The following is a 72,089-nucleotide window of genomic DNA, read 5'->3' as shown; positions in this document are numbered from 1 at the left end:
GGTTTATTCATGACTTACAAGTCATATTATTATTATTTCCGCTTGATTAATATCAAGAGATTCAAAGTCCACTTGTATGCACACTTAGCAAAATAGAAGGGGAGATAAGAAGAGGAATTGTTTTCAGGATTATTTTTAATCCAAGTTGTTTGGAAAGAGTTTATTCTTAAAAAGGTTATTCTTGAATTACTATTCAAGTGTTTGGAAAGAGTTTGTTCTTGTTGTTCTTGAATTATTATTCAAGTGTTTGGTAAGAGTTTGTTCTTAAAATGTTATTCTTGAATTATTATTAAGTGTTTGAAAATAGTTTATTCTTAAAGAGTTATTCTTGAATTTTTGTGTTATGGAATTTCCGAAATGAAAAATTATGACGAACTAACAAGTGTGTTACTTATTTAGTATATTTCATACTCAGTTTTATACTGAAGCGTGTTTCTTTTTTCCTATTTGGCTTTGCCCTGTTTACCTTTTTGGTAAGCAAATTTGCAGGTGAATTTTGGATGTGCATGGGAGCATACTAGGAAGGGGATCTTCACCTAGATTAGAATGTTTCATTTATTTTGAGTTTTGAGACAATATTTACTTTTATTAATAAAGAAGTATTATTATTTTTGGTTAAAGTCTTCCGCTGCAAGTTATTTTGGTTAGTTAGTAGTTGGTTGCCGAAAGCGTGGTAGTCACTTGGCGGTAATACTCCTAAATTACTCAAATATTTATTTATTAAATTATTTATTTAAAAGTGAGTAATTTGGGGGTGTTACAAGTATAATCTCAAGTGAAGAAGATCTCTCTGCCTCCTATGTTCAACAAGTCAGGAATCAAGTGATCTCTTCCTTCACTGCATATTCTCTCAAAAGTTACGTGCTTGGTGGCTGAATTTGTGGCATACAAAGTGGGTCTTTCCAAAAAGCCTCAGAGAAGCACCCGTACAGTGGTGTAGCCCAAAAAAAATTTCCTTTTTTCAAAAAGGTTTAGGCTGCCTCTTATTTTATCATAATATAGACATTGTGGACGGAAAGAAATCTTAGAATCTTTGGCTCCTCAAGTACATCCGTTAAAAATCTCCAAGACCTAATATTGCTCAGATTAAGTTGGTAGATCTCGGGATGGAATGATGAATTCCCCTATTCTCGTCAACATTTAGCGTAATCCGACATGCCTAGTGTGGAATGGCAAATCGAGTCAACCGCAATCCCTCGCTACTTTTATTCCCACTTAGGTATGGTCTCCTCCTGAAGTTAACTGTGTGAAGTGGAACATGGATGCATCTGTTCATAATCCAGATTCATGCTCCGCAATAGGAGGGGTATTGCGCAATCACTTGGGCAACTTCATTTGCCTCTTCTCTTCACCTATAGCATTCATGGAGATTAACTGCGTGGAGGTATTAGCAATACAACATGCAATTGCAATCTCTCTCTCAAGTGATACCTCCAAAAACTGCAAAATAATTCTCGAATCAGACTCTTTAAACGTGGTGTCATGGTGTAATAGTGCTTCAGATGGCGCATGGAATCTGAACTATCACCTCAATTTCATTATAAATGAGTGCAAAATAAGCCTGAACATCTTGATCTCTCACAAAAGTCGAACCACAAATTTCGTGGCCGACTCCCTTGCCAAGCAAGGTCTCCACCGCCATTCGGAATTCATTGCATGGTTATAACTCACTGAAGGCCCAAAATTCATCTCATCCATCAACATCTCAAGTCGTTGAGTATGTTATCATATGATGGGAATTCAGCATAGATGGTGTGTCTTTTTTTCATGAATGTTCTGTAGTATTCAAATCTAGCCATGCGAAGATTTTTTTTGTGAAAGACGCTGACCTCGGTAAGCTAGTTTTAATTTGATTGTATCTCGATTTTAGGATGTAATATGGATTGAGTGTGAAGGCCTCCTCTTCACAGGGTGTGTCAAGCACTATGAAAGTTTCCTTCTTAGTTGAAGTAATATCCTGTCATTAGTAGAGGCTTTCTATCTCTTCCCCATTGGAGTTAATGAAATGGAATTTTAATTATAAAAAAAAAAAAAAAATGGGTCGACATTCAAGGTTAAAATTTCAAGATCAATAACTTGGAAAGTTAAAGATATTTTGATCTTCAATAATCGCTCATGGCATGAGTTTGATATTTTCATCAAGATAAAAGATATTCTATTGATCATAGTAGTGATGATGACGACCGAAAATATCAATAGTATCATATGAATTGTGGCATTAACCGTGGGTGTGTAGCAAGACTTTGGAGGAGAAAATCAGACCCTCTTTAAGGTACTCAAAATTCTTTAATAGAATACCCATCTATCAACAATCAAATCTACTCCCTCCGTTTCCTAAAGATCTTCCCACTTACTGTTCCTACAGATATCAAGGAAAATCAAGTTGTATGGGGCATGGTGTGAGTAAAGTAGGAGAGAGAAAGGGGTTAAGATAAATAAACAAATAAAAAGGGGTTAAAGTAGGAGAGAGAAAGGGAGTAAAATTGAAATAATAATGTAATGGTGGACCATATGATAGTGACATGAGAGGGTAAATAGGGAAATTTGTTTTGCCAAATAAGAAATCAAGCAAAAGAGGGAAGATCTTTTGGGAACACCCTTAAATGGAAAGAGGGAAGATCTTTAGGAAACGGAGGGAGTACAAACTAATAAACAATGCATCTCTACCATTGTTCGTATACATGAAATAGAATACAATTATTACCTTGTATGAACAAAGTGGATAGAAATCATAAGACTAAAACGTGGAGAAGAAACACTGCAATAAGAATTCTAGGGAAAGATATAATATTTATAATTAGAAGAATGCATGACATTTATATACAACTTTTATAGGGATACAAGATAACAACACAATAGTACAATACCTATGTAAACTTAAAGCAACGAAATTTATGAGACCCGTTTTTGGTGGCCGAGGTTTTGTGCCATATGAACCAGCTTTGCCAATTGGTGTTGTAGATCTAATTCATGAGCATTAAAATTTTGATTCTAAGTTCTCAGCTTTCTTTATTTTCTTTCTTTTTACCCTTAAGAGATATTGGAAAAAGAATGATGTAAAGAACATCTCTCTCTTTTTTTTTTGTATATTTCGACATATTGTTGATTGCAAGTGTCATGAACAACTTGGATGGAAGATGTGGATATATAGTTTAATAGTGGCAATTGGCGCAACACATGAACTTGCACATAGTGTCTAAATGTGGCTCAGGATGGATGGCCAATACTTGTGATGGTGTTGATATATTATTTTGATAAAATAAAAAAACTTGAAGCACCAAAATGTTTTCGAGTGGACTCTCTCTCTTTCTCTCTCAATCCCGTATATATATCATGTAAACTTGCAGCAGTAGATAAATCAATCCCTAAATTAGGGTAGTGAGTTGATAAATGTACATACATTATTGTATACTATCAATTCATGCAAGCGATGCGTGCCTCACTTTTTTTGAACATAATTTATAACTTTTTTGGGCATAAACAAAGGTAAAATTTGAACATTAGACATGTTTTTTGGGGTAGTTAATTTTGTTGATTAAGCATATATCACTTAACCAAACTCGTCTTTTATTATCTATTTTATTTATACTTTCTCTAAGATTTTTAAAATTAAAACTGATGAGCGACAAAAGAATGTTATGCAGATTTATTAAGTATTTCTTATATTTTTATCAACACAGTATTTTTTTTTAATTAAATCATCCCCCTTTGTTGATTGATTGTATTTTCCTTTTTGGTTTACTACTTGATTGTGTATTGATTGATCAAATATTTGATTGATAATTTTCTTTGTTAATTTTTTTATGCTATATTTGAGTTTGATTTTCTTTCATCTTTTTTTGGTATGAATAGTTGATTTACTAAGGGGGTAATTTAAAATCAAGTAAATAGGAAGGAAAGTACTCTTTATGTTTTTTTTGCTTCCTAATTGGAATCTTGACAATACTTATAAATTATAATTAGAGAGAATTTTCTAAATTATTTTCGATATTTATTAAAAAATGTAGTCACGTGGGGTCTTGGTTGATTTGCCGTAATAAGTAGTTTACTAATATTCAATCGTTATAATTTTTATTTACATACTACCTCTGTTTTTATTTAGTTGCAACAATTTATACTTTTAGGTGTTTTTTATTAGTTGCAACATTTCCCTTGTTAGGAAAGCTTTTGGGATAATTTGACTATATTACCCTTAAATCTCTCTTTCCCCATTTAATTACAGTACTAGTAGCAGGGGCAAGTGGGTTAATTATACTCTTTTTTCTCATTTCTCAAAGTTTGTGCAAAAAGGTGAATGTTGCAACTAAATAAAAACAGAGGTAGTATAATGAACTATATTTAAAACTAAAGAAGTATATTGAGAAATAGGAACAGTTAAAATAGGAAGAAAAAAAACAAAAAGGGCATATAATCTCTATTATATAAGAGAAAGGGGAGCTACGGTGTCCTCTTTTGAAATGCCTATTTTGACCTCCTTCCCTTTCTAAATTACAAAAGGAATGTCAAAATCAAAATCGAAACTCAAAGAAAACTACCGCAAATTAATTTACAACACTCACTCACAAATCACTTAAAAGAAGAAACTTTACAAATCACTCATACAATTGAGAACATCACGTAATGAAAATCACGCAAATCACTCAAATAATCAGGAAACGTTATTAAAACTGTAACCCCGATAATTCTCTCTTTTCAGAAATACCATTATAATACGAAACTTAGAGAATTACCCAGGCATTATCGCCCGTGTGATACCTGTTGAGTCATGTACTATTTTGATGATTGTAAACAAATGATGATTATCTAACTAACATGTGTGTTTGAGATGTGCATATTACATTAACATGAAACAAGTCATCAAAGGTTGAATATATCACATCATGAAGGTTTTCCAACAAGTGAAGTTCCTAAAAGAGTTCCTATAAGGAACACAAATAGAGCGGTTCCTAGGTACATCCTATGAGGAACATTGAATATGAAGTTCTGGAGCAGTTCCCGAGTGGGAGCTGCAATATAACGTTTCAGAGTTGAAACAAGAAGTTCCTAAGGATGAACTATGAGTGCGAAGTTTCTTAAAAGAACTAGCACACTGAAGTTCCAAAGGTGGAGCTATCAACATGCGGTTCTTGAGTTGGAGCAGCATGGAGCATGAAGGCAGAAAATTTGAGTTTATTTTCTAGGATTCATGTAAGTATATGGAAACGTGAAAGGTAAAGGAACAAGGTCTAAAGGAACTCGTAAGGTCAAAGGAACTCATGGAACTTAGAGTCAAAAGTATTTAAGAGTCAATAAATCTGATGCATATTATTATCTTAATCTATAAGAATTTATTTAGAGTTTATTTCTTAATAAATCTCTACGTGGTTAAATATTTATAAATAATATGCGTTAGTTGTTTTAGGATAAGTTTTAGTTTTAAAATAAAAGATAAGTTTTAGTTTTAAAATAAAAGATAAGTTTTAAATAAAACAGGTTTAATAAAATCGGTTTCTTTTAGGAATCTGATTTTAATTTAACTTTGTCTTTTTAGTTTTTGGAATATAAAAAGGCTAGATTTATAATACGTATAATGAGTATTGTTAAAGAAATTGTCTGTCTGTTCCTCTCTAAAGGAACAGACGTGGTAGTCTATTAATCTAAGTTAAAGGGACTAACTATTAAAAGGAACTAGACTTAGGATGGAGCATTACAACGGTACAGTTATGTCAGTTGAGTAAAATATGCCTAGATTATAGGTAACCGTTTTGTTTAAGGAAAAATCTGATTTTATGGAAAATCTTTTTAAGGAAAAGATTTTATTTTTAAAAAGATAATAAAAATATTATTAGTTTTTTATGGAAGAAATTTAAAGATAATATTTTTATTAAAATAATTTAATTTCATATTTAATAATTAATATGTTTTTAATTAAATCAGATTTTCAAATTAATGCTCAAAGTGGTTGCTAAAATTTAGGAAGCAGTAACTTAATTCTCTCCCACGTTTAAACAGTGATCATGGAGATCATGGGATGTGTTAAGGAACGTGTTCCTTAAGGGAAGGAACATCATGGGATAATGGTTTAACCACTAACACATGATTCATCCCACGTTCATTCTAAAAGACTGCTATAAATATACCAGTTCAATTGAGTTTCTAATTGTCTGACTGGTGTCTTTCCATAGTGTTAGACTTATGTCATTCCATAAGTTTGGCTTAAGGAATAGCGTTGGCAAAAGAAATATATAATATATTCCTTGATTGAGTCAGTTCCTTTGAGTTTCAAGTTCCTACGAGCGCCATGTTCCTTTACAGTTATTCAGTTTCTATATACTAGAGTTGAACCAAATTATCAAGCGTCTGTATTTGTGTTTGGGGTTAAAGGGTTTGAGTGAACTCTTGTAATGGGAACTTGGTAAAGGGTTTGAGTGAATTCTTGTATCAAGTTCGAGTTAGGAACTTGAGTAAGTTCGAGTTAGGAACTTGAGTAAGTTCGAGTTAGGAACTTGAGTAAGTTCGAGTTGTGTATGCGTAGACTTAGGGTGAAGTCTATCTAGGGGTGAAGGGTTTGAGTAAACCTTTGGTAAAGAGTTGTGGGAACTCTTGAAAGACTTAGAGTTAAGTCTAGAGTATAGAGTGGAGAGTGTGAGAGAGTTGGAGTTCCGAGTGGAACTTGAGTATGTAATAGGTTGAATCATAAGAGATTTCCTATTATAGTGAAGAGTTTAAATCCTGAGTAGGTCGTGGTTTTTCTTCTTGTATTGAGACAAGAAGTTTCCACGTAAAGATCTCTCTTGCAATTTCAGTTCCTTATTGCTTATGTTTTAAATTCCGCATTATTTGGGCAATAAGTTCCACACTACAATTCACCCCCTCTTGTAGTGTTCCTAGTGAAATAACAATTGGTATCAGAGCCGGAACTCATTGATAAGCAGGAAACCCTGCTGAGTTAAGTTCCTGCAAGAAGAAAGAACACGTACGAGAAAGGAACTCCACCCGATGTCATTCAAAGGAACAAGTGAAGGCTAACTTTTTATACACAAATTAAAAGTCACTCAAGGATTATGAACAACCCCTTTGATGTAAGTATCTCTTCCTTGAGATATTCTTTATTCGCATATATTACATTGGAACTTGTTCCTTATAGTATTTCTAGTAAGATTGTTTTATTTGGCTTTGATGTTTTTATAGAAATTTAGGATAACTTTAGCATTGTTTTCTAAAGACAAAATTCAGATTTCCAATTTCTTTAAAATATCAAAGAATCATATACTAGAAATGGTTGAAGGAACAAGTTATATGGAACAATGCATATTTGTGTCTCTGGAACTTGGTTTCTCATCTTAAGGACAATCCATTATTTTTGGCATGTTATATCACGCTCATATTATTATTCATTTGCCAAATGATAGTTTTATTATGCATCATGAATATTTGAAATATTTCTTATGTCGGTACATGATGCTCCTTGTTAGTAGTGGTAGATATATGCGTGCATCATGAATATGGATATTTTATGTTGCTCCTACTAACAAGAAAGGATCCAACATATATTTGGGTACCAAAAACCAAGATCTTGCTTATTTTGCAGGTAATGTGAAGGAACTGACATCTCTTGATGTAGAGGTTAGTTGTTTCTAGAAAGTAGTTCTAGACATGAGTTCCTATGACTACAAAAGCTAGAAAAAGTATGTAAAAGATGAAATATATTTCTTAGGAAATTGGTTAATAATCTTACATACTATATATCTTGGTAATTATTATAATTATCAAATTTGATTTTTAATATCTCTTATAAATACATGATTGAAGAAGGTTATGAAAGAGAAGTTGTTTTATGGTTGTTACATATATATGAATTATTTCAATTTAACTTCTCTTCAAGTTTTTGTGCAAGTAAAATTATATCTTGTATGTTTGTCTACGGATATAATTAATATTGGTAAAGGAACTTATGGGTGTAATAAGAAAATGATTATCAGTTCCTCTGAAAGGAACAGACGTATTGGCACAAATAAAATGATTCAAACGAACTTTAGTATAGTCATAAGAACATAGTAATTAAGCATGAAGCAACAATTAACTTATATTCATGTCCTAATGGTAATAGAAGTTTAAGGCTAAAATTTAGGAAGGTTTTAAGAAAAAGAATTTTAACTAAGTTAAATCATTTATATTTAAAGATAAACCTTCTTAGATATTATTAAAAAGAATTGAAATTAAACTCTTATTTGGGATAAGAAAAGATAATAAAAGATCATGCTTAACAATTTCCTAGAATTTAGGAAGGTGAGATAATGGATATAACACGTTCAATTGAACGTATACAAAGTGGTGCATGATGTGCTTGTTCCTCAAGGAAAGGAACAACGTGTAAATCCATGATCCTATGATCTAATCTCACGTTTAATCCAACTATTATATAGGATCTTAATTAATGAAGTTCTAAGTGTACCTGACTAAGTGATTAAGTGAGTTAAGTAATTAAAGTCTCAGTGCATTTATTATCTTATAATAGCAAATTGTTCCTATTGTCTACTTATTTTATTTTCATTAAATTAAATGCATAAAATTGTTTTTTTAAAATCAATAAATATTGACTATCGATTTGAATAAAGCGATGGTAGACTAAGATTAAATGGTACAGGAATAATTCATAATTTGGAACGAGTTTCAAATTCTTTTGAAATCGATTTCGGTTCAAAGGAACAAAGTAGAAGTTCCTTTTTCACATGAGATTAATTTTGGAACTTTATGATTATTCTTTTTGCGCTGTAAAATTATATTATCTCTTTTGACTAACCTACTAATATTCAAATGCACAAAATATTTCCTTTTGGGTTCGGTTTACGGATTATGTTTCTTAGTTTATGGCAACCCAAAATAAAGGAACAAATAATATTTAGTGAGGGGAACAACTCGTAAGATATAGCTCGACAACGAGTGTTCCAAGCATATGATGATGGACAAATCAACGTTACTCTCGCTATATGCTTATGATGAAGGAATTGTAGCTTCAGAAACCAACGTAAAATGGTAAGACTATTTAATAATCAAATGTTGGTGAGTTAAGTTCTTGTTTCATTATATATATATATATATATATATATATATATATATCTTTATTGTCGAGTTAATGAAGCACATTATGTTTACAATTTTTAAAGTTCACTAACTCTGATTGTTTCGCAATTAAATTGCGTCATCAATAAAAGCTAGAAATGTCATGCTTGAAGGGAATCAAGTAAGGAACACATACTTTGTGGATCTCAATTGCGTTCCTAACAACATGACATGACTAGTCATTCACTAGTACAAAGTTGGCCTAAGGTAACATATATGAGGTAACACTGTTCAAAATTTAAGTTTGTCGAATATATATGTAACACCTTAGTAACACTTAATCAATTCGTAACACTTGATGTAACACATTTTCAATAAGTAACATTTTGAAGTAACACTTTTTTAATTGAATAACATTTTGCTGTAACACTTTTAAATAGGTAACACCTTTAGGTAACACATACATATTGGTAACATTTAACAGTAACACTTTTTTTCTTTAAGTAACTGTAATAGCCCTGTTTTTAAGAGTGTGTTTAAAAGCTAATTACAATTATTAAATTAATTATGTTTCGAAAATCTTATTTTATTTGAGTTATGGAGTATGAATTTTATTTGTCGATCATGTATATATATTTATTATATTAATTTTATGAAGTTATTATTATATTATTTTATATATCGCGTTTAATGAGCAATTTGTTGATATGTATTTACCCAAATAGGAAACCAAAGTCGGGTTCCCTTAATCCCTTCCTTTATGTTTTCGGTTAATGAAGTAAACAACCCCCCCTCTAGATCTTTTGGTTGGCATTCTCACCTAAACTAAAACCCCAACTCTTTCTCCCTCTTATCAGTTACCACGCTCGAGAAAAACCCCCAAAGAAAACCCCCAATCTTATTCTCTCTCCTCCCCGTCAGACTCTCTGTTTCTCTCTCGCTCACCTTCGTCACGTCTCGCCAGCGTTCTCTAAGGTTGCCGAAAATTTCGCGTCATTCTCTACTCCCCTGTTTCTTTACTTGTTGTTCGAGGGTGTCGCTCTGCTGCTCTTCGTGCGCCGCGTTGCCATGGTTGCGTGGCGGTGGTGTTGTTCCGTCAATGATGCGTCGCTAACTTATGGTGTTGTTGTGGTCTGTTCTGCTGTCCTCCTTCGCTCCCTCCTCTGATTCGCTTTGCTACGGTACTCGAACAGCCTCACCGCGCCTGCATCAGAGCCTCGCATCTTCGTTGTAGCACACCTCCCCTGTCGGATGTCGCTCGCCGGTGCTCAGTCGCTGTCAAAGCCTTGAAACCCCCTCAACCCCTCTGTGCTCGTGGCTCTGTTCTTCGCTGCTCACAAGAGCAGAAGTACTAAACTAAGTCTGCCATCTCTTTCCTTTAGCAATTTAATTGACTTTGTTATGAATTGAACGTGTTAGTTGTTACTATGATATTCATTGTAAGGTATAAGTTTCAATTAGTTTCAATTTGATTTATGTTTGGAGAGAAATATGGATTTCAATTGGTGTTTATAAGTATACTTGGAATGATTGATTTGGACATTCCTCTTGGTTGATGTATTGAAATTTGATATTCAACCTTATTGTTTAATTCAGATTTAATTGGTAGTATCAAGTTAGCATGATTCTGGTGATATATTGGTGAAGTTGTTAATATTGTTGTGGATATGACTGATTTGGACATTCCACTTATTCTAGATTTTGATATATTAAACTGATTCTCACTTGTAAGTCTGTAAATGATAGATTCTTTTTATGTGAGGTGCTCATCATGTCTATGTTTTGAGGATCTCACACAAGATGGTATTCTCACTTTATTGCCCAATATTTCTAGATTTTGATATATGAAACTGCTAATCCATCCACGCTATGAAATTGATGTAAGTAACTCCTAATCCATCCACGCTATATGATTTTCATCCAAAGACATCAGTGAGGACTAGATGAACATGATTTGCGCCAATTATGTAGCTTAGTTTAGCCTATATCAAAGACAGTCATGCTTTTGTCATTGAACTTTAAGGAGTCTCTAGTGGGTAAATTTTCTAACTTTGGAATTTGGATTATGATGGATTAGATCTGATAGTTTCTTTATTTCTTTTCAAAACTATCCTTTACTTAGTATATTTGAGAAAACCACTTTGCAATTGTAAGGTTAAGGATCAAAGAGGATTTTTTTGCAGCTCTTTGGTTAAGGTTGTATATGTTTGAGTCCATAAGCTACTAGAGATATTAAGGTAATGGTGTGATATGGTATGATATTATTGTCTCATAAATCATCTGAATTCCCAAAGGTTACATATTTCATATCCTGTTTAATGGTTATTACCAATGTTCAGGAATCTAGTCTATCTAGACATGTTGTCTCTTTATCCTACACTGTGATCCTTCAAGCTTCCAGCCTCTTTGCGATGTCCTTTATTCTCTCATTTTGCGAGTTATTATGTTAAGAACTGACATAGCTAATTCAGCTTGAAATGATGATTAAGGACTGAAAATGAATTTGTATTAATAAAATGGAAATTGCAGAAATTATGTAAAGATAGTAACAAACTTCCAACAGGCTTGATTCCCTCCTAATAAATTCTTAAAATCTCACCAGAACTCTCATTAATATTTTCCATGCTTTCCCTGATCTTACTTCCTCTATTTATAGAGTTTCTATCCTAACCAACTTACTTAGTCTTCAAGCCACTAACTTATGAAAGTACTACCAAAAGTGCCCCTTCCCCCTTATATCAGTACTCAGCATATTACTCAGCATATTACTGGATCCAGGAGCTCGGTTTCAATGAAGGACAAGTATGCATCTGCTTATAGTTTTGTTAAATGAGCCTGGCTGTCAGGAAATCTTTGGCAGGTGACAAAGTCCCTGAAGTGTAGTAGCAAATAAATTTCGCAATTAGTTTGTCTGACTTCTTACGTGTCTCGTTTGGTCTTCATGCTTCTTCGACAAATAATGCTTATTGTACATGAATGTATTGCGCTTAGTTCTAATTTCACTTGAAGTAAACTATCTCACTTTTACTCTAGATTGCCGGTGGAGGAAATGGTGCTACAATAGTTTCGGCAACAATGTTTTTTGCCTCAATTATTAGCTATGTCCCAATATTGCATTGCACAGTTTATGTCGTTTCCTATCTTCATTTGTTGGCTGACTGTTATGTGTACAATTGCAGGTTAGCATTTCAGTCTTTGTGACCGGAGGAATTGGAGGAGTACACAGACACGGAGAGCAAAGTAATTACTCTTTTTGAATGCTGTGATATGTAAACAAAAGTTTAGCACACTTGACCTAGACTAGCAAGGGTCAGGGGTGAACAAGGCCATAGTCACTCCAGAATAGGAGTATTTCATAAGACTCATACATTACATTGCGAAAGGCAGTTGATTTTGGAAATCTAACAAGCAAAGCTCTTCTCATTTCTCATTGACCTTGTATTATGCTTTTATTGAGTAAACTCTTTGGCTCATTTTTTACAATGGGCGTTGAGTATTTCTACTCATTTATATCAATAATATCATTTTATTTCCTCTTCAATTATTACGTTTATAAGTTTTACTATTATTATCATTGTATATATGTCGATAAATTAAAGAATATTACTATAAGATATGTGAAATAGAAGTGTTACACTATAAAACTAGCTGATAAGAAGTGTTGCCAAATATCTAATAGAGTGTTACATATGCTGATTTAAAATGATACATAATATTTAACAAAGTGTTACTATAAGTCAAGAGATGACATAAAAAATGCTACTATAGACGAAAAAGTGTTACATAAAACATTATTAGTAACACTGTAAAAATGCTACATTAGATTAAAAAAAGTGTTACGTTAGAGAATTTTGAGTAATACTTGAGAAAGTGAAACATTAGCGTTGGAAAGTGTTACCTTAGAGAATAGGTAGCACGGGCAGATGTTTCACTTACAAAAGTGTTATATATGACCTAAAGCAACACTTTTAGGCCTTTAAGTAACACTTTTGGGGTGATACTTTAGGTCAATTATGCACTAGTGATTATTGAGGATGATCTACTTATATCTATCAAAATAATAACATTCTAACTTCATCATGGTTGACAAACTTAGACGAAGGAACTTGATTATAGGTATATCTTATATCTTATATCTAGTTCCTAAAGGTAAACGTTTGTATAATGTGTCCATGAAGATTGTATGTGATCTTATCTTCTTTCAAAATTTGATTTGCATCACAAATTCTTGGAACCTTTTCATATGAATTTGCGTGACATCTTAAGTGTTTAGATTAGAATTTTGAAGGAGATTTTTCTTGTTTATAATTATTTAAGGAACACTTGATTCTTTTCTTTAATCGCAAAGATAAGTATTCCACATAATGTGTAATCATTGCTAAAAGTATAAGTGTTCATAAATTATTATATTCAAGATCTAACCATGGAACCAAGTTCCAAACAAGTTTGATGATTTTGTAGGAAACAAGATACTGACTACAAGCTTTCAAAGTGAAAAACATTATAACCAGAAAGAAACTTCTGGACGAAAGTCACCAATACCGCTTCCTAATCATCGACAAGGATATGGTTACATCTTTGATCAACAAGACACCCTACAAACTCAAAAGTAGAATATTTTACTAGGGATGTTCATTGATATAAGTGAAGAGGCGATGTTCCTGTGACGCGCCTTCAATTGCAAACAGACTAAATTTACAACAAATAAAATAATGTGCACAGTAATGAGTGAGCATATTATTTTAATTGAAACTAACTTATTTGTTCACAGTAAACAGGTTAAAGATGGTTTTCATGTTGAACTCCCAATTTCCTATGGAGCTAGAATTCCTAACATGAAATATGCCACTCTCGATCACAAGCAACAATAGCCATCTATATGACCTCATAGAGATGAGCTTTAAAATGAAGATCATCAAGTTCATCAAATAAAAGTTCAACTCAATGAATATGGAGACATAGGCGAAGAAACTCTATACAGGTTAGTTGTTGAGAGGAACAACTAAACAAAGGTATTGATTTTGAGGAAACTTTTATTCATATAGCTAGGTCATGAAATAATTGAATATTCTTTCTGTTGGTTACATGGGATTTAGGTTGTTCTAAATTGATTTTCAATGTGTTCAAAATAATTCCTTTTTGCTGGAAATCTACGAGGAACAACATCAAGTTTCTTCTTGAAAAATGATTTCAAAATAAATAATAATTTATGTTTTCAAGAGAATTGACTTAGTAGTTGTACATTGTAATATGGATAATATTTTTGGTACACTCACTATTTTATGCAAGAGTTTTTGCTAACCTTATACGCAAATGAGTACACGAGCATGATAAGGGAACTCAACTACTCTCTTGGAGCATAATGATATTAAGACAAAAACATATCAAGGAACTTTTGAAGAATGATGAGTATGAGTCAAGTTGGAATGGAAGTGTCCATCAGATGTGAAGATATCAAAATGATGGAACTAACAGTTCGGTAATTCAAAAGTAAGTCATCAAAATCAGTCCAGTACTTGAGGTAATTTTATATTCATGGTGAAATATGACTTAAGTTATGATGTTCCTATTCACATTAATATATTACATTGTTAAAATTTATTAATCTGAATGCATAAATTTTATAAGTCTTGCTTTAAATATATGTTCTTTATAATTTCACCTATTCATGGTCTGTTTAGAGGAACAAGACTAAATGAAGTATGACTTGAGCATAAACATGTTCTTTTCCAAAAGTTTTGTCGAATTGGGTTCTTACACATACTAAAATTGAAGTGATTATATGCATATTAGAGTAAATATGTTACACTTAATTTTTGTGTCGTAAAGGCATATTCCCTTGCCTAAGAGTATTAGAGGTCTCATAATAGAATTGTGGATGCTGTCAAACATGAAAGTCCTAAGTTGCCAAAGATACAATGAAAGAAACCTTGTTGGAACAAGACGGTAAATTCCCTTAATATATTCCATTTCATTTCATTTAACTTTTACAGGGAACAAACCTATTCTTAGCCAACTATCAACAATTCACACCACTTTTCTTCAAATACACTTTGATTAATTAATTTATCATTCCATTCATATCATGTCACTTCAAATATCCTAATTCCCATGTGCTCTAAATTAAAATTCATGACTTTTTATGGTTCAATGATACATAAAGAGTGATAAATGGTAAATACGTTTTCAGGGGGAAGTTAAGGAAGAAGTAAGAAGCAAGTATTATATGTTTTATCAATTGATGCTCAGAAAGATATATAATTAGATGGAACTACTCATATAAGTTCCTAATGATGAAGGAATGGTAAAGAACTCAGGGGGAATAAGGAAGGAATCGATATATATGTTTACTTCTTTGTGGTAGGTAAATGTGACATTCTAGGAAAAGTACAACATCTTGTAATGACACCCTTGTGTAAAAAAAAAAAAAAAAAAGAAAAAAAGTAAACAAGGGTGATCCAATCTTTATTATTTTCTAGAATTCAATGTCATATATATGGTTGTGAAAATGCTTACTCATGGATTTGATGATTTGAGAAGATGAACATAAGCGAATGATTGAAAGAACTTGACTATAAAGATGAATTCGTTCAAGTTTCTTCACTCAATGAGTTCCTCATGGCTGATTAGTTAAGTAAAGTGAACTTGATAGATATATATCAAGGTGAATGTGTGTGGGGTTTGACAGAGATTTAAATAGTGCGAGGTGAAGTGATTAACTATAATTATTGTTGAGAACCTCTTATTATAAGTCTAAACCATAGAGTACACAATATATCTCAAGTTCCTTTTACTCAAAATTTTCCACAAACTTCTTTCATATTTCTTTGAGTCGGATATTACAATGTCCTATCTCTTTATCTTCTTGACTTTCAAAATTGTTTTTTGCTTGACTTTTATTTTCTTACCTGTCAAGTTCCTTCGATGGTTTTTGAAGTTGGGTCTTTGGATTGTGAGTTGGAAATTTGTGTAGCACATTCATCCTAAGTTTGAAAACTGAGATTCTTGAGGCTTTGGGACTAACAAGTGCTTAACCATGATGGTGGTAAGTGTAGCATATAAAATAATGTGTATATGATTTACCTAAAATAAATGTGTGTAAGATGATCCTTTTCGATAATGACAAAAGGGGAAAGAATATGTATGATGCTTATGGTCAAATATAGTTAAGTCTATATCCTTCTAAGATGAATGTTCTTTGTATGATGTGTTTATTTATGTTGATATTTCCTTCATATACATGCATGACTTGTTTATTATGGGGAATTAAAGTACACCGTTTATTGCTTAATTTGTGATAAGCATCATTTGTTTGTCATCATCAAAAAGGGGGAAATTGTTGAGTCATGTAGTATTTTGATGATTGTAAACAAATGATGATTATCTAACTAACATGTGTGTTTGAGATGTGCATATTACATTAACATGAAACAAGTCATCAAAGGTTGAATATATCGCATCATGAAGGTTTTCCAACAAGTGAAGTTCCTAAAAGAGCTCCTATAAGGAACACAAATAGAGCGGTTCCTAGGTACATCCTATGAGGAACATTGAATATGAAGTTCTAGAGCAGTTCCTGAGTGGGAGCAGCAATATAACGTTTCAGAGTTGAAACAAGAAGTTCCTGAGTAGGAACTATGAGTGCGAAGTTTCTTGAAGGAATTAGCACACTGAAGTTCCAAAGGTGGAGCTATCAACATGCGGTTCTTGAGTTGGAGCAGCATGGAGCATGAAGGCAGAAAATATGAGTTTATATTCTAGGATTCATGTAAGTATATGGAAACGTGAAACGTAAAAGAATAAGGTCTAAAGGAACTCGTAAGGTCAAAGGAACTCATGGAACTTAGAGTCAAATGTATTTAAGAGTCAATAAATCTGATGCATATTATTATCTTAATCTATAAGAATTTATTTAGAGTTTATTTCTTAATAAATCTCTACATGGTTAAATATTATGAATAATATGCGTTAGTTGTTTTAGGATAAGTTTTAGTTTTAAAATAAAAGATAAGTTTTAAATAAAACAGGTTTAATAAAATCGGTTTCTTTTAGGAATCTGATTTTAATTTAATTTTATCTTTTTAGTTTTTGGAATATAAAAAGGCTAGATTTATAATACGTATAATGAGTATTGTTAAAGAAATTGTCTGTCTGTTCCTCTCTAAAGGAACAGACGTGGTAGTCTATTAATCTAAGTTAAAGGGACTAACTATTAAAAGGAACTAGACTTAGGATGGAGCATTACAACGGTACAGTTATGTCAGTTGAGTAAAATATGCCTAGATTATAGGTAACCGTTTTATTTAAGGAAAAACCTGATTTTATGGAAAATCTTTTTAAGGAAAAGATTTTATTTTTAAAAAGATAATAAAAATATTATTAGCTTTTTATGGAAGAAATTTAAAGATAATATTTTTATTAAAATAATTTAATTTCAGATTTAATAATTAATATGTTTTTAATTAAATCAGATTTTCAAATTAATGCTCAAAGTGGTTGCTAAAATTTAGGAAGCAGTAACTTAATTCTCTCCCACGTTTAAACAGTGATCATGGAGATCATGGGATGTGTTAAGGAACGTGTTCCTTAAGGGAAGGAACATCATGGGATAATGGTTTAACCACTAACACATGATTATTCATCCCACGTTCATTCTAAAAGACTGCTATAAATATACCAGTTCAATTGAGTTTCTAATTGTCTGACTGGTGTCTTTCCATAGTGTTAGACTTATGTCATTCCATAAGTTTGGCTTAAGGAATAGCGTTGCAAAAGAAATATATAATCTATTCCTTGTTTGAGTCAGTTCCTTTGAGTTTCAAGTTCCTACGAGCGCCATGTTCCTTTACAGTTATTCAGTTTCTATATACTAGAGTTAAACCAAATTATCAAGCGTCTGTATTTGTGTTTGGGGTTAAAGGGTTTGAGTGAACTCTTGTAATGGGAACTTGGTAAAGGGTTTGAGTGAATTCTTGTATCAAGTTCGAGTTAGGAACTTGAGTAAGTTCGAGTTAGCAACTTGAGTAAGTTCGAGTTAGGAACTTGAGTAAGTTCGAGTTAGGAACTTGAGTAAGTTTGAGTTGTGTATGCGTAGACTTAGGGTGAAGTCTATCTAGGGGTGAAGGGTTTGAGTAAACCTTTGGTAAAGAGTTGTGGGAACTCTTGAAAGACTTAGAGTTAAGTCTAGAGTATAGAGTGGAGATTGTGAGAGAGTTGGAGTTCCGAGTGGAACTTGAGTATGTAATAGGTTGAATCATAGGAGATTTCCTATTATAGTGAAGAGTTTAAATCCTAAGTAGGTCGTGGTTTTTCTTCTTGTATTGAGACAAGAAGTTTCCACGTAAAAATCTCTCTTGCAATTTCAGTTCCTTATTGCTTATGTTTTAAATTCCGCATTATTTGGGCAATAAGTTCCACACTACAATTCACCCCCCCCTCTGGTAGTGTTCCTAGTGAAATAACAATACCGTATCGGCTTATTAAGAATTTTACAGCGGAAAACAATTTACTAAAAACCAACTTTATTAAAACTTACTAAATAAATGACAAGTGTTTGAAACTTAAACACACCAACTTAAATAAACCACAACCTTAAATAAATATGTTCCTACGAAAACAGAATTTAAACTACGCTAGATATATATAGTCACTCCACTCCAGATTCCCAATGTGACGCACATCTACAAACCTGTAATGTCAATGCATAATCGACTCTGCTCACCAGAAGGATCATCACAGGATCAATAAGGCAATGCCATGATCACACACAAAAGTAAAGCACGTAATCAGCAAAGCTGAGTACTACATATAAAATATAAATATTCCTAAGCATGATACTAAACAATAACGTATAGGAATAAAAAATAAATAATCATATAATAAACTGCAGGCAACTTTTACTGAACTAAACTCAAAACATTCTTTTAATACTTAAATGGAATAGTTATTGGGACGAGTTGTCTTGCCTACTAATGTGAAATGCGGGCACGACTCCGCATTTTAGAGTGACCTGCGATATCGAGGAACCTTTGAAATAAAAGAGGGATGGTGATCAATCCATTCCTAGAAAAGCTATGGCACGCTCACCATAACCCCAACCCTTATGTCCAACTCTAGACGTGCACAAGTCTAAAGTCTATAACTTATTTTCGTTACACTGTACGTTTATTACATCTTATTACTTGTGTTGACACACACAGACAAGTAACACATAATTAAAATCAAATAGTCATAACAGAACTTTTTTTTTCTTTGGATTAACAAGTGATCACAACTTACAATCCAAGACTACTTAATTCCTTTTTATTCTTTACTCACTTACTTGTTGAACCTAGCCAACAATAAATTTACCTTTATATAGGTATAACTTGTAACTTACCAAATAAGGTCCACGGCCCTCATAAGATAATAAAATGATACTTCTCAAGAATACATGCATTACATGATTCACTTTAACATATATTAATTCTTATATGAATTAATAAATAAACTAACTTAACATGCTTGCATCAATCATTCCATACAAACATTATAATTTGATAATCATCATCAATTCTAGATCACATGTTGCACACAGGCATATAACATGTATAATAACTCCAGAAATCACATATATGAACAATCAGGTTCCTATAGATGATACTAAAAATTTAAACCTTCCTTAAACTTGGTACTAAGCCACATATATAGCACGTTAATTATGTACGTACCTCGTATATACTAGCCTATAGGCCACTTTTAGATCGTTAAAAGTCTCCTACAACGTATTCTCCGCCTAGAAAATAAAGTAACTAAAATTAATAACTTGAACCAAAAATTACAGCAGCTTTAAATAGATTAAAACCCCTTAAAACACGTTTTAAAATCGTTTTTAAGTGTCAAACTTAAGTTATTTTTAATTCCTAGTATAGTACTACTATTCTAGCAATTAAAAATCCTTAAAAACTCCATAAATACTTCTTTTCTGAAATTACAGCACTTTTAAAATCTAATAACTCTTCTGAAAATATGTACAACGTATTTAAAATTACGTACTAAACAAATCTTATAGTTCATAATATATTTCTTTAGTTTCCAGCAATAAAAACCCTAAAAACTCTTATTTCATGATTAAAACTAAAAATAACTCAATATAATAAATTGAAATTTCTTAATTATAACTATAATAACCGAAATTATATATATATAAAACAGTAATTTAATTGGTAAACATGATAAATAATAATAAAATAACATAAAACCTAGTATTCTAATGGAATCTTAGGAAGGAAGAAAGAAAACAACCGACAAACAATGGAGGAAGATGGCGCCGGCCAGCAACAGCAGCAGCAGGAAACTGGCGGCAGCATCTTTCGGTTCTTAAGAAGGATTTGTGACGTTTCTTATTGAACAAGAAACGTTACTTGAAGAAGGAGAAACGAATTTTGAGAGAGAAGGCCGAAAGAAACGACGCACGAGGAAGAGGGAGAAAAGTCGAAGGAAGAGGAGAGAGAGTGTGACGTGATTTTGAGAAAATAAGTGTGTAGGGTGAAATAAATGGGTTTTTAGGATATTTATATAAAGGCTTCCCTTTACGGGCTTAGGAAAAGAGATAATGTTTAATGAAACTTGATGACTAATAAGATGGACATTTAAGACTTTAGTCATCAAATGACTCTTTCCCTTTTATATCCTTTTAGGATTTCGATTCCATTAAACTTCTTTTCAATATACTTTAATATGTAAAACTTTATTAAAACATGCTTAATTAAAATATTTCTAATTTTATTAAGCTATGAAAAATAATTTCATTTGACTTTTAAAATAGTCAACCCTTTTTAAAAGTCAAATCATTTTCCAAACTCATTTGGATTTAAATATAACTATATAAATACTTAAATATTTATAAAAATTCTTTAAAATTGTGGGGATTACAGTCTACCCCCTTAAAAGAAGTTTCGTCCCGAAACTTACACAAAACCTCGTACTTTCAAAAGTTGAACTCATCATTTCGAAAGTTTTGAAGAAAGGTAGTGCCTCTTGTGCACTTTCCCATTTTTAAAACACTTGGTTACTTATGAACACTTTTCTTATGCGGAGATCTACTTCTTTTGCACTAACATGTGCAAATTGCCCACATAGGCATACAATATGACATGAAATTTCATAAAAATAGACAAAAGCGCGAAATTTATCGCATTCTACCCCCCTTAAAGAAAACGAGTTACGCCCTCGTAACTCACCTCAAGGAATAGGTCTGGATATTTTTTTCTCATATCATCTTCGGCTTCCCACGTTGCCTCTTCTGACTCGTGGTTAGACCAAAGAACTTTGACATTGAACATCCTTTTTGCGGTACTACGCACTTTCCTGTCGAGAATCTTGACAGGTCTTTCCTCATATGTGAGGCTACTATCTATCTGAACTTTCAGGCTCTAACATGACGCTCATCAGGGATATAGCGCTTAAGTTGGGAGATATGGAATACATCATGCATCTTTTCAAACTCCATTGGCAATGCCAACCTATAAGCTACTTTCCCAATGCGCTCCAAAATCTCATATGGGCCTACATATTTAGCACTTAGCTTGCCCTTTTTCCCAAATCTCATAACGCCTTAGTGGGTGATACTTTCAAGAACACTTTATCACCTACAGCAAACTCATCTTTGTGTCGTTTTAAATCAGCATAACTTTTCTGCCTATCGTGTGCAGCTTGAATTCGAGCCTAAATTAGTCGGACATTCTTGACGGTCTCCTCAATAAATTCAGTCCCCAAGACTATATTCTCACTGAAGTCATTCCAGCAAATGGGACTCTTACATTTTCGTCCATATAATGCCTCAAAAGGTGTCATCTTTATACTTGCATGATAACTATTGTTGTAAGAAAACTCAATCAAATCTAATTGGTCTTCCCAACTACCCTGAAAATCGATCGCACATGCTCTCAACATTTAGTCCTCTCAGTCTGACCATCGGTCGCAGGGTGAAAGGTTGTACTCATTTTCAATATTGTCCCAAGGTTTAATTGGACCTTTTTCCAAAACTTCGATAGAAATCTAGAGTCACGGTCAGAAATAATGTCCTTTGGAACTCCATGAAGTCTCACCACATGCTTAATGTAAGTTTTAGCGAGCTGTTTCTTTCTCCATGTCTCCTTAATATGTATAAACACGGCTGATTTGGTCAATCTATCCACAATAACCCAAATGGTGTCATTTCCACTTCTCGTCTTAGGTAGGGCAGTCACAAAGTCCATAGAAATAGAATCCCACTTCCATCCAGGGACCCCTAACGATTGAACCTTTCCCATAGGTCTCTTATGGTCTATCTTCACCTTCTGACAAGTTAGGCACTTAGACACATATTCAGCTACCTCTCTCTTCATGTTTGACCACCAATAGATACCCTTAAGGTCTTTATACAATTTGTCACCCCCAGGGTGCACATAATATGGAGTATTATGCCCCTCATCCATAAGGCGTCTCTTAAGGCCATTGCACTTCTGTGCATTCTTTAAACCTTAGACTCCCATCATCATGAATCTTAAAGTCAGCTTCCTTTCCTTGCTTTATTTTCTCCTTGATCTTGTCTAGGTGCTCATCACCAACTTGACCCTCAATAATCTCATCGAAAACTGACACTCCCAAAGAAAGAGTACTAAGTCTCGCCTCACTTTCCCCGGGATTTAAAATTTCTAGGCTCAACCTTTGCATATCTCGACACAACTCCTCAGGGACTATCAACGTACTCAAGCTATGACTCGATTTCCTACTTAGGGCATCAGCCACCACATTTGCTTTCTCTTCATGATACTGGATGTCTAGATCATAATCCTTAATCAACTCCAGCCATCTTCTCTGCCTCATATTCAAGTCTTTTTGGGTGAAGATGTACTTCAACTCTTATGGTCTGTAAATATCTTACAAGTTGCTCCAAAACTCCAAATTCAATGCAAACACTATAGCAGCTAACTCTAGATCATGGGTAGGGTAATTAGCCTCATAAGGTTTCAATTGACGCGACGCACACGCTATTACCTTACCATTCTGTTGTAACACACAACCCATACCATTTTTCGATGCATCACTATATACCTCATACCCCTCATTTCCATCAGGCAGGGTCAAAATTGGTGCAGAGGTTAAATGATCCTTCAAGATCTGGAAAGCTTCCTCACACTTTTCATTCCACTCAAACTTGACTCCTTTTTCATCATATTGGTCATAGGTCTTGCTATCTTCGAGAAATCTCTCACAAATCTCCTATAATAGCCAGCTAAACCCAAGAAACTCCTAATGTCTGACACACTCTTTGGAGTTGGCCACTCACTCACAGCTTGAATCTTAGCAGGATCTACTGAGACTCCTTCCTTAGAACACAATGACCCAAAATGCTACTTTCTCCAAACGAAACTCACACTTAGAGAACTTGGCATATAGTTGGTTCTTCCTCAAAGTCTCCAAAATAACCTCAAATGTTCACTGCTCGTTTCATTCCTCGAATATATCAAAATGTCATCAATGAAAACCACTACGAACTTATCCAAAAACTCATGAAAGATCTCTATTCATCAAGTCCATAAATATAGCAGGAGCATTGGTTAACCCAAATGGCATTACAGTGAACTCGTAGTGACCATAACGCGTTCTAAAGGCAGTCTTAGGTACATCCTTATCGCTACCCTCAATTGTGATATCCGAACGTAAGTCAATCTTGAGAACACACTGCTCCATTCAATTGTCGAATAGGTCATCTATTCTAGGCAAAGGGTACTTGTTTTTTATGGTAACATTGTTCAACTCCCTATAGTCGATACATAACCTCATACTCCCATCCTTTTTCTTCACGAATAAAACAGGAGCTCCCCAAGGTGATGCACTAGGCCTAATATAACCTTTATCTAAGAGCTCTTGCAATCGCGTCTTCAACTCACTCATCTCAGGAGGTGCCATTCTATAGGGTGCCTTAGATATAGGTGCAGTTCCAGGAACTAAGTCTATAGTGAACTCAACAGCTCTAGTAGGTGGCATACCTGAAACCTCACTCGGAAATACATCCATAAAATCGTTCACTATTGGGACATCCTCAAGTTTTGACTCAGCTTCCTTACTGACATCCTGCACACTACAGAAGAATAGCTCACACCCTTTTTCAATCAATTTTTTTACTTGCATAGCAGAGATAACTCCAAACTTCTTAGGTTTCCCGAAACGTCTATAGGAGGTCAATTTTCCCGAAAGATTTCTCAACACTACCTTTTGAATCTCACAATCAATGTTAGCCTTGTACAGACTCAATTAGTTCATCCCAAGGATCACATATAGGTCTCCCAAGTTGAATTCAATTAAGACACACCCTCCTATCTTCAAAGGTAGGTTTTTAAACAGCTTAGTACATTTTATGACTTCGCCAGTAGGAATACTAATAGACAAGTCAATTGATTCGAATTCTACTAACCCCAGACTCTTTAGGACAGAAGACGATATAAAAGAATAAGTCACCCCCGAATCAAATAGCGTTTTAACAAGGACTGAATTAATAGAAAAATTACTAGTAACCACATCAGCAAATCTCTCAGCTTCGTTACGACTCATCATGAACATTTTTCCCGCAGGCTTATTCTGGTTAGGATTCTCATTCGCAGGCTTACTATAGCTCCCCTGGTTATTCTGCTGACCTCCAGGCTTAGGACCCTGGTTCCCTGACTGGTTGGACCCTGATCTAACCTGGTTACCATTTCCTTGAGTCTTCAGATCTTTACCGTGCTTGGAGAAACACTCATACTCCCTATGGCCCTTCTTCTGGCAATAGTTACAAGTCACCAAATCTCCCTTGCAGTCTCTCCCAGGATGGTTTTTGTCACACTTTTTGCAATGGTAAACTCTATTAGGTCTACTCTGACTACAGTTATCCTGGTTGTTCCTCCCTTGAAAATTCCCATTACCATTTCGGTTTTTTTTGAAATTCCTCAGGTTTCCCCCAGCATTAACATCCTTCCTCTTCTCACCAACTATCCCATTCTTCTTATCTCTCCTTGATTGCAACCCATAGATATGCGAAGCTCACCCATACACCTAGGGATGGCAATCCAATCCGAATCCGACCCTAGTCCGCTCCGATCCGAAGGAAAAAATCTGAGTTGACTCCGACAAAAAAATAATCCGACTCCGACTCTGTTTAAAAAATCCGACTCCGAGTCGGAGGAGGGTCGGAGTCGGATCTCATAAAATAATCCGACATCCGAATCCGACTCCGACTTTGAGTCAATCAATCCTTTTTTTTTATTTATGTAATGTATTATTTATCTATAATCTGACTTCGACTTTCAGCCAGTTGTATTATATAGGCTTTTCCCAAAGAAAAAATGATCAAACAATTGGAAGAAAAATAAGTCGGATCAGGTTCGGAGTCGGATGTTCGGATTTTAAGTCGGATGTCCGGATTTTAAGTCAGGTCGGATCTCGAAGTCGGATGTTCGGATTTTAGGTCGGGTCGGATTCGGATTTTCAAAGTCGGATCTCGGAGTCTGAGTCGGACTCGGATTTAAAATCCGACTTTCTGTAGGGTCGGAGTCGGATTATGCATAATCCGGTCCAAGTCCGACCCGTTGCCATTCCTACATACACCACATCTAAGGATGTAAAGGTCTCACCTCCTAGTCCCAACTGAATTTCATCAGTTAACCCTTGCTCAAACTCTGAGCCTTAAGCTCCTCAATGGCTACAACCTCAGGTGCAAACCTAGACAGGGCTATGAATTTGCTATAATACTCAGAAATGGTCATACTACCCATCCTAAGGTAGATGAACTCTTGGGCTTTTTGTTTCCTCATAAAGGCAGGGTAAAACTTCCCTCTAAAGACTACCACAAATGCTTCCCAATTGAATCCTTCAGCGGCACTCAGTCTAGCACCATTTTCTCTCCACCATAGGTCAGCCTCATCCTTCAGATATAACACAGCCTGACCTACTCTCATATCAGCAGGGCAGTTCACTACCTCGAATAACTTTTCAGATTCCCTAATCCAATTCTCTAAGAAGGTAGGGTCAGATTGTCCCTTAAAGTAGGGTGGTTTAACTTTAGCCAATCTTTCGAACATTTCTCCAGCAGTCTCAGGACGTTCAACCCTTTCCTGAGTCAGTTTCTCCGTCAAGAGGCGAATAGCAGCAGCTAAATCAGTATTGTTGGCCATTTTACTCTGGGACGTGAAAGTAATATAACTCTACTTAGGTTCCAGTATAACTTACATAGTCATCTAATAAGGAAACATTTGATTTGATCATTAAAGATCGCATCAACAAACAATTCCACTAAGTTCCAACATGAAGTGTTCTCTAATAATCACATAATTGTTCACGTAAAAATATATATTCATACCAACATGAAGGTAGAAACGAGCAAGTAATAGTATGATCACACAATGAAAATTTAAATAAAAAAATATTCCCATCACGTGCCCAAAATAAATTCTTACTCACTCAAATAAACTAAATACTATCTTTATTCTTCCATAAAAGGGAACAATTATAAAAATAAAAATAACATCATAGTATCTTTATTTTCCTAAAATAATAACTCTCTAAAACACCTCTGTCCTTGTTGGCACACCTCCAACATTATTCCTATAACTAATATCTTATGCAAATCTGTATATATAAAAAAATATAAGTATATGTATAACTCTATGGCACTATATTGCTATCTTTATCCTCAGCTTCCTTATACTGATCAGGCATGAATGTAGCATCCTCAAATTCCTCTTCTTACCCATCCTCATCATAGTCAATGAATTTCATTTGTATCTTTGATCTTCTAATGGGTATGGTATCCTCATCCTCTTCAGGTTCAGTTTCCGTTTCATACCTGAAGTAAGCATGGTAGATGTCTTCCCTAGTGGTGCCTCTAGCATGGTCCATTTCTAGTATTATCTCATCATCACTAGGCAAACCTCTCCTTAAGATGCATCGCATCGTCCAGTGCAGATCCGTATACTCGCTATGGTCGTTAGGTGCATGAAACTCGTCGACTTCGTCGTCGCTCACGATGATGGGGTTAAAATAGCTTCCTAGATTAGCAGACATGATTGAAGAGCTACAATACAATAAACCATAGTGGTTTAGCACTCTCTCTAACGTGTTCCCACAAGAAATCATAAGGGTAAACAAAAACAAAGGCATGAAAAGTATAACACCTTAGCAGGCAAGAAGGATATAATAGTTAGCAGGGAAGAAAAACATTATGCATCATTAGCAGGGAAGAAAAATAATAATGATGCTGAACTAACTTCCTGATGCAGGCATATAATGTTGCTATCATATATGCCCTTCCTATACTACCCATTCTCACAATGCAATAATATAACTTTAAAGGCATAAAATATAATGCAGACACTTTTATAAATAATTTTACTTAAGTGCCTAAAAAAAATCTTCGAGTAAAAAAAAATTTCGAACCTATGATCACTCGAAAATTTCCGACTCGAAACAAAAAAAAATTCGGACCTCTCAAATTATTCGAAAAAAAATTTCCGAACTCATATAATTTTTGAAAAAAAACTTTTCGAATATAATCAAGATTTTGAATAATAATAAAAAAATTCGATCACAAAAAAACGCACCATATGAATTTCCAAAAAAAAAAAAATTCGGGTTCTTAAAAAAAATTTCAGTTCTAAAAATATATACACTCTATATAAGTTTTCAAAATGAATACGTAGGAGCAATTCTAAGGCTTCCTTCAAATAACTAATAAGCTAGCTAGCTATTTAGGCGCCTATAAGTCTTAAAATAACCTAAAGCTTCCAGATACCACTTTGTAACACCCCGATAATAATTCTCTCTTTTCAGAAATACCATTATAATATAAAACTTAGAGAATTACCCAGGCATTATCGCCCGTGTGATAACGTATCGGCTTATTCAGAATTTTGCAGCGGAAAACAATTTACTAAAAACCAACTTTATTAAAATTTACTAAATAAATGACAAGTGTTTGAAACTTAAACACACCAACTTAAATAAACCACAACCTTAAATAAATATGTTCCTACGAAAACAGAACTTAAACTATGCTAGATATATACACTCTACTCCAGATTCCCAATGTGACGCACATCTGCCAACCTGTAATGTCAATGCAATATCGACTCTGCTCACCAGTAGGATCATCACAGGATCAATAAGGCAATGCCATGATCACACACACAAGTAAAGCACGTAATCAGCAAAGCTGAGTACTACATATCAAATATAAATATTCCTAAACATGATACTAAACAATAACGTATAGGAATAAATAATAAATAATCATATAATAAATGCAGACAACTTTTACTACTAAACTCAAAACATTCTTTTAATACTTAAATGGAATAGTTATTGAGACGAGTTGTCTTGCCTACTAATGTGAAATGCGGGCGCGAATCAGCATTTTAGAGTGACCTGCGATATCGAGGAACCTTTGAAATAAAAGAGGGATGGTGATCAATCCATTTATAGAAAAGCTATGGCACGCTCACCATAACCCCAACCCTTATGTCCAACTCTAGACGTGCACAAGTCTAAAGTCTATAACTTATTCTCGTTACACTTTACGTTAATTACATCTTATTACTTGTGTTGACACACACAGACAAGTAACACATAATTAAAATCAAATAGTCATAACAGAACTTCTTTTATCTTTGGATTAACAAGTGATCACAACTTACAATCCAAGACTACTTAATTCCTTTTTATTCTTTACTCACTTACTTGTTGAACCTAGCCAACAATAAACTTACCTTTATATAGGTATAACTTGTAACTTACTACATAAGGTCCACGGCCCTCATAAGATGATAAAATGATACTTCTCAAGAATACATGCATTACATGATTCCATTTAACATATACTAATTCTTATATGAATTAATAAATAAACTAATACTTAACATGCTTGCATCAATCATTCCATACAAACATTATATTCTGAAAATCATAACTACTTCTAGATCACATGTTGCACACAGGCATATAACATGTAAAATAAATCCAGTAATCACATATATGAACAATCAGGTTCCTATAGATGATACTAAAAATTTAAACCTTCCTTAAACATGGTACTAAGCCACATAACACGTAAATAATGTGCGTACCTCGTATATACTAGCCTGTAGGCCACTTTTAAATCGTTAAAAGTCTCCTACAACTATTCTCCGCCTAGAAAATAAAGTAACTAAAATTAATAACTTGAACCAAAAATTACAGCAGCTTTAAATAGATTAACCCCTTAAAAGCACGTTTAAAATCGTTTTTAAGTGTCAAACTTAAGTTATTTTTAATTCCTAGTATAGTACTATTATTTTAGCAATTAAAAATCCTTAAAAACTCCATAAATACTTCTTTTCTGAAATTACAACACTTTTAAAATCTAATAACTCTTCTGAAAATATGTACAACGTATTTAACATTACGTACTAAACAAATCTTATAGTTCATAATATATTTCTTTAGTTTCTAGCAAATAAAAACCCTAAAAGCTCTTATTTCCATGATTAAAACTAAAAATAAACTCAATATAATAAATCTGAAATTTCTTATATTATCAACTATAATAACCGAAATTATATATATATAAAACAGTAATTTAATTGGTAAACATGATAAATAATAATAAAATAACATAAAACCTAGTCTTTTAATGGAATCTTAGGAAGGAAGAAAGAAAATAACCAACAAACAATGGAGGAAGATGGCGCCGGCCAGCAACAGCAGCAGCAGGAAACCGACGGCAGCAGATTCGGTTCTTGAGAAGGATTTGTGACGTTTCTTGTTGAACAAGAAACGTTACTTGAAGAAGAAGAAACAAATTTTGAGAGAGAAGGCCGAAAGAAACGACGCGCGAGGAAGAGAGAGAAAAGTCGAAGGAAGGGGAGAGAGAGAGAGAGTGACGTGATTTTGAGAAAATAAGTGTGTAGGGTAAAATAATTGGGTTTTTAGGATATTTATATAAAGGCTTCCCTTTACGGGCTTAGGAAAAAAGATAATGTTTAATGAAACTTGATGACTAATAAGATGGACAATTAAGACTTTAGTCATCAACATGACTCTTTCCCTTTATCCTTTTAGGATTTTCGATTCCATTAAACTTCTTTTTCAATATAATTTAATATTCAAAACCTTTATTAAAACATGCTTAATTAAAATATTTCTAATTTTATTAAGCTATTAAAAATAATTTCATTTGACTTTTAAAATAGTCAACCTTTTTAAATAGTCAAATCATTTTCCAAACTCATTTGGATTTAAATATAACTATATAAATACCTGAATATATTTATAAAAATTCTTTAAAATTGTGAGGGATTACAAAAACTTAAAAACATACAAACTAAAACTAATAACCTAGAACGTCAATACATACAAAAACATTTACAAAAATTTACTTACAAATCACTATTCTCAAGAACCATTCACAATTAATGGTGGGCTATAATAAAAAATAGAGGTGTATTTGTAGTGAAATCATAATTTTGAAGTTAGACAAGGAAAAAAATTATTACTTTTTTATAGTGTTTCCTATATATAATAAAACTTTTACAAATATTTGGACGTATCTTTTTCTATTATATAATAGCGATTAATTATCAAGGTAAAAAGGTTTGTGTAAAATATCATTCAAGAATCAAAGTACAACATATCTCTATTATATAAGGGAAGGGGGGGGAGCTATGGCGTCTCCGAATGAAGAGACTATGTTACCCCCTTCCCATTCTAAATTACAAATTTACTTACAAATCAAAAGTGGCTTCAAACAAAAATACCAAAAATATAATTATAACAATCTATCACTCACAAACTACAACCTATGAAAAAATTGACTTGAAATTAAAGTGTTCACTTTCTTTACAATTTATGAAGTACTGTACTTAATTCGAAAATCAACTAAAAAATATATTAGAAATCATAAATAAATTCAATAAAATGTCTATTTTGTTCATAGAATATAACTTTGAAAAGTAAAAAAAAAAAAAAAAGAATGGTGAGTGACTTAAGTGATAGAAACTAAACCAATCAAATTTTGCAACTAAAAACAATTATACTTCGTATGTCTAATGTTCAAATTTTGACTCTTATGCCAAAGAAAATCGAGTTTCTGTTTTAAAAAAAAATAGTATATTAACAATCCGTCTTGCATGGACCCGGTTCATACTAAAAATAGTGTGGACCAGGCCCAGGTATGTGACCGGTTAAGAAGTACTCACTTATACACTATATCAAAAATAGATACACTATATGATACATAGGTACACTATATGATAGATAGGTACACTATATCAAAACTACATACACTATATCATACAGAGGTACACTATATCCTATAGGAACACTATATCATGACTAGGTACACTATATCCTATAAGAAAATATTTACTTAAACGCATTACAGAAACATACACTATATCAGAAATAGATACACTATTTCAAAAATAGATATACTATATTATACATAGGTACACTATATCATTTTAACATACACCATCCTAAACTCACGTGATATGGATCGGGTGCATACTAATTAGTGTGCACCGGGTTCATATTAGTTTTTTCAATCCGACTTGCGTGGACCCGGTTCACACTAAAAATAGTGTGGACCAGGTCCAGGCACGTGACCCGTTATATCACTTTAACATACACTATATCATTTTAACATACACTATATCACTTTAACACACACTATATCACTTTACACTTTAACATACCCTATATCACTTTAACACACCCTATATCACTTTAACACACACTATATCACTTTAACACACACTATATCATTGTAACACACACTATATCACTTTAACACACACTATATCACTTTAACATACACTATATCATTTTAACATACACTATATCATTTTAACACACACTATATCATTTTAACATACACTATATCACTTTAACACACACTATATCACTTTAACACACACTATATCACTTTAACACACACTATATCATTTTAACATACACTATATTATTTTAACATACACTATATCACTGTAACATACACTATATTACTGTAACATACACTATATCATATCAATATACACTATCATAAACTCACGTGATATGGATCGGGTGCACACTAACACCAGGTTGATATTAGTTTATATCTAGTTTTTTTAGTATATTAATATGATAAGATGATATGATTTTGTATCAATCAATTAGTTTTGTCGTAACAACACCTTACACGGGTCCTACAGCAGTTAATTATAAAACGATCCAACACCACCAGTACTCCAGTAAGCAGGATATCCAATTCTTTCGCGCTACTACATCAAATACACAACGTAATCTCAGAATTTTCTCCTTCTTCGTTCTTCCTACTGAATTATATCCACAAATTGCAACATTACTCACACTACAAATACAATCCATTAGGCATTAATCCCAATAAACACTAGAATCTACCTCCAAAAAACCAACAATGGCGGAAACTGAAGACTCAAAAATTGATCCCAGAAACGGCTACTGCTCTGCAACAAAAACATACCACACTCTTCGAGAAAACTTCCCTCTTCCACCTCAACATTCTCCTCTATCAATCACAGATTACATTTTCTCTCTCCTCCACTCCAACCCAAACTTCTCTCTTTCTTCCCCTGTCCTCATCGACTCCTCCACCCACAATTCTCTCTCCTACTCCGACTTCCTCAACCGAGTCAACTCACTCTCTTCCTCCCTCTCTTACCTCTCCTCCGGCCACGTGGCACTCATTCTCTCTCCTCCCTCTATCCACGTCCCCGTTCTCTACCTCTCTCTTCTCTCCCTTGGCGTCGTCGTCTCCCCTGCCAACCCCCTCTCAACTCGCTCCGAGTTGACTCACCTAATCCAACTCGTCAACCCCTCCATCATCTTCGCCGTCTCTTCTCTCTCCTCCAAACTCACCTCTACCAATTGTCCTATCATCCTCCTCGACTCGCCCGAGTTCGACTCGTTGCTGACTCGCCAACGAGTCGAAGAGGGTGTCACTCGTCGGCGAGTTAAGGTTTCTCAGACGAGTTCAGCAGTGATCCTGTTCTCGTCAGGGACAACGGGAAGAGTAAAGGGAGTTGAGTTAACTCACCAGAACTTCATTGCGTTGATCGCTGTTTTGCACCACCGGAAAATGAAGGCGTTGGCGGAAGAAGAAGAAGGGGAGGAGAAGAAAGGTCCGGCAGTGTCGCTGTTTTTTCTACCGTTGTTTCATGTATTCGGATTCTTCATGCTGCTTAGGGCGGTAGCAATGGCGGAGACGTTGGTTTTAATGGCGAGGTTCGATTTTGAAACGATGTTGAAAACTGTGGAGAAGTACAAGGTTTCATACATGCCGGTTTCGCCGCCATTAGTATTGGCGTTCGAAAAATCGGAACTGACGAAGAAATATGATCTGAGTTCACTTGAGTTTCTTGGATGTGGTGGTGCTCCTCTTGGTAAGGAGCTTGCTCAAAGGTTTAAAGCTCGCTTTCCTAATGTGGAAATTGGACAGGTACGATTAACTTGCTTCATTTTTATGGGATCATTTTAAGAATATTCCTACTTTGGATTATAAATAGTACTATTAAGATTTCTCGCTACATGATCCAGATTCCAGACATTCTCTTAGAATCATGTAAAGTTAGCATTCTTTTTAAGAACAGTGTGCCCAAATTTGAGATATACTTGCTATATTTTTAGAATAATCATAAAACTTTAGTTACTATTGAAGCTTTACTGCTTTATTTGATTCAGTTTTGATATATGCAGCATTAAGGGCTAACAATAAGCATTAAACATTTAAAAAAAAAAAAACTGTAGTAGATTAGAATTTCAGGACTACATCACTCGTTGATATGTGTTATTGATTTTTAGTTATAGCTTTTTATATTCATCCATTAGGGGTGCATATATCGTCTTCCTACATGTTATACTTGATTGCTCCCTCCTCTTCCCTTGCTTTTATCTGCATGAGTTCAGTGCTTTATTTGACAGAAATGAGCTAGTGCTTGTAAATGTTTAGTTTAATTACATATTACTACTTATTAAGTAGTGACTGCTCATTGTCTTTATGGTCGTTATTATTTATCATCATTGTTATTATTTTTTATAGTTAACAGTCACGGAGTCTGATTGTCAGAGTAAGTATTGTGTGACAATCGAGTAACTGAATGTGCATCGAAATAATTAAGGCAATAGGAAGAATTGATATGTATTAAACAAAATGAATGAGGATTTTTATATGGAACTATCAAGTATTGAACATCAATTCTCTAGGAAGCTTGGTAATGAGAAGAGTAAGAACCGAGGGCATATGAGCTGGTCCTATGTCAATTCTATGAACCTTTATGACAATGTTTGAGAACTTGGCTGCACATCTTATTAAGTTTATTGGGTTTTATCATTGAATATGAGAGTTGAAGGCAAGGGTTTTGAAGAATACTTTGGATTAGTGAGGGTACCACTAATGGACAAGGAGAATGCATTAACTGTAAAACTAATATTTAAAGGAGACTTAGGCAGATGTTTTTGACTTTAGGGTTCTAAGCCAATCTTGCTACGTTTGGTTTTGGTTAAAATATTGAGTATGCATATTACTATCATTGGGTTTTATATATGATAAGTATGTGTGACAAGTGACAAGTTCCGGTAAGAGGACTGCTTTTTTGACCTAATGTGCAAGTAGGGAGAATCTGCTGACCAGCTGATGTCTTATGTTGAAAGATTGAATAATGTTAACTTGGTAGAAACGGGATTAGTTAAATAAATTAGGGAACATTTGTCGTTAAAGACCTCACATGGGAACAAATTATTACAGTATATTGGCTGATTGGATGTACTTTTTGAGTCTCATGATTTTTGATTTTTGTTGAGTTTATTATCTGAAACAAGCCTACGTGTTAGCATAACATATTTTCTGTATGCAAATTACAATGACAAACTCAAGACTCCCCCCTTTTAACTTGACCTGATCACAAAGGACATTTTGAAGCTGTGATGAGTATTACATATTTGCATATGACAGCACTCTTTTTTAAATGCTGTTTTCATATGTTGCATTGAAGATGGTATTAGGTTAGGCCAGTTTTAGTACATAATACCATAGATTTAATGCTTCTTGAGCAATAGTGAGGTAAATTGTAGAATTAGTGGAGCAGATCTCTGTAGCTATGGAAGTGGAATTGTATGGATATGGATAATAGCTGGTCTGTTTTGTATTTCGGATCATGCAAAACTGAAACTGCTAGGCAAGGTCCACTGGTGAAAGTTGGACGAGTATAATGACTATGGTATTTGTTTATTTTGATTTACGTAACATGCTGGCTACAAATACATATTCAGCAAGTACAAGGCATTACTTTCATGGGACTTTGTATGACACTATGACTTCAACACATATATTATTATAGTCATTTCTTTTGCTCGGCTTCCTTTGGTATTAGGGATATGGCATGACTGAGACAGGAGGTGGGGTAGCATCAACAGTTGGACCTGAGGAATGCGAACAATATGGTTCTGTTGGCCGTCTACAAGAGCACATGCAAGCGAAGATTGTTGATCCCTCAACTGGAGATGCCTTGCCACCTGGCCAAGAAGGGGAGCTATGGCTGCGTGGTCCAACCATCATGAAAGGTAAATTTTTGTTGGAGCTCTGCACCTGTCCCAAACAAGTGTACTTATATGGATTGACATAGATACTCGCGTGAAATCCTAAAATATAAAAGGAAGTTGGAATATAACGTCATACCCATGAAGGGCCATGTCAATATGTCAATTGAGTCTTTTATTTTTGTTCAATGTGGTAAAGGAACAAGTTTGAGCTTTTTTTATCGTAGAAGGTTAATGTAGTCTATTCTTGGAACGAAGGGTGATGGCGAAACAATCAAAGTAGCTAGAAAGGAGAGGGAATTTATGCCTAACATTAGCTTTGACTATTGACATATTATTGGATTTGCGGAAAACTACGGTTATTAGTATAATTGATTTGGCTCAAGTGCAGCTTAAAAGAGTATCCTTAGGCCTTAGTCACATTCTGGATCTCGTAAGGGATAACAAACTTGACCTTTAGGGCATTAGCGACACAAACATTATCTCCCTAATACTCAAATTGGAGCATTTCATGATCTTTGCTAATTTATCATGCTTGCAAAGATAATATTATTTCTAATTTCTACCGATGGATTGGCTCTTAAGTCTTACCCTAATAAGATGACCTTAAATATCCTTGTAGTCTCAATCCGAAATTCCGAATTCCTACACCTATCAGCATTCAGTTTGAAATAATTATGTGGCTTGCCTGAAAGATATCATTGTGGATTGGACTAATTATGAAGTTTGTTTGAGACACATTGTTCTGGGTAGTAACTAGTAAAGATCTAGAGTTTCATGTTTTCGTATCTCTAATAGCTCCCATCTTAAGAATATTTATGGACATTGTTTATTGTGAAAAATGACTTTGTTGCTAGTTTGACTTTAGTATGGATCTGGGATATCAACAATTGAGGAGGATAGTCTAGACCACTTATATTATTGTAAAAGAGGATTCATCCAAAACAATTGAGTGATGGGCAGTGGTGGATCCGGGTTACTAAGTTTGCAGGGGCACTAATTAATCACAAAATTACATTAACTAGCCAATACAAAATGAGTGTTATTATGAGAATTATGTTCAAGATACTTTCATAATATCATATTTTTTTGACTGTTAGGGGTGATGTACTTGAAGAATATAAATAGATAGAGTTAGACGAAGGGATGGCTACTTAAGGGATTAAAGAGAAACCAAAAAGCTAGGAAGAGTAAACTAAAGATCAGGGAATCAAATAAATGAATAAACAAGAAAGAAAAATCAATGGCCATCTGCAAACAGTAGGAATTGATCCTTAGTCCAAAGACCATGTGCAACTTCGCCAGAATTCATTCAACCACTGCGGCAGTTACGCAAGTGTGCTAGTATAGTGCCTTTTTTCGTCGCAGATATCTAAACAGAGCTTTATTTGGATTATTATCTTTGTCTATGCATCACTGCATCTGCCACTTTGGTGCTCGTTTGTTTACTTTCGGTGCCTGAACAAAGAGGGAACATGTCATATCAGGGGTCACCCTAATAGTGACTATAATAACCAAATAATATACTCCCTCCGTTTCAATTTAGTTGACATTTTTAAAATCACGGACTCCTAGGCAATTTTTGGAGAGGACAGAGATAGAGAAAGAAAATGAAAGGGTCCCATGTGATAGGAGAGAGATATAGAGAAGTTATTACTCAAAATAAAAGTCACAACTAAATTGAAACTATCTAAAATAGAAAGTGTCACAACTAAATTGAAACGGAGGAAGTATGTATTTTATGTGGGTTTTTGTTTGCTTTTTCTCCAAAAGCTTGACTTGGGTGCACTTTTCTCTGAAACTCTTGCAATTGTTAGGCTTGTAAACATTTCTTTCTGACAGGTTTGACCTAGACAATATGTACTCCCATAAGTACGTAGTTTTTGCTGGAGTGTCATTTGAAGAGCTTTGTTGGATATGTCTATCTTTCTAATTACTGGTTTCCTTGAGTTTTGAAGGAAGAAAATCTGCTGTTATGTTCCCGTGTTTTAAAGGAAACTTTTCTTTGATATCATCTGGATCCTTGTGAATTCTTGAGTGAATTTTATATGCTCTCACTGCCGGATTCTTATTTAGTATTACAACAACCTGCTTTACGTAATTGGGTTTGTTTTTGTAATTCATCGGACTTGACTGCATTAATTTCTAATCAGTAATTGGCTGCCTGATCTTTTTTCTAGTGTAGCTTTCAGCATGCCAAAGATACTCCTAAATGCTTCATTTCATGTCTACTTTATATTTTGATGCATCTGAAGGATGATTTGTTAAACTTTTCTGTCTGGCTTGACATTAGATATTTGTATTATGTTATTAAGATATTGTTTATCTCATGGAAGCTCTTTGGAGTAGGTTTAGGAAAAATCGTTGTGCCGTCAGCCATGTACATTTAGGATCTTGATCCCATCTCTTCCTAATATATTACCAATGGGCCAACACTGAATACTATATTCTTGCCCTTATGTGTATAATTGGTATTTGCTAGGTTTATCTGTCAGTAATTTATGTAATGGAAATTCGGAAAGGTGAAGTTCTGTCTGGTGTTGATAAGTCATCTTTGGTTAAAACAAACCATTTTGACTGTGATGTTTGTCTAATAGAAATGGTGACAATGGTAGGTTATGTGGGAGATAAGGATGCTACTGCAGCAACTTTTGATCCAGATGGGTGGTTAAAGACTGGTGATCTTTGTTATTTTGATTCTGATGGATATCTGTACATTGTTGACCGGTTAAAGGAATTGATCAAGTACAAGGCATATCAGGTTACATATATAGCCATTATTTAATGAGGGGGGGGGGGGGACAATCTGTTTCAAATTCATTTCTGTTCTTCCATATATTCACTGGATCATGGCCTATTTTTATCACCAGGTTCCTCCAGCTGAGTTGGAACGTCTGCTACTATCACACCCAGAAGTTGCTGATGCTGCTGTCATTCCGTAAATCTTCTTCTTGTGCTCTAATATTTCACTTTTTGCTTTTGCATCCTTTTTTTCTGCAAGAATGGACATGATTTTGCAAGCTTATAAGGTTATAATTTTTCTATGTATTCGTGCTCTATATTCATGAAAATTCAAACTTGTAGATCAACTTGTAAGTCTTTTATCGCGGGGGTTGGGGGTGGTTTCAATCCACCATCTCATTTGTTTTGCTTGGGAGCTCTGGCGGATCTAGGATTGATATGGGGTGGGGGAAACTCACACATAAATTCAAATATGTATGTATAAAAATCTTTTATTTCATTTTAATATAAATAATTATGTCCATTTTAAAGGTAAATATGATAGGACATAATGGGGGTGTACAATAGGAAATACGATAGGACATATGGGCTGGATGGGGTTTCAAGTGGAGGGGTGGTGGATTCGGCGGTACACCCCATTAAAGAGTAAAGAGTATTACAGAATGGAGAGAGCATTAAAAGAAATTTCTTCCAGCTTTCTTATTCCGTGGTCTGAAATTTTCATTGAAATCATAACAAGCCAAGAGTATACACGATTATGAGTAAAATTTAAATAAAATGAAAACCCAATCTGCAAATAATATAGTGAGGAGACAAGGGTCATCTTGTAATCGACCTCTACAACCATAATAAAAGGAAATACATAAAATACAGTAAGCCAAGTGAACAAAAGTACTTTGCAGAGCCAAATGACCAGCAAAGTTGAGGATGTCTGGAATTGAACACGGAATATCAAGCCATTTATTCTAGTGGTTGCACAATACCCTCACCACCTGATCCATTGCAGATTTATGCTAATTATACTCCGAAACAAGATTTTCATATATTTTTTGGATCATGGGGCTGGCCATTGCCCGGTTAGGCCACCCCCTAGATCCCCCAAAATTATCCTTTTTGTATTAGTAACTATTCTCTCAATTAGATTGTCTTTTTCACCTTCAACTCAGATCTTTCATTAATTTATTCCATTTTCAAACTATTGCTACCCATCAACCAAATGTTTGATGAATCTTGTGTCTGCTAACTGACTGCAGTTATCCTGATGAAGAAGCTGGACAAATACCCATGGCATATGTAGTCAGAAAACCAGAAAGCAGCCTTACTGCCTCCCAAGTGATGGATTATGTTGCAAAAGAGGCATGTTTTTTATTTATTTTCTTCTTTTTTTAATGTTGAGGGCTATACATTTTTTGCTAGTCTAGTTTAGCCAATCTAAAACAATCAAAGCTGAATATCTGCTGCAATCATATGTTAAGCTCTTAATCATAACGTTGATTGTCCAATTGTTTAGTTCACAAAGGACAAGGGATGGCAATCGGGCTGGGCTGGTGCGAGAGTAGTTTCCCTGATAGCATACGCTCTATATCCACCACCTACTATCTCCCATCCTTGACCCGGGTTTGGTACCAATCCCAATATCCATAGCCACACCTGCAAGTACAAACAGCCACATGTCCACACCTCTAGAAAAACAAAAAAGAATTACAACTTGATCACTCCAATACAGCACAAGTATATTACATTGGCGTCCATGTTAGCAATGAGTCAATGACATCCTACTTTGTACTCGGTAATAAATGGTGGTCATGATAATGAATCTATATGTTATGAAAAGAAAGTAACATGCTAATGCCCATGGACAAGGTAATAGTGCCTGATCTACCTTTGGTGTTCATAAATTTGCATTGCCACTCGATACCACATCTAAGGTGGTAATGTATGTAATGAAAATTTATGAAGATTAAGAGGTATTTGGCATGAACCAGGTTACTCTCGACATGAACAGGTTTTACCATGGACATTATCATGTCCTATCATCACAAATTCATAGCTCATTGCTATTACCACAATTCATTACCGCCCACCAAACTGCTCGTGAGTGCTCTAAAAGGTTGCATTTAGTAGGACCACTTTAGAGTTTGAAAGTAGTGTAAACAACTTCCTAGCAATCTGAACGTTAAAGCTGAAAGAGTCTCATGGCAATTGTGCAATTAGGGCTGCATTCTTTTGACATTCCCACTATCCAATCCTAACCAAGAGGTAGGAGCCTTGTTACGCATTGAGTTTTTTTTTAGATACTGCAAAAGTTTGTTTGGTAGCTAGTATTATATGGTGGTAACGGCAAGATTTTGCATGTAATTATATTAAGAGAGACTCATGACAATCCCCATGGTATAAGAACATTATCCCCACATTTGCTTATTTTCATAAATTTTCAATACCAATCCATACTACCTCTAAAATGGTGATGGATGGTATATGAAATTTGAGAATTAAAGGTATTTGGAAATGAACGAGCATTAACATGGAAATTACATGGCAGTTACTTTACAAAATTACCTATGAATTCATTTTAATTACCGCCTATCAAATGGGTTGTAATAGTACAAAACTACAAAATTTCTTTTTAAAGTGAGATTGTCTATTGGATTTTTTAGTATAAACTATATTTGTTTTCAAATGCTTGATCTCTTGTTGAGAACTTCGATTGATGTTTCTCCTGAGACCCAAAAGTAGGTCTTGCATTCAATTATAGTGGGGGCCTTTTTTTTCACTTCTTGCAGGTTAGTCCATATAAGAGGGTACGCCGTGTTTCTTTTATCAATGCTATCCCGAAGAATCCGTCAGGGAAGATCCTTAGGAGAGAGCTTGTCAGTCAAGCAACAGCTAATCCATCTAAGCTGTGATTGTGATTAAACAGTAGTAGTTTCCTGCAACTTACCTGTATCAGTTGCTTGGCTGCTTAATGATGCTTAGTGGATTTGAAGTTTTATCCCCTCCCTACTCATCATCTCTACCCTGCTCTAGTACAGTACGAGAGTTGCTCCCAGGAGAGCTTGGTGCCAAGATACCTAAGACGTAGCACAGGGTGACTGTGGCTCTTATTTGCAAGGGTGACATTGATTAGAACTATCATCTTTTAGTCGTATTAGATTATCTGCAACTGAAATCTTGGAGATGATGTGTCGATGCTCAATCACATTTTCAAGGGGTGGTTCAAATGTGTAGATAGCTTTTCATTCTTTACAACTACAGAAATCAAATTTTGAAGCATTGTAAATGTAATTGACATATCATGCACCTTTTTGCTGGTAAAAGGAGAGGCATTGATACAGATATACGTGCCATTGCAACTCCCATCAAAGGAGTAGTTCCCCACCCAAGAGCTACTTTACCATATTCTGAATTCAACGGTATCAATAAAGCCATCATTTATCAAATGTTGTTCGATGATCTGGTTTGATTTTGAAATCTGCAAAAAATTCTAATTTATTAGTAAAGAGTTATTTTAAGTCAATTTCATTTTCATTTTTTTTTGAAGGAGAAATTTCATTAATTGAAGGCCAAATGACATCTACAATAGATATTAAAAAAAACACAAGATACAATCAAACAATGTTAAATCAAATTCGTCTTCGAGACAACTACAATGAACCACATCGAGCAATACAGCGTAGTCTTCTTATATTTGCTGAATCAAACAGCTATTGATGAGGAAGCTATCATTCTGACATACTTTGAGAAGAATATTCTTGATCGAACCATGTTTACTGCATCCGAGATTCCAATACATTCATGTTGAGTATCAAACTTCAACTAATGAGAACAATTTCTCATACCTAAAAACAAAAAAACTATACTCACGACTCCCATAAGGGAGAAGAAGATCTCCACAACAGAGACTAAAAAAATCCCATAAAGAGATACTAATTTATTTTACAAAACTAAAAACTGAAAATGAAAGGGGGATAGGGGCATACCATAGATGAAAACATCCATGGCAGCCCCTAACTAATAAAGAAGGGGTAGGGGAGGCTAAGATTTAGAGAGAAAAAGAGAGAGGCAGAAGGGGGCGGCAGAAAACCAAGTGGGACTTAATTTCATTTTCATAGTACTGTTTTTTTTTTTTTTGTCAATTGATATAGATATATGTATTTACCTAGAAATCTTGTTTGTTAACCCAAAAAATATAATTATTAGCAACTTTCACAACTTCCAGCATAAGGGTGGTTCTCACATGAAAACTATAACTATTAGTGATTCTCATGTTTCTTTTATCAATAATGTAAGGAATCAATTAATTATTGATTCTTCGAAAAATATTGACCAAAAGCGGTAGAATTAATTATTGATTCTCATGTTTCTTTTATCAATAATGTAAGGAAACAATTAATTATTGATTCTTCGAAAAATATTGAACAAAAGCGATAGAATTATTTCAAGCATTAGTGGAATTATTCTCCAAAATTTCAAGCAAATCATTGATGGGAAATCAGGATGTGATAGGGCTGGCAAAAACTGACCCAACCTGATAACCCGACCTGAAACTGACCTGAAAATTCCGGGTTTGGGTTGAGATTTTTGACCTGAAAAAAAATGGGTCGACCCAACCCGACCTGAAAATATAATGGGTTAGGTTCAGGTTGACTTTTTGAAACTGAAAATAACCCGAAATGACCTGATTTAAAAATAATTTATATTATGTCAGGTTAGCCCTTAGTTGGTTAGGTTATAATATTGGGCCGAGCCAAACTCACTTCAAAGTTCAACCTGAAAATTCCGGCTTTGATTGTTGGAACTTAAACATGTTACATGTATAGTACCTTTCTGAATTAAACTAGCAGTTCTTTTTACCATTGGATATTTAGATTTTTATTTCAGGTCATTTTGGGTTAGTTTCGGGTCAACCCGAAAAATATAAGGTCGGGTTTGGGTTGAGGTTTTCGACCTGAAATATAAATCAGGTCGGGTTTGGGTCAGGGGTAAGTGACCTGAAATATAAATCAGGTCAACCTGAAACTGACCCAACCCGACCTGATTGCCAGCCCTAGGATGTGAGAAATAATTAATTGCATTTCTTTCAAGATTTTGAAGAAGGAAAAGAACAAGAAATAGATTTAAACCAAAAGCACGAGAAGCAGCAACAAAATCATATCAGCAACGACGGGGCATCAATGGGGAAAACGCCTCTAAACAAGGTGGCGCACCAGCGACACACTAAGAATACAGAGAAATGTACGCAAGAATTTCTAATCTTTTGAGAAAAAAGTTCGACGTTACCATTTGTTGAAGCCTTGTTGTAGGAGGTCAATTTGATTGTATGATAGCTTCGAATTTGACGCTGGAATTGCAGTTGGAGGGAAATTTCTCCGAGAAGCAAGAGAAAGACACAAGGAAGAGAGTCGGAAAATCACTACATAAATCAAGTTGAAAATTAACAATGTAAGCATTAAAAGTAATTGTAAAATCAACTTTGAGAATCGAATTTAGACCAAAAACAAAGTCAAAATTTTCGATTTGGGGATTGTTTGTATAGTTAAGCATTGGTGTAGAGATTCTAAGGGTTTGCGATTGAGGTTTGGAAAGAGAGAGAGAGGAATTGACGCGAATTTGAAGGAGAGAGAAAATGAAAGGGGATGGTTGTGATGGTGGAGACGACGAAAAAGGAGTGTTAGTATGGAGGAAATGAAGGCGAAGATATGGTTGTTCCACATTGTGGGTGGAGGTGTTACACAAACGGACAAGGAAAGTGAACTAACTGTGAAACAAATATTTATAAAGACCTTTTTACAAAGCTTGCTTACTTCATACTCACTCTGTCTTTCAAAGGGTTTCTCATTATTTTAGTTACAAATATTAAGGTAAACTGAAGAAGTATTATAGTGGGCCTTAGTTGCATAAAATTAGAATAAAAATTAGAGTTGATATATTATTTACAAATTCTTTAACGAGGAGAGAGATTGTGGCCCATTATTTTTATATATTATCATACTACCTCTGTATTTTTTTAGTTGCACCATTTGCTTTTTCACATTTGCCGAGACGATTCTTTGAACGTTAATATCTCTTATTGGGTGCAAGTAAAAAATATAAAAATTTGATATTTGGAATCCTCGCATTGAGACGAATCTAACAAGACCCCACTTGACTATGTTTTTTCTTATATAATAATGCGAGATAACTTAACAAAGTTGATTGATGAATAGTGCCACCAAACCAAATGGTGCAACTAAAAAAGTACGGAGGTAGTATTTGTTAATAAATAAGAGAGTAACATAAAAGGTAGATTAGATTTAAATGAGTGTAATAAGGAAATTAAAAATGTATTTGGGACAAACATATATAAATGGAAAAATAGGAAAGTATTTAAGGATAGAAGGACTATTTTCTCGGAAGTTGATGAGAGATTTTTAGTGTATTGTTAAGGCACCAAAAGTCGCTTTTCAAATTATATTTATAATCCTAACAAGCAATTACTAAAGATAAAGTAAAGGTAAGTCAATGGTCGATCCACAAGAAAATTGAGATTAACTAAAGTTTAAACAAGCTTAAATTGCCTAATTGAAGGGTGTTATGGCTAAAATTTTAGGATGACGCTAAGCAATGAAGCAAGGTCATTGACGCTCCAACGGCTGACGTTGACGTCTGACTGAGTCAAGGTCCTAAACCGATTGTCCGAAAGATAAGGAATGACCAGTGTTATAATTTGTTAGGCTGCCAACGCGAATAAAGCTAGGGGGAAAGTGGCATCAAGCTAGGGATTCGGTTGAGACTGAACAGGGATCGTGCGGAGCTACCTATGAGATCCTTGGAGGTCCATTGCAACGAGGTTTTGACTGTGTAAAGAGTATTTAAGCTGTAGAAGAAGCTGAGAGAAGATTCATTCAAAAAGCACACACCAGAACTCTCATCTCCTAGTTACTTCACACTAAAGATCCCCAGTTTTTTTTATTTATTTTCCATTCAACACCCTTTGTATTTAGATAAACTAACATAAGTTAAACTGATTGTCATTCACTCTAATTGACGATTGCATATAGTGGATTGGTGGAATCACTTCCACCCGCGGCTTTACGCACCTTTATTGGGGTTTTCCGCATCAACATTTCTTTATGTCGCTCCCCTGAAAATACACTTTTCGTATTCGCATACTATTCATTGCATAAGTCTGGTTGTCGTTGTCCCCATATTGGATTACGTCGCAAAGGCGAAATTCAGCATAAACAATTTGGCCCCCGCCATGGGCCACAACCAGATCAATCACTTCTTTCCAAACTCTATCGAAATGGTCGCACCAATGAGCATTGACAAAATGCAAAAACTCTATGATGAAATGAAGGCGGAGATAACTGAAATGAGAAAAGCCAACGACGACTGTCCTCTCACTTCTTATCCTCGCAAGAAAAGATCCAAAAGTTACAAGAAGAATTGACCTCGACGAAAGCATCCATGACCCGACATCGCGTCAGTATAGATGATATTCCCCTCATAAACCCTCTCACTGATTTCGACAACACCAAGTCAGACGACGTCGAAGGCTTTGTGAACAGCGTTCCCCTGAACAATCAAGACAGAGGTAACCTCGATAAGACTCCCGAGAATGGAGATGAAGACCCTATGGCAAAGCGGATGATCCTGATCAAGTAGCAGAATTAACGCTTGATGAAGCTTATGTCTCAGCTCCCCGGGGAAACCATGCCCAGCGTTGTCAAGCATCAAGATGGTTATGCAGCGTCACCGTTTGTTGAGAAGATTTCAAAGGCATCGCCCCCAAAGAATCTCAATCTTCCTGTCCTCACTGCCACATAAGACGAATCAACCGACCCCACTGCGCACGTCGCTCAGTAGAAGCAAAGAATGTGGCTGCGTCCATCCCATGACATCTCGTTGAAGTGTGCATGTGCAAGTCCTTTGGGGCTACCTTGACCGGATTAATTCTCAAGTGGATCGGGTCTCTTAAGCCCGAAAGCATCAACAACTTCTCAACCTTGGTCAATAAATTCTATGATAAATTCAAAGACAGTCGTAGACTGGATAAGCAGACGAGCGACCTCTATGGCATTGTCTAAGGACCAAGAGAACCTGTTCGCAATTATTATAATCACTTTAATAAAGAGATGATTAGAATTAAAGATCTTGACACTAAGACTACTATTGAATGTTTTAGGAAAGGTCTCATCCTTCGTTCGAAGCTGTACAACCGTTTAACAAAGTACCCGTCTTCCACGTTCGAAGAGGTGAAATCAAGGGAATTAGCTCAGATGCGGTTGGAGGAAGACAATGCCATTCTCAACACCATCTCCACTCGCCATGTGTCAGAGAGCGCGAGCGATCACAAGGCCTTTGTCCCCAAGAAAAATAACTGGCGGATTCATCCCTACAACCGTCCTAATCAGGTACACAATGTTAACGATATAATTGAAAATGCAGGTACTGAGGTTAAGGCGGATCACCCGTCATACCTTGACATTGGATCCTATGGATTCTCCGTCAACGTCGGAGGTGTCGTTAATGTAGTAACAAAGATCGGAGCGCCTGCCCATTGGTCGAGGAAGAATGATCGTCCAAACACTCAAAAAGACCAAACTAAGTGGTGTCAATTCCACCATGATCATGGCCACAAGATGGAAGAGTGCATCGCACTCAAGCGAGAGGTCACGTTCATGATGAACAAAAGACATCTCCAAGATATCCTAATGACAAGGGAAAGGCGTCCTTCGAGCCAAATCCTTCTAAGCTAAACCCGCATGCATCCCCTACTCACGTCAAGGTAATAAACGTAATCTCTAGTGGATCAGATGTTTGTGGGCTAACATCTTCAGCAACCAAAAGGCTAGCCATAGAGGGATCCCCCTCGTCCACTGTTCCTAAATCTTGCAGGTCCGATGATGAACACCAATTGGAAGCAATGTCTATCACTTTCGACGACGATAATGTGTGCGACGAAGAATACCATGATGGATTAATCATCTCTTTGACCATCAGTAATTGCTTTCTACGATGTGTGCTGGTAGATGGTGGAAGTTCAGCCAACATAATCTTCAAAAGCACCCTCGATGGTATGGTCTTTGTGATAAGGATATAACTAAAAAATCAAGGAAGAAATTTTCGCTTGGTCGACCGGGCGGAAGCCCGATTCAGCGTTCCTAGTTAATTCTGCCGATCCTTTTACTTTTCCCTTCTTCACTTTTTTCACTTTTTTCATCTCTTTCACTCTTCATCTTCTCAAAACCCTCTCTCTTTCTCCTCAAAACCTCCATAACCAACGTCCATCCTACCTTTCTCCACTCACAAATTTCATCTTTCCACTCAATTTTCTTCACCTCCCATCACTTTTCTTCATCTTTCTCACACCAAAATTCACCCAAACCCCATGTTTTCTTCTTCCCACTTCAATTCACTCCTCTCACAAGTTTTTTTTCCACCATGTCAAGGCCAAACAAGAGGAGACAAAGCACAAGAGGGGAATCAAACAACCAAATTCCACCAGATCAAACTTACGCAGAGGTAATTTTTAAAACTTCAGAGCAAAAAAGAATTCATAAATTGAAATATCAGAATATAATCCCCACCCGTTTTGTTGATACAAATTCTTTGCATGCTTTAGGTATATATGATGAAACTAAGACTTTGTTTGAGAAATTGGGATTGTGAGCAATGTTTAACATGTTTTTCAGGACATACAAGCATCTTACGCTTGAATTTTTGAGTTCACTAGAAGTAGGGAATAAAAATCAACTTTTTCGTTTTTGCCTTATGAATGAGGACCGAGAATTAACCTTACGCCAATTAGCTGCTATTTTTGGCCTCCTCCTTACTGATGAAATCGTCCCCCTCCCCATGTCCACATTAATACCTTGTGGACAGCATTCACCGGAGAAGAGGTAGGAAGTTAACACCTAGCATATGTCTGCATACCATATCCATTTTCCTAGTCTTCGCTACTTACATCGATTTTTGGGATTCACACTTTTTGGGGCGTGCTTAGCCCCACTCCTGTCAAAAACAAGAGATTTTTCTGATGGGTAGATATTTGTTTCCCAATTTTGATTACTTTGGGTCTTTCCCTACCCATTTGTGTCCCAACAGAAGCGGACTGTCGCTAATTTACTGCCTTGTTTAATGATGGTAGTGTTAGGGGGCAACCTACTATTTTAGGTGGCCTCATTACCGCTATTGCTGCTCATTTTGGTTATAGCCCTGACATTAGCAATGCCGTAGCTGGTCCCGCTGAGATTGGTATTGATTATATGACCAATGCTAAATGGATAACCACTTAATCTGCCAACAAATTTAGGTGGTTTATTGCTAAGAAGGAGACTATCCTTCTTCCTGACCTTGCTCAGACCCGCCTAGAATCTGGTGTGGGGACGTACCTCCTTCCTATGCGTGGTCAAGAGCCCATTGCTCGGGGACCTCTACGGACCTATCCTAGGCAGCCCGTTCGGGAAGTCTCCTCCTCCTGCACACCTATAGATCCTTTGATGGCGGTCCTTACCCGCCTTAAGCAGGGACGACAATCCCTTACCTCACATATGGGCCGACTTGAGCTTGGTTATGCCACCATTCAGACTCACCTGACTTCCTTGGACACACGGTTGATCACCGTGGAGTCTGACATGCGTCATGCCCTGTACCCTATCTACCATGACTACTTTTAACCAGGGGCTTGTTGCCCAGGATGTTACCCATCCTTCATGGTACACACCACAGGTACCTAACCCCACTAACCATGCAGGGGATGGTACTTATAGCCATGCTGATTTTGGCCATGCAGGTACTACCGGTGGCGGTTTTACTGCAGATATGTCTGATGATGATGAGTGAGTCCTATCTTTCCCTCTTGCCGCAATAAGGCTGTTGCCGAGTTCAGTTTAGGGGAGGATTTTTGTAAGTACACGCCTCTATTTTTACTTCTTTTTAGTGTCATTAGTTTAGTTTCATTACTTTCATAAAAAAATAAAAAAAATCAAATATTGCTGAAAAAAATACCAAAATACGATTTGACTGGATTGGATTGATTGCTTCCCTGTGCCTCGTGATGTTCTTTGAAAGTATAATTTAGCTCTTTATTTGGATAGTTGGGCACTTGAGATTGTGATGCTGGAGTGTGGCCTTTAATTGTCTTGACCTTGAGTGAGTTTTGATGATAACACACTTACCTTGACTGCATGCTTGAACTGGTAGACTATAAGGATTCATTCTTTCCCATGGATTTATTTCTATATACAGTCTATTCTTGTGTTAGTTCCTCACTAGCGTTCCAATCTTGACTTTGGCATTATTTTCATATGTTGTGATAGAGGCGTTCTTTTGTAATTATTCTTAAGCATTGAATTTGATTTTCATGATTCTTTTTCCACTCTAGCCCTGCTGAGCCTAATGATTTTTTTTCTGGTTACTATAGCACATTACAAGCCTTGAGCCCTATGTTTGATTACTATCCCAAGCCTAGCTTGGGGGAGCATTAGCTTAGGATGGTTTTGTGATGATGAATTGATATTGGTGGTTCGTTGGAAAAATATGAATTGCAAGTTTAAAGGTTGGAAGAAAAAGAAAAATAAAAAGAAAAGAAAACCAGTGTGTTTGTTAGTTCAAAGGAGAGTACAAAAGTGTGAAAAGTTGAAAAAGTACATTTATTCCTTGTTCTTTCATTCACATTGTTATGAAAAGAAAAAAAAATATCATGAGAAAGTAAACTGAAAACACAGTTTGTTGTGTGTTTGGTGATTTTGCATAGTGGGATAATGTTTTGGATGTGTGTTGATGTCTTCGGAGTTGGTTTAGACCTCACTACTTGATCTTGATTATTAGTGTTAATTACTCTCCTTTCTTGGCTTTACCATCACATTTCCTAAATGTTTTCCCTACCTTAACCTAAGCCCCATTACAACCCCGAAAAGACCTCTTGAGCATATGTTATTTGTTTGTTGAATTGATACCGAGTCAAATTGCCAAAGTTAAAGAGTACGTTCGCTACTTGAGTCGACGTGAATAGGATGAGTGACATTATACATATACTAGTTGCATATGCACGCGATGCGTGCGTGACAATCTTAGGTAGGTATATACAAATGGACATGTTTTTTATCTAAAATTATTTTGGTAGTGATGTAAATTATCGAGGTTCTTTTGTAGATGTTATTATCTTTTTAAATTAGAAGTGAATGATTTTTAGTTGTTAAATACCGTCACTGAAAAATTTGGTAGATGGTTTAATAATTTCTTTTCGCGACTTTAATATAGTTCTTTAACAATTATAAATGTTAATAAACTATATTGTTTGAACTTTGTAAATATGAAATATTATGTTATCGCGACATATTGCAAACTTTTTTTTGTGGAAGATTCTAATTGATTTCCTGAATTGATTATGTCAATCTAGTTTGTCAAGTTATCAATTTAATGGTATTGCATATTCTATTTTTGACCTACTCATATGGCAAGTTTCATTGATTTCTCATTTTTAAATTTTTTACATAAAAAAAATATTGTTTTAAATTATTAGAGGGTATTCTAGTCACTTCAAACGAGGACACCACACCTCCTCCCTTGGCTTATATAATAGAGATAAACACATGAGATTGTGAGTGTGAAGGGTTATTATGGTTGGGTTGGTGAGTGTTCGAGCACGTTTTATGCCTGTCACAAAAATTAAGAGGAGTGACAACCTGTGAGCATATTTTCGAGATTTGCATGTCATGTAAGGCAACCACATTTGATTACTTGCCTGGTCTATTGATGGTTAGAGTGATCCGAACACTTGAACTTGAATTTTGCCTGCTTGAATGAATTTGAGCTTTGAAAAGTTTTGATCTTTGTTTTCATATCTAAAAGGGTGAAACAATCATATTCATGTTCTTGTCATGGTTTTGCTAAAGGACAAAAAAAAGGTGAGCTTGGGGGATTTTAACGTGTCTCTTTTATATAGACTATTTATCTTATTCCTTTAGCTTTGATAGTCGATTTGAGCTCTTTTGAGCTTGTTTTTTTGGGTGATTTGATATGTTTGGACTTGTTTTCGTGTGTTAGATGTTTTTATGCAGATTAGGCGTTTAGTGCCTTTATTTGAGTTGCGGAAGGAAAGTCCAATGGTCACATATGGCCCACAGAAGAACTGAGATATTACACAAGTTATTTGGACGAAGATTGCAAGGAAAATGACGAGAAATCACATTCGCCTGGTCGACCGGGAGAGCCACAAAACTTAGCAAACTCCAAGGCTTGTTCGCTCGGTCAACCGGGAGAGAAGAGATCCAAAATACTTATGCACCGGACCGGGCATCCATGCCAGGTTGACCGGGCGAATTTACTTCTTTGTCGTAGTTTCAGAACATCGTCGCCTGATTGGGTGGTTTTTCGGGAAGGTAGTTTTTTGCCATTTTTTAGCCGATTTTGTAAAAATTATAAATAGGTTTTTAGAATTTTTGATTAGACCATCTATAATTCTGCATTTTTAGGTTAAAACACTTAGTTTTCTCTCTCTAGTTTTATATTAACTCTTTGCTTTGAATATTATAAAGTTCGTAGATTTCGTTTCTATTGCTCCTGAATCATTCAGTATTCATCTTTACTTTGTTTAATTTGATGAATTCTTCTACTTGCGTTATGTTTATTGAGTTTATTATTATCATGAGTGAGTAGTCATTTTATAGGGCTTAGTGAGCGATGATTTTAAAAAGTAATACCGCAAGTGTACGGTGCCTGTTGTTAGTAGAGATTTAGCAAATACGGGTTGATCCCACAGGGAGAGGATTTTTATCGATTTCCGCTTAATTATAATAAACTATCTCGGAAAAAATGAATGTTGGATTTGAATAATAACTAAACTAGAAGCAAATAATATCAAAATGTTGGTTTAATCAATAAATTAAAGGATTTTTTAGCTACAATAATACAAACTTTTCCCCGTTCTCTCGCAATAATACAAACTTTTGATTATTTTTTAATAATACAAACATCACATCAAAATTCCTCCAGTAGGTTAAGTTGACTTGTAAACTGTAAGACAGGTCAAAAAAAATTACAAAATGATCTTTCTTCTTTCTCCCTCCTTCCCCAACCCGCCATCCACTTGAACCACCTCAACTTGTTACCTCCTACAACAAGTTAATAATTGGTATTTCCCTACTGGAGGAATTTTGATCAAAAGTTTGTATTATCAAAAAATAATCAAAAGTTTGTATTACTGCGAGAGAACAAGAAATAGTTGTATTATTCTTGTTAAAAAATCAATTATTAAAAGTCTAGAGCGTACTTTCGGTCCAACATGCTCATACGGTTCAAAGAATACAAATCAATTCAAAAATAAATGAATTAGAGGGTGAGTAACTAAAGAAATGCTTAATCCTTCGGTCGGGTATTAACACTTTCAATTCAACCTATGCAGTAGGATCTCTAGCATAATTAGAATTGCCAATTGTAATGAAGCCTCTAAAAATATGATCTTTCAATTCTAATTCCTATTACCAAAATAATTAAATATTGATATTGGCCAATAACAAGAATCAAACTATTAAAACTTATCAATTGGAATTACACACAACTCTAATATATAAATCAATCGATTTCAAAGTATAAAAATCATGGTATAAACATGGCTTCCCTCACTTTACCCCAGAAAAGAGACTACTCACTCATAGTTGAAATAACTAAAGCAAAATCAATAATAACCTAAAATTCATGATTGAGAAATAATGAAAACAATAATAACAAGTAACAATAATAAAGAGGAAAATAATAGCAAATATTAGTGAAGAAGAAAGCAATGGAAAATACCTCTAGAACTTGTATTCATGGAAGAGAAGCAAAAATTAGGGTTCCAAGGAAAGAGATGAAGAATAAACGTAATACTAGAGTTTAGGAATAAAAGTGTGCGAGAGAAATAAAATAAATCTCCCCCTTTTATATTTTCCTCTAATCTAATCTCTCAATGAGTGAAAGAAAAGAAAATAGGAAAGTAAACTAATAAAATAAGTTTGATGATTGGACGATAGTAGCGACGACAACCACAAGCTCATGTCAGCACTTAGGTGAGTCGAGGCCCGACATTGGGTGCTGGCTGGCTAGCGAGCCAGGCAGCAATGCAGACGCAAGAGAAGAAGCAACCCGTTGGGACCTGGTTCGCAGACATATTCGCAAGGTCAACTTTCGAAGGTTGTACATTGAGTTATAGGCATTGTCTATAAGCCTGTGACCTTACCTTACGAAGATATTCAAGTCTTGCTTTCAACGCAACTTGAATCACTTAAATCCGATTTGTAAAATTCTAGTTACAATCAAAAGCGTGAACATGTGTCGGTTTTTATCACTTTGGAACTAATGCATTTCTTCGTTTTCAACTCAAATTCACTCTCGAAAGATATGTCGCGATCCTCATGGAATCTCCTTCACTTAATATGATTATAAGGACGAGAAGCATCCACGAACATAAATTCATCGATCAGAAGCCACCATTCATCAACTACCTTTACAAGAATTATTCAATTCATCCAAAATTGCTTCGAAAACGTCCAAATAGCTATGAAACTACCTGAAACATTAAGAAAACCATAGGCGAAGGGTAATAGAGCATATAATAGTAATCCATGCTAATGGTAGCTAAAATGCAACTATATTAATAAAATATGCTCTAAAATGCAACCTAAATATGCCTAAAAACTCTATATAAAAATTATTTATCAAATTTCCCCAATCTAAACCATTACTTGTCACCAAGCAATAAGATATAAACATTGGAAAAGAAAGATGACCTACAAAATGCGACTCGATAAAGCCAAATACTCAATTGAAAGCACGAGAGATATAATCACTACACAAGCCAAGCATCGAAACAAACTCGAACAAAGCCGCATAGCATGTCATGTAACACAACCAACTCTCCAATCATACCGCAAACCATCTCCCCCAAGTTCGACTTAACCAAACTTTGATAGACCTCAGTATAGTTATGTGCACTCATACTCTCATGTGTTTAAGCGGGAAACAATGACACTCAACCTAAATCAAATCGACTCAGATGAAGCACATACTCTTTAACTTTGACTTTTTGACTCACTTAATACTCAACAATGCAATACTTAATGATCAAGAGAAATTTTAAGGATTGTAATGAGGCTTAGGTTTAAGAGTATGGGAAATAATTTGGGAATTGTGGTGGATGATTCAAGAAGGGGGAGCATCAAATAACTGAAAACAACGTAACCAAGAAAGGTCACAACTCCACGCAACAACTAAAAATTCTCCAAAAATAACCAAACTTTTTCGATTCAAGAAATTCAATAGTAACTTTTTTTACTTCTATTCTCAACTCTTATTCACTTATTTTTCAATTCATTTTTCACTGTTTTTTCTTCTTCTTCTTCTTTTTTCCTTTTCCAAACTTTCAATTCAATTTCCAAGCTCACTAAACATGCTTTTCCATTCATCTAAAGCACAAATAGAGTCCTTTAATTCAATACAAACCAAAACAAAATTAATACCCGCTCCCCCAAGCTAAATTTAGGACAAGAATCAAATGAGATCAAAGGTTTTTAACGTAGATTTCAGTCAAGAATGGTCATAATGGCTCGACATGCTAGAGAAAGGATAATATGAATACAAGAATACTTTGGAGCTAAGATCATGAAATAAAATGCCTCAATCATCTCAAAATGTACACACTATCAAATATCAAGTAATACTAAGTCAAAATTAAGATCACTGCCACAATTGAGGAATTAATCACACCTGAAATAACAAGACTGACACAGATACGTCAGTTCATCAGGCATAAAAGCTCACTCAGATTGTCTGCACAATAAAGCTAAATTGAGCCGGAGAGAGATCAATCAATCTTACCACAAACAATCAATTACAAAATAATCATGCTATGGAGAATCATGAACAAGATGAATTATTCTTAGGAATTATAGTGAAATATCAGCAAGGTTCTTAACAAGTGCTAGCAATAGTCCCATAGATGCAACTAAAATGAGATAAAATCTAATATGAGATAATATGCAACTAATAAAGCAGTGCTTTTTTTTCGTTGTACGTAAATTCCCACCCCTAATGAGTTAGTATAAACCGTACAACATCCTATGAAAGTATAAAAACTACATTATGAAAGCGAGTAAAGATAAGTATTCCTCCCGCAAGCTAAATGAAACATAGTATCCTCACTGTGAAAATACATAAAACAAGGGAAAAGAAATGAATAAGCTTACTCCATACGAGCCTTGTCTATTGAGGAGTGTTCAGTAGTCAGCAGTGGAAGCAGTGGGGCTAGAAGCTCCTTATTGACGTGGTAAATAGACAATCTCCGAATCAATCGCCACTAATTTTTTTTTGCAAGTCTAAAGTGATCAATCACATCTTGAGATAAACTAGCAAAAAAATCCATGAAGAGTTGAAATTCTCTTGTAGTGACTGGTGTGAAAAGTTGAGTACTAGGATCAAAGATTTCTGAACGAGGCATACGAGAGTATGGGTGAGCAGGGACCAAGAGAGTGCTTTGATCCCGGGGACATATGCTTAGTGAGCAAATAAGTCAAGAACGTCGGTAGAAGGATCATTAACTAGAGGAGGAATAGAAGAGGAGGCACCAGGAGTAAACAACAAAGCATTTGGATCGTTCAAACGGGTTGCATCACTAGGTAGACAAGCATAAACAACCTTCTTAGGATCCTTTACTTCTCCCTTAACAAACCAATCATAGAAAGTGGCACCACATGTCACTAACCGTTTATAATGGCTCATCATTTTTGGAATATCAAGGAGTGCATAGGAGGGTAATGTTGCAGAAGAGGTTAAGTCAACGCTAACATGCTTGGCAAAGATAGTAACAAAGCTACCCATGGTGATAGAGCATGTATCATGATCTCTCTCCCATATAAAAGCGACAATCAAGAACCGTCCGAAATTGAGTTGACCCATCTGATATGGATCACCATGAACAAACCACCATAGCATGCGAAAATCATTGCTAGCAACTTGTCCTGTTTCCCCTTTAGGGTAGAAAACCTATAACAGAAACCGATGCAAGAGGCGAATAGCAGGGTTCACAAAAGCAAAGGACTTTGTAAAACCAACTTACCAATCATTTCGACCTATGACCTCTTTGCAAAAATGTTTTGCAGCAAATCTCTTATTATATGCATCTTCACACAAGGATTTACATGACTCAGGACCAATGGTACCTTCAAGAGGCAATTCAAATATCTCATTGACCTTACTTGGGCTCATTTTCTTTTTCAAACCACCAATAGAGAAGGAGATACACTCTTCTTTGAAACAACTCCAAGAGAAGATAGAAACTCCAAAACCAAAATCGGATAGACCTCCTCTCTCAAATTAAGAACCTTTGAAAATTTATGCCTTTGGGTAAGTTATTGCAAGCAACTATCAACCCCTAATTCCTTAGCATCATGAGGAGAGTAGCAAAGGTGTAGGCTTGATTCGGCGTCTTCTAAGAGTGGTGGAAAGGTCTTGTTGAGGTTGGTTAACCATGGAAAGTGAAATGTGAGGAACATGGAGGGCTTGTCTCGAGTGTAGGCGAACGGGGTGGTGGATGAGGGGATCTTTTCTTTTTAGTAGTTTTGGTGGTGCTTAGTGAATTAGTCTTGGTTTTGTATTTGGAAAGGTCTCTTTAATTGGGTTTCATGATGCTAACCAAGGGGGATAACAATCAACCAAAGAGAACTTGTAGACCCAATTCACCAACTTCAATGAGTAATATCAAATCAATTCACTAATTACCGCGCTTACTATTGAAATTGACTAAAATAATCAATGAATTCACAATTTCAATAAAGAACGAGTCATCATAAACTCACTTAGCCACTTAAATAATAGCATCACCAATATTAATATCAAAATCACTCTATGTATAGGAAATAAAGAATGAAAGTTGATGACTTTGAACTTACTATATCTCGTTGCTTAGGAATAGGGTGTAAAACCCATAACAAAATTCAAAGAAGTCCAAATAAGTCTTATATTACTCCAAATAGTGCATCAGCAATGAAAAAACATAAGTCCCAAATCAATTGTCAAAATTAGGGATTCGTTTTTGTTCTTTTGTTTGGGCGGCAGTTAGGGTGCTGCTGTGATGGATTGGCAGTGGTCAAGTTGCCGGCAGGTGGTGCAATGGCTAGGCGACAGATAAGCGCGGCAGTTCGTTGAAGAGGGAGAAGTTGTGCGGCAGTGTTGTTGTCCCTCTTTCTTTCTCAATGTACGTGCTGCGCTTCTTCTCATCTATATATATATATATATATATATATAATATAATATATATATATAATATAATATATATATATATATATATAATATATATATATATTATATATATATATATATAATATATATATATATTATATATATATATATATATATATATATATACCATAACAACAATCAGCGAGCCAGTGAGCGCTAGCAGGCCAGCGAGACCAGCAGGAAGTTCATTGCTCTGGGTTGTGTAAGCCAACGAACGCTGACCTTTCAGCGGGCTGGGTGAGAGCTGCCTTGTGCAGCATGTGAGGCCCATAGGGCGCTGGGTATGGTCAGACAAGCGTTGTGTTGTGCGCTCAGCAGGTCTTCGTGTGTCGGCTTAAGCAACAACTCGCGACAACTTGGGAGTGCTTAATTGAACCAAACGTGTCACTTCCTACACATGCTTGCAAACTACGACAAACATAACTCAACACATTTTTAGGTCGTTAGTGGATTAAAACAAACCAAATAAATAAAAGAATTCAAGTGAATTCCAAGACAAAGAATAAATTACGAAAATAAACTAACTAAACTAGAAAAAAGAGAATTCAAATGAATTCACAAAAAAAAAGAAATAAACAAAATAATAACTAACCTTAAAAAAATATTGAATTCAATACAAAAAAAAATATTTTTGTTCTTTTCATTTTTCGTTTTTTATTTTTTATTTCATTTTATGTTATTGTCTAAACTAGACTAAATAAATAAAACTAAAAATCGAGCAAAGAAAAGAGTTAGAAACTCGGTTACCTCCCGATTAGCGCTCTTTTAAAGTCATGAGCTCGACGTCTCACCTCAAAATCATTCATCATTAGGAGGTTTAGTGAGGTAGATTGTCTCCAATTTCCCAATGAACGCACCCTCAGTGTAGAACTTCAAACGTTGACCATTTACTTTCAATTTGGCTCCATTCTCATTAATAACTTCAATAGCTCCATGTTCATTCACATCGTTGGCTAAAAGGTCCAAGCTAGTTATGGTAGTGGGTAATGGACCCTCCCCGGATCCGTGGATCCAGATCCATTTTTTACGGATTTGGATCCTTAAATTTTAGACCATATGGATCCGGGTAGGATCTGGATCCTCCTTGGAAAAAACGGATCTGGATCGGGTCCTAAATTATTACCTGGATCCAGATCCGTATACTCATTCTTATAACATTATTATTATTATTATTAAATATTATATTAGTTATTCCTTGTAATAACGGATTTTTTCTTGAATTTCGAATTATTGTTTTAATTAATGTGCAATTTACTGGATTATTGAGTTCGAAAAATCGGTTGACAGTTGTTAATCTTTCAGAAATAGTTGACTAATCTACAGTTTGATAATTAAATAGTTGTAAACGGTTGCAATGGTTATTTTTTAGAAATTAAATGTAATTTTTGGTTGATATTAGATGACTTTATTATTTAAAATCTTTAATTATTGTGAAAATTAGGCTAGTTTGAACAAAATAGGCAAAGATCCGTTTTGGACCCGAATACATAGGATCCATACGGATCTGGATCTGGATCTGGAGCCTTATTCTTATTATCTAATGGGTCTGGGTAGGATCTGGATCCTTGCCTAAAAATCGGATCTGGATCCTAAAGGACCCTGTCCAGATCCTACTCATTGCCATCTCTAGTCTGGACCATGACTTAAGCTGTCCAGGAAAAAGCCGAAGTCTAGAATTGTACAGTTGACCTTATCACCAACATTAAATTCTCGCTTTTGGATCATCTTATCATGGAACTTCTTCGTTTGCTCTTTGTAGAGCCTATGATTCTCGTAGGCTTCAAGTCGAAGCTCATCTAACTCATTCAATTGAAGAAGTAGCGCTTCAACCAACCGCTTCAAAATCCAAATTGATCTCCTTGACGGCCCAAGCAGAGAGATACTCCATGTCAACTGGCAAATGACAAGCCTTTCCATACACCAACTGATACAGAGTTGTCCCTAATGGAGTCTTGTAGGCCATGCGCAATGCCCATAAAGTGTCATCCAATTTCAATGACCAATTCTTCCTAGACTTGTTGACCACCTTTTCGAGGATTCTCTTGATCTGGCGATTAGAAACTTCAACTTGACCACTCGTCTGAGGATGATAGTCAAAGCCGACCTTATGAGTAACTCCGTGTTTCTTCAGAAGAGCCTTAACAGTCCGTTGATGAAAATGAGAACTACCATCACTAATCACAACTCTTAGGACTTCGAAGCGTGGGAAGATGATCTTCTTGAAAAGCTTCATAACAACTTTAGAGTCATTACTTGGCAATGCAATAGCTTCGACCCACTTAGTTACATAATCAATATATATATCTATTCCCACAAGATGAAGGGTATGGTCCCATAAAATCAATGCCCCAAACATCAAAGGGCTTAATCTCAAGAATCCCAATTAGTGGCATCTCTTGCCTCTTAGAAATATTGCCCGTTCTTTGACATTCATCACATGTTTGCAAAAGGCATGACCGTCTTTGAATATAGAGGGCTAATAAAAACCACTTTGAAGAACTCTATGGGCAGTTGCATTAGGACCGAGGTATCCACTAGATGGCATGCTATGACAATGTTTCAAAACACCATGAGTGTCCCAATCAGCAACACATATACAAAAGAGCCCATCGGCACACTTGCGATACAAAAAGGGTCATCCCAAGAGAATTGTTTAGAATTATGATATAACCTCTTACATTGTTGATAGGTCAAATCACGAGGATGAGAACCGCCAACGCAGTAATTTGCAAAGTCTGCCTACCAAGGGGACTGAGTAGAAACAGGAAAGACATGATCATCAGGAAAAGAATCATCTATAGGGCCATCCGATCTTGACTCAAACCTCAAACGGAGAGATGACGACAACCACATTCTCAACACCCTTCTTATCTAGTATCTCCAAATCAAACTCTTGAAGAAGAAGAATTCATCGAATGAGCCCCGGCTTCGCCTCTTTCTTGGCCAACAAATACTTGAATGCGGCATGATCAATGTGAAAATTGAATTCCGAACCAATGAGAGAGGTTCGAAACTTATCAAGGGCATAAACAATCGCAAGGAGCTCCTTGTCAGTAGAAGCATAGTTCATTTGAGCTCCATCCAAGGTTTTGCTTGCATAGTAGATGATATGAAACACCTTATTCTTCCTTTGACCCAGCACCGCTCCCACGACATAGTCACTAACACTACACATAATCTCGAATGGCAAATCCTAATATGGAGTTTGTATGATTAAAGCAGTTATCAGCGCTTTCTTAATCCTGTCAAAGGACTCCAAACACGCATCAGTGAAATCAAAAGTGGCATCCTTAAGCAATAATTGAGTTAGGGGTTTCGCGACTTTAGAAATATCTTCTATAAAACGACGATAGAAACCCACATGACCAAGAAAACTCCTCACTCCCTTGACATTCACGGGAGGAGGAAGTTTCTCAATCACCTCAATGTTTGCTCGGTTAACTTGGATGTCATGTTCAAAAACAAGATGACTAAGTACCACTCCTTCATTGACCATGAGGTGGAACTTTTCCCAATTCAGGATCAAATTAACATCACAACAACGTTTAAGGACCTTAGAAAGATTATGCAAACACATGTCAAAGTCAGAACCATGAACACTAAAATCATCCATGAATACCTCCATGATATTCTCAATGAAATCTGAAAATATGGCCATCATACATCTTTGAAATGCGTAGCAGGGGCGTTACACAAACCAAAAGGCATTCAGCGGTAAGCAAATGTAATACCCCATACTTTTAGTATTTATTTAAATAATTAAATATTTATTTTCTAAAATAAATATTTTAAGCAAAGGGTATTTTAGTATTTTCACTGATTTTTTAATTATTTCGACGGGAATATGGCGTCAAAATTGGATTTGTTAAGCTTTTGGTATTAAATCCTAGTAAAAAAAATCCAGAAAACCAAAATTTTTTTTTTTGGGGGCCATATATTCCTACGTGATTTTATGGTGATTGGAGGGAGTTTTGTTTTCCTATAACTTCCAAATTTATGATGGAGGTTACAAATTTTGGTTTAATCTCCTAATTTATGGTGAAGGTTACAAACTATTTAATTTTTTAAATTAAGTACTACCTATTCTACTCCTATAAATACCCCTTCCTTAAGCAATCTTTTCCACACAAAAACTTTGAAGAATCCATACTCTTACTTCAAATTCTTCTTTCTCTTCCTATCTATTCTAGTTTTATATTTCTTATTCAATTTCAATTTTCTTTGGTTTAAGAAAAATATTTTCATATTTCTTACTCAAAAATATTATGCTAATGATAGGTCATTCATGTTTAAATTCATAATTAAGTTCATGTGGTAAATTACATATTGGTTGGTTATGAGAAAGCTCAAGTATAAGAATAAGTGAAGATACTAGTATACTTTTGTGCAAGATCAAGGTACGTTATGTAGCTAGATCTTTTGAAATATGATTTTATGTGATAAAGTTGTTTATTGATTTAATGGTTGGATTGGTTTAGAAATTTGGTTTAAAATGGTTAAATTTTTATTATTCACTCTTGGAAGTGAAAAGAAGGAATGATTTTATCAATCATTTTTATATAGAAGTTTTGTTATCCTTTTTGGAAAATTAAATTATTTTTACAAGGAAAGGTTGATTGGTTTTTATGAACTTGAATGTTCAAAAAGTTTTTATGAGGAAAGGAGGTTTATTCATGACTTACAAGTCATATTATTATTATTTCCGCTTGATTAATATCAAGAATTCAAAGTCCACTTGTTGGCAATTATAGTTACCCCTTGATATAGCTCAGTGATGGGATGACTAGCTTGGGGGTGTACAGACTTAGCAAAATAGAAGGGGTGATAAGAAGAATTGTTTTCGGGATTATTTTTAATCCAAGTTGTTTGGAAAGAGTTTGTTCTTAAAAGGTTATTCTTGAATTATTATTCAAGTGGTTGGAAAGAGTTTGTTCTTAAAAGGTTATTCTTGAATTATTATTCAAGTGGTTGGAAAGAGTTTGTTCTTAAAAGGTTATTCTTGAATTATTATTCAAGTGTTTGGAAAGCGTTTGTTCTTAAAATATTATTCTTGAATTATTATTAAGTGTATGAAAATAGTTTATTCTTAAATATCCTTTCTTAGGAACGACTTTTACCGGGCTCACCCACTTAGAATCAGAAATGGGATAGATGATGCCTGCATTAAGTAGTTTCATTACCTCTTTTTTCACCAACTCCTGCGTATTAGGATTCAAACGACGCAGTGGTTGTATGCAAGGATGCTGGTTCTTTTCCAGATTTATTCTATGCATACAAAATTTAGGTATAATACCCTTAGGATCGTCAATGTTATATCCAATAGCTTTCTTATGCATGCGAAGCACAGTGAGGAGATCTAAAAGCTGGCTATCATCAAGTTTAACACTCACAAACACAAGACGATTCTCATTATCATCAAGTAATGCATACCTAAGGTGAGAGGGTAATTGTTTTAATTCTACCTTCTTAACATGTGGCTCAGAAGTGGAACAAGTGATTTGCATTACCTCAAAACCTTCGGCCTCATCAGTGTCAAAGCCAGCCAAATCAGGGAGCAAAGAATCTATTTCATCATCAACTTCTCCTTTTGAGGCTCCAAAAGCAAGAACAACGTCCAACGGATCATCTAATAAGGCTCGAGGAGCATCATCTCCAGCAATCTCCTATATGACATCAATCCTGCAACAAGTGTTCTCAAGCATAGGAGACTTTATAGCATTAGTAAGTTTAAAAGTCACAGTATCATCACCAACACTCAAAGTAAGAGAACCGGACTTGACATCAATAACAGCACCAGCATACATAAGAAAGATCTACCAAAGATGATAGGGATTTGACTATCCTCCTCCATATCTAGTACTACAAAATCAACAAGAATATAGAATTTTCCAACCCTAACAGGTACATCCTCTAAAATACCCAGAGGATATTTCACAGATTGATCTACCATCTGCAAAGGAATCTGCGTGCAGTTTAAAACTCCTAAGTTCATTTTATTACAGATAGATAAAGGCATAACAGATACACTAGCTCCTAGATCACATAAAGCCTTATCAATAAATAAAGCACCTACATGACAAGGGATAGAAAAACTACCAAGATCCTTGAGTTTGGAGGGATTTTATTCTGCAATACATCATTACACTCTTCAGTTAGAGCAACTCCATATATACCACCAAAATCCTTCTTCTTAGTGATCATATCTTTCAAAAACTTAGCATACACGGGTACTTGAGAAATTAAATCAGTAAAAGGAACTGTTATCTCAAGGTTCTTGACCATGGCCAAGAGCTTATCAAGTTCTTTATCGACCTTGGATTTATGCATCCTATGGGGAAAAGGTAGTGGTGGTGTAGGAGAATCAGTAACCTTCTCTTTTTGCTTCCTTACTTCATCTACATTCCCTTGCTCAATGTTAGTTTTTGAGTTATCCTCACCTTCATTTTCATCCACTATATCATTCTGGACTGGCGGTGGTGAATCATCAGTAGGCATAAGTGGGGCATCATACTATGTACCGCTTCGAAGAGTAATGGCATTAGCAGTTTTTTTGGGAATTGCTTGCCACGGAAGATGACCTGGTTACGTTTGCACATTATTTCTGGCCACTTGAGCAAGTTGAGTATCCAAATGTTTGGAAGTGTTTTTCAACTCCTTGATTCTCTCTTCATGACTCTTCTGCATAGAGATCATCATCTTTATCAAATTAGACATGGTAGGCTCTTGAGAGCTGGCAATCTGAGAAGCTTGCTGCTGATGGCCATTGTGTGAAGGCATATTGAAACCAGGAGGGGGGTTTTGAGGAGCCCCTTGGTAATATTATTGTCTAGCAGCATGTTGTGGTGGGTTTTGATGAGGTGATTGGTAGGATGTTTGTGGCAGAGGTTGAGGGTTCTGAACATTATTGTTATTGTAGGAAAACTTGGGATGACCTCTCCAACCTGGGTTGTATGTGTTAGATTATGGGTTATGTGGAGGTCTCAACTGAAAATCATTTGCATGCTTCATATGATTCGGGTCAGGTTGATTGTAGGAACAATCATGACCAAAGTGGCCTTGAACACCACACACCATTAAGAAGAGGTAATAGGACCCATGGAAGACATCGCATTAATACTCATAGGAAGAGTACTAGACTGTGAAGATTTTAGTGCATCCATTTTCATGCTCAACTAGGCTACTTGTGAAGATAATAGGGCTTATGCATCAACATCCAACTTTTTCTTCGTAATAGTCCTAGAAAAACTATGACCATTTGCCTCTAAGTTGGCCAGAAAACTATACCCTTCATCCACCTCCTTATCTAGGAAAACACCCCTTGTAGATGAATTAATTGTACTCTTGATTTTGGGGTTTTAGACCATTGTAGAATGTTTGGGTGATGAACCACTTATCAAGATTATGGTGTGGGAATTCTCTCTGCAGATCCTTGAACCTATTACATGCTTCCTTCAACGTCTCATCAGGTTCTTGTTGCAAGGTAGCAGGCTTATGTCTAATTTGTGTAGTCTTTGTAGGAGGGTAGTACTCTTTCATAAATGCTTCAGATATAGCACTCCACTCAGTTTCTTTAACATCGTTCAGCCATTTCTGTGCCTTGTCCTTTAACGAGAATTCGAAGACCATGACCTTCAACTGATTAGGAGTGACCCCTTGGTGCTTAACGGTACGACGGAATTGTTGGAACCGTTATAGATGATTGGCAGAGTCTTCAGATGGGTGCCCCCCAAATTGGTTCTGTTGGATCATGTAGATGAGGGCAGGCTTGATATCAAAGTTTCCCGCTTCTATGGTGGGCATAGTAGGACCTGTGGAAATGCTACTAGGGGAAGGTACCCCATAAGGTTTCAATGACTTAGGTGGCATGATTGACTCTGAAGGACCTTCCGTAGATTTCCCTAATTGCTAGACTGCTTTTTCTTCTTCTTTTGCTTTTTCAGTTGTCGGATGGTTTTCTCAATATCAGGATCAGTTGGAATTGGAGTACCTATTCTTTTGGACATGGGCATAAAAGAAACAAAGAAAAGAAGTGCGATGAGATTGCCTCAATTGTAACTTGAAGTTCCAATGAGACAGTAGAAATAGTTCAAATAATTAAACAAAAGCGACAGAATTTAGACGTCTCCCCGGCAACAACGCCACAACCTTGATGATTTTAAAAATTAATACCACAAGTGCACAGTGTTTGTTGTTAGCAGAGACTTAGCAAATACGGGTCGATCTCCGCTTAATTATAATAAACTATCTAAGAAAAAATGATTGTTTGATTTGAATAATAACTAAAGTAGAAGTAAATATATAATATCAAAATGTTGATTTAATCAATAAATTAAAAGTCTAGGGTATACGTTCAGTCCACCATACTCATACCATTCAAAGAATACAAATCAATTCAAAAACAAATAAACTAGAGAGTGAGTAACTAAAAAAATGTTCAATCCTTCGGTCAAGTATTAACACTTTCAATTCAACCTATGCACTACGATCGCTAACATAATCAGAAGTACCAATTTTGATGAAGTCTCTAAAACTATGATCTTTTGATTCTAATTCCTATTAGCAAAATAATTAAATATTGATATTGGCCAATTATAAAATCAAACTATTAAAACTTATCAACTGGAATTACTCACAACTGTAATCTATAAATCAATCGATTTCAAAGTATAAAAAATCATGGTATAAATATGGGTTCTTTCACTTAGCCCTGGAAAAGAGACTAATCACTCGTAGTTGAAATAACTAAAGCAAAATTAATAATTAACCTAGAATTCATGATTGAGAAGTAATGAAAACAATAATAACAAACAATAATAATAAAGAGGAAAACAATAGCAAATATTATTGAAGAAGAAAGCAATGGAAAATACCTCTAAAACTTATATTAATGGAAGAGAAGCAAAAATTAGGGTTCCAAGAAAAGAGATGAAGAATAAACGTAATACTAGAGTTTTCTAGGAATAAAAGCATGAGAGAGAAATAAAATAAATCTTCCCTTTTTATATTTTCCTCTAATCTAATCTCTCAACTAATGAGTGAAAGAAAAGAAAATAAGAATGTAAACTAAAAAAAGAAGATTGATGATTGGACGATAGTAACAACGAGCTAACGATGACCACAAGCTCACGTCCAGCACTTAGGCGAGGCGAGGCCCGACCATTAGGCACTGGCTGGCCAGCGGGCCAGTGTAACATCCCGATAATTCTCTCTTTTCCAAAATACCTTTTCAATATAAAACATAGATAATCATCAAAGCATTATCGCCCGTGTGATAACGTATCGGCTTATTCAGAATTTTGGACCGGAAAACATATATAACTAAACTCTAGAATTGAAATATAATAAATAAACAAAGTAACTTTAAAACCAAACACACTATTAATGTTAACTTCAAACCAAACTTAAATAATATGCTCCTACTAAAGACAATAATTAAACCAATCTGCTACACAAGCTCTTCATTCCCAAGTCCCCATGATTCAACATCTGCAAACTTGTAGATGTCAATGCACTGAAGAATCTGCTCACCAAAATGGGTCATCACAGGATCAATAAGGCAAAGCGATGATCAACATACACAAACAAAGCACATAATCAGCAAAGTTGAGTACTACATAATAATAAATAAAAATTCCTAACATGATACTAACACTAGGGGAAAAAAAGAAAGGGCTGCGCAGGAAGGGCTGCGCTTTTCCTAAAAGCGTAGCCCTACATAGCAGAAGGGTTGCGTTTTTGAAGAAAAGCGCAACCCTTCACTTAGTAGGGTTGCGCTTTTAGGAAAAGCGCAGCCCTTCTGTAGGTAAGAAGGGATGCGCTTTTCCTAAAAGCGCAGCCCTACTAAATGAAGGGCTGCGCTTTTTAAAAAAGCGCAGCCCTTCTGCTATGTAGGGCTGCGCTTTTGAAGAAAAGTGCAGCCCTTCTTAAAAAAATTTGAAATAAAAAAGTTCGCGGGCTTCAAATATTAAGCAGGCTTCGTCAAATATATTATCTCTCATTCTCTCTTCTCTCTCACGTCCCTCATCCCTTTTCCTCCTTCTCTCACGTCCCTCCTCCCTTTCCTCTTTCTCTCTCATCCTCTATTCTCTCTCAAAAACTCCCAGAAACGTTGCGACAAAAACCCTGAAATGATTTGCACTAATCATGCCGACGGAGTCCGATTGCCTATTGTGATACCTTTTCGGAAGCGGAATGGGCCAACGAGTCAAACTCACGGCTATGCCGTGATGTTTACGCTTTTTAAGCCATTCGAGTTTGTTTAAGGCTCCAAATAGGCATTTTAAGTATTTTCGAATTTTTTTTTTCCTTAATTATGTATTAGGGTTTTGTTTTATGTATTTAAACATTATTAGGTTAATGTTTGGAGGTAGTTCTTGTATTTTCAGATCTATAATTTCTTAATCTTTGTTTTGATTAATGTTCTTGTATTTTTAGATCTATAATTTCTTCTCTTCTATAAATTAGTTTTTGCTCCTTTTCGTTTCTTTCTTTTTTTTTTTTTTTTTTTTGGGTTAGTTGCATTGTAGATCTATAACTTCTTTTCTGTATATTTGGGTTTAGTTGCATTGTAGATCTATAATTTCTTCTCTTCTGTAATTTCTTCTCTTCTGGATTTGGATGGTTTACTTTAAAGTTTAATGCAAATGTTAAAATTTAGAAAATGTGAGATTAATAGTAAAAAAATGTCGAACAAAAAAATTTTTTTTTATATTTTTTTTTTTGGTAGGAAGGGCTGCGCTTTTTAGGTAAAAGCGCAGCCCTTCTAGCTTAGAAGGGCTGCGCTTTTACCTAAAAAGCGTAACCCTTCTAAGCTAGAAGGGCTGCGCTTTTACCTAAAAAGCGCAGCCCTTCCTTGTGAAGGGTTGCGCTTGTCTAGCGCAGCCCTACTTAGAAAGTGAAGGGCTGCTATTCAAAGGGCTGTTGTCAAAAAGCGCAGCCCTACAGGCCTTTTTCAGCGTAGCCCTTCTTCATTTTTCCACTAGTGTAATAAATAATAAGCAGGGATAAATAACAATATAACAATCTAACATTCTTCAGATAACTTTTACTGAACTAAACTTTAACAATCATTTTATTTACTTTAACAGAATTGTTATTGGACGAGTTGTCTAACTAAAAACCAGCCTTCACCTAGGAAGACGAAATACAGGTGCGATTCCGTATTCCATAATGACCTGCGATATCGAGGAATCTTTGAATAAAAATAGGAACGGTGATTAATCCATTTCCCAGAAAAAGCCATGGCACGCTCACCATGTACCCCAACTCCTGATTGTCCAACTTCAGACGTGCGCCAGTCTAAAGTTTATTACTATCCAAGTTATACTTTACATATGTTTACAAATTATTACTTGTTATGACACACAAGCAATACAGATACATATGATCAAATATTCACAACTTAATTCCTTTTTATCTTAAGATTAAATAAGTGTCATACAACTTACAACCCAAGATTAATTCCTTATTATTTTAATCCTTCTTATTTGTTGAACCTAGCCAACAACAAACTTACCTTTAGAAGGCATAAATTATCAACTTACCAAATAAGGCACATAGTCCTCATAGAGTAGTGAAAATAATAATATAAGGGAACACATGATTCAAACATGATCCAACTCAATAACTATATTAATTCTCCCATTTGAATTAATAAATAAAGTCCCCAAACAACATGTTTGCATCAATATTCTATACAATCATGATATTCAGCTCATAACCAAATCTCATACTTACATGTTCGCACACAAGTATAAAACATGTAAAATCCAATCACAATAGAAATCATATATGAACATACAAAGTTCCTATACATGATACTACAACTTTTCCTTCCTAAAATCATGATACTATATCACACAACACACAGATATGTACGTACCTTATGTAGACAAATTGGTAGGCCACCTTTCACACCTTAAAAATCGCCTATAGAGTAATCTCCGCCTAAAACAACCAATAGAATGTAAAAATCAATACTCCAAATAAATTCCAGCAACTTTAAAATACTTCAAATCTCCTTTAATTAAAAGTTATTTTTTATCATTAAAACCTCAATTACTTATTTTACCTAGCATAGTACTACTATACTAGTCATTAAAATTCATAAAACTCCATTAATAACAACCTTTCTAAATTTTCAGCAACTTATAAATTATTAAAATTATACTTAAACATGTTTAAATTCATAAGTTAAAACAATTTCATAGTTTATAACATGTTACTATGAATTTCCAATTTTTAACACCCTGAAAATTCATGCTTTGATAATTAAAAACTCAATCTAAATATAATAATCAAATATGAAAATCATAGATTCACCATTAAAATAGTAAATTAAAGCTTCTAATCATAATTACTACTAAAACAAAACATAAAAACATAATCTTTAATCAAAACTTGAGGAGGAAGAAAAGAATTAAACTAACACAACAAAGAAAACAAGGGAGAGGTCGTGGACCTAGGAAGGACAACAGTGACGGCAGCACAATAACTCGACAGTGGTGGAAGTTGTAGTGTTGTGACGTTTCTTGATGGAGAAGAAAGTGTTTCTTGAAGAAGAAGAAAGAAGAACAAAGAAAATAACGTGGAAGAGAGGATTAGGCGTCTTGGTGAGTGTGAGGAGAGAGGAAGTTTTTGTGTGGGTAAATTTTGGGTTCAAGGTATTTATATGTGTGTTTCCTTTTGGGCTTAGGAAAAGGCAATTGGGTTTAAATAGAGTTTAATGATGAATGTATAGGATTTGATGATTTAAAACTCATAACATCAATAGAAATTCTTTTCCTAATCCCCTTAGAACCTGGGTTCCTCAAGCCCATTTAAATTTTTTTTCCAAATCCAAATAGTATTTCAAATATTTTTCAAAGCATGCCTTAACAAAATATTTTAACTTTCTTAAATTCTTAAAATAATTCCTTTGACTTTCAAAATAGTCAACCTTTTTAGATAAATAAATCATTTTAACTAAATTATGTTTAAATATAAATATATATATATATTAAAATATATTTATAAAATCCATAAATCTATGGGGGATTACAGCCAGGCAGCAATGCAGGCGCAAGGGAAGAAGTAACCAGTTGGGCGCTGGTTCACAAGTAGATTTGCAAGGTCAACTTTCGTTCTAAGGTTGTATCTTGAGTTTTAGGCATCGTATATAAGTGTGTGACTATCTTTACGAAGATCTTCAAGTCTAGTTTCCAACGCAACTTGAATCAGATCAATCCGATTTGTAGAATTCGAGTTATGATCAAACGAGTAAATATATGTCGGTTTTTATCACTTCGGAACTAATGCATTTCTTCGTTTTTCAACTCAAATTCACTCTCGAAAGATCTGCCACGATCCTCATGGAAGCTACTTCACTTAATATGATTATAAGGAACAAGAGAAGCATCCACGAACATAAATTCATCGATCAAAAGCCACCATTCATCAACTCCCTTTACAAGAATTATCCAATTTATCCAAAATTGCTTCGAAAGCTTCCAAATAGCTATGAAACTACCTGAAACGTTAAGAAAACCATAAACAAATCGTAATGGAGCACATAATAGATAATCCATGCTAATGGCAACTAAAATGAAGTTATATGAATCAATATGCTCTAAAAATGCAACCTAAACATGCCTAAAAACTCTATATATAAATGATTTATCAGTAAGGAAAGCCATTGTGGTTTAAAGTTCTACGATATTTGGATTGATTTAGAGTAATTCCTATTGATTTGTTATGCTTTTTTAATTCATGTAATTGCGCAATATCATTATGTTTAGCTAATAGGAGTTAGAATCGGAATATCATACTCAATAGAGGGTTGGTACAATAGGTAGGTCTGATTATGTTGACCGATCGTACAAGCATATGTTGATCTAAGAGTTGTTAAGTCCCGACCGTTAACAAAATACTCTTAGTATTCGAACATCAGTATTATTGAACTATATTGTAGTGATTAAATTGGTATAAGCATGTTGGACCGACCGATTGTCCTAGGTTTTTAACTATTTGATAAACTTACATCGTTTTGTGTTATGGTTTATTCTAGTTTAGCTTTTAATTATTCAATCAACTTCCTCTCTTATATTAGTTAAATAATTGAGCACAAATCTATAGAACTCCTCTCTTTGTTGATCGACCCGTATTTGCCAGTTTCTGCTAAACAGGCACCATGCACTTGCATTATATATTTTAAAACCCATCAGCGCTTTGTCTTTCAAAGGCAACTCAAATACCATGACTTTTAACTGATCAGGAGTGACCCCTTGATTCTTAACGGTACAACAGAGTTGTTGAAACCGTTGTAAATGATTAGATGGTCTTCAAATGGATGCCCTCTAAATTGGTTCTGTTGGAGCATATTAATGAGGGCGGGCTTGATCTCAACGTTTTTGTTTGTATGTTGGGCATAGTAAGGCATGTGGGAACATTACTAGGGGAAGTTACCCCATAGGACTTCAATGACT

The 72,089-nt window shown here is 35.1% G+C and overlaps 3 protein-coding genes and 1 non-coding gene across 4 annotated transcripts; 2 read left to right on the top strand and 2 right to left on the bottom strand.

Moving 5' to 3' along the window:
* Window positions 1-32,297: 32,297 nt before the first annotated feature.
* LOC104893505 (4-coumarate--CoA ligase-like 9) lies at window positions 32,298-41,810 on the top strand. Its single transcript, XM_010679614.4, has 6 exons — window positions 32,298-33,532; window positions 35,463-35,652; window positions 38,244-38,389; window positions 38,499-38,566; window positions 39,624-39,726; window positions 41,154-41,810. Exons 1-6 carry the CDS (start codon window positions 32,492-32,494, stop codon window positions 41,274-41,276), a joined length of 1,671 nt encoding a protein of 556 aa, XP_010677916.1. The 5' UTR covers window positions 32,298-32,491; the 3' UTR covers window positions 41,277-41,810.
* A 17,642-nt stretch (window positions 41,811-59,452) lies between these two features.
* LOC104893547 (uncharacterized) lies at window positions 59,453-60,802 on the bottom strand. The gene is made up of 4 exons (XM_010679663.1): window positions 60,582-60,802; window positions 60,327-60,378; window positions 60,115-60,244; window positions 59,453-59,931 (listed from the first exon to the last, which is right to left on the bottom strand). Exons 1-4 carry the CDS (start codon window positions 60,800-60,802, stop codon window positions 59,453-59,455), a joined length of 882 nt encoding a protein of 293 aa, XP_010677965.1.
* Window positions 60,803-60,820: 18 nt separating this feature from the next.
* Window positions 60,821-64,122, bottom strand: LOC104893548 (uncharacterized). Its single transcript, XM_010679664.1, has 4 exons — window positions 63,771-64,122; window positions 63,398-63,696; window positions 62,921-63,290; window positions 60,821-61,269 (listed from the first exon to the last, which is right to left on the bottom strand). The coding sequence occupies exons 1-4, from the start codon at window positions 64,120-64,122 to the stop codon at window positions 60,821-60,823; spliced, it is 1,470 nt and encodes a 489-aa protein (XP_010677966.1).
* A 901-nt stretch (window positions 64,123-65,023) lies between these two features.
* LOC125494087 (small nucleolar RNA R71) lies at window positions 65,024-65,129 on the top strand. Its single transcript, XR_007270481.1, has one exon. It is a non-coding gene; the product is annotated as a small nucleolar RNA R71 (small nucleolar RNA).
* The last annotated feature ends 6,960 nt before the right edge of the window (window positions 65,130-72,089 follow it).

Source organism: Beta vulgaris, chromosome 5 (genome assembly GCF_026745355.1).
Source record: "Beta vulgaris subsp. vulgaris cultivar EL10 chromosome 5, EL10.2, whole genome shotgun sequence".
NCBI lineage: Eukaryota > Viridiplantae > Streptophyta > Magnoliopsida > Caryophyllales > Amaranthaceae > Beta > Beta vulgaris.
Note: the sequence above shows the minus strand (reverse complement) of the source record. Positions and strands in the feature narration are given on the sequence as shown.

Bases quoted from the DNA above. Each gene is read 5' to 3' on its own strand.
- LOC104893505 (XM_010679614.4), top strand. From the start codon at position 32,492: ATGGCGGAAACTGAAGACTCAAAAATTGATCCCAGAAACGGCTACTGC. The intron at 38,390-38,498 runs GTTACATATATA...TTTTATCACCAG, and splicing joins TCAAGTACAAGGCATATCAG to GTTCCTCCAGCTGAGTTGGA. The intron at 38,567-39,623 runs GTAAATCTTCTT...AACTGACTGCAG, and splicing joins GCTGATGCTGCTGTCATTCC to TTATCCTGATGAAGAAGCTG.
- LOC104893547 (XM_010679663.1), bottom strand. From the start codon at position 60,802: ATGTGTAGTGTTAGTGACTATGTCGTGGGAGCGGTGCTGGGTCAAAGG. The intron at 60,379-60,581 runs GTATTTGTTGGC...GTTTCTACTCAG, and splicing joins ATTGATCATGCCGCATTCAA to TCCCCTTGGTAGGCAGACTT. The intron at 60,245-60,326 runs GTGATTTGACCT...TTGTATCGCAAG, and splicing joins CGTTGGCGGTTCTCATCCTC to TGTGCCGATGGGCTCTTTTG.
- LOC104893548 (XM_010679664.1), bottom strand. From the start codon at position 64,122: ATGCCTACTGATGATTCACCACCGCCAGTCCAGAATGATATAGTGGAT. The intron at 63,697-63,770 runs GTAATGATGTAT...CTTGTCATGTAG, and splicing joins AGTTGCTCTAACTGAAGAGT to GTGCTTTATTTATTGATAAG. The intron at 63,291-63,397 runs GTTCTCTTACTT...GATGTCATATAG, and splicing joins TGTTATTGATGTCAAGTCCG to GAGATTGCTGGAGATGATGC.